Below are 72,089 nucleotides of genomic sequence, written 5' to 3'. Positions count from 1 at the left end.
CAGATCTCCTAGTACTGGTACAGCTATAACAGATCTCCTAGTTGTGGTACAGCTATAACAGATCTCCTAGTACTGGTACAGCTATACCAGATCTCATAGTACTGGTACAGCTATAACAGATCTCCTAGTACTGGTACAGCTATAACAGATCTCCTAGTACTGGTACAGCTACAACAGTTCTCCTAGTACTGGTACAGCTATAAAAGATCTCCTAGTACTGGTACAGCTATAACAGATCTCCTAGTACTGGTACAGCTACAACAGTTCTCCTAGTACTGGTACAGCTATAACAGATCTCCTAGTACTGGTACAGCTATAACAGATCTCCTAGTACTGGTACAGCTATAACAGATCTCCTAGTACTGGTACAGCTATAACAGATCTCCTAGTTGTGGTACAGCTATAACAGATCTCCTAGTACTGGTACAGCTATAACAGATCTCCTAGTACTGGTACAGCTATATCAGATCTCCTAGTACTGGTACAGCTATAACAGATCTCCTAGTACTGGTACAGCTATAACAGATCTCCTAGTACTGGTACAGCTATAACAGATCTCCTAGTTGTGGTACAGCTATAACATATCTCCTAGTACTGGTACAGCTATAACAGATATCCTAGTACTGGTACAGCTATAACAGTTCTCCTAGTACTGGTACAGCTATAACAGATCTCCTAGTACTGGTACAGCTATATCAGATCTCCTAGTACTGGTACAGCTATAACAGATCTCCTAGTTGTGGTACAGCTATAACAGATCTCCTTGTACTGGTACAGCTATAACAGATCTCCTAGTACTGGTACAGCTATAACAGATCTCCTAGTTGTGGTACAGCTATAACAGCCCTCCTAGTACTGGTACAGCTATAACAGATCTCCTAGTACTGGTACAGCTATAACAGATCTCCTAGTACTGGTACAGCTATAACAGATCTCCTAGTTGTGGTACAGCTATAACAGATCTCCTAGTTGTGGTACAGCTATATCAGATCTCCTAGTACTGGTACAGCAATAACAGATCTCCTAGTTGTGGTACAGCTATAACAGATCTCCTAGTTGTGGTACAGCTATAACAGATCTCCTAGTTGTGGTACAGCTATAACAGATCTCCTAGTACTGGTACAGCTATAACAGATCTCCTAGTACTGGTACAGCTATAACATATCTCCTAGTACTGGTACAGCTATAACAGATCTCCTAGTACTGGTACAGCTATAACAGATCTCCTAGTACTGGTACAGCTATAACAGATCTCCTAGTTGTGGTACAGCTATAACAGATCTCCTAGTTGTGGTACAGCTATAACAGATCTCCTAGTTGTGGTACAGCTATAACAGATCTCCTAGTACTGGTACAGCTATAACAGTTCTCCTAGTACTGGTACAGCTATAACAGATCTCCTAGTTCTGGTACAGCTATAACAGATCTCCTAGTACTGGTACAGCTATAACAGATCTCCTAGTACTGGTACAGCTATAACAGATCTCCTAGTACTGGTACAGCTATAACAGATCTCCTAGTTGTGGTACAGCTATAACAGATCTCCTAGTATTGGTACAGCTATAACAGATCTCCTAGTACTGGTACAGCTATAACAGATCTCCTAGTACTGGTACAGCTATAACAGATATCCTAGTACTGGTACAGCTATAACAGATCTCTTAGTACTGGTACAGCTATAACAGATCTCCTAGTACTGGTACAGCTATAACAGATATCCTAGTTGTGGTACAGCTATAACAGATCTCCTAGTTGTGGTACAGCTATAACAGATCTCCTAGTTGTGGTACAGCTATATCAGATCTCCTAGTACTGGTACAGCTATAACAGATCTCCTAGTACTGGTACAGCTATAACATATCTCCTAGTTGTGGTACAGCTATATCAGATCTCCTAGTACTGGTACAGCTATAACAGATCTCCTAGTACTGGTACAGCTATAACAGATCTCCTAGTACTGGTACAGCTATAACAGATCTCCTAGTACTGGTACAGCTATAACAGATCTCCTAGTACTGGTACAGCTATAACAGATCTCCTAGTACTGGTACAGCTATAACAGATCTCCTAGTTGTGGTACAGCTATAACAGATCTCCTAGTACTGGTACAGCTATAACAGATCTCCTAGTACTGGTACAGCTATAACAGATCTCCTAGTACTGGTACAGCTATAACAGATATCCTAGCACTGGTACAGCTATAACAGATCTCTTAGTACTGGTACAGCTATAACAGATCTCCTAGTACTGGTACAGCTATAACAGATATCCTAGTTGTGGTACAGCTATAACAGATCTCCTAGTTGTGGTACAGCTATAACAGATCTCCTAGTTGTGGTACAGCTATAACAGATCTCCTAGTTGTGGTACAGCTATAACATATCTCCTAGTTGTGGTACAGCTATATCAGATCTCCTAGTACTGGTACAGCTATAACAGATCTCCTAGTACTGGTACAGCTATAACAGATATCCTAGTACTGGTACAGCTATAACAGATCTCCTAGTACTGGTACAGCTATAACAGATCTCCTAGTACTGGTACAGCTATAACAGATCTCCTAGTACTGGTACAGCTATAACAGATCTCCTAGTACTGGTACAGCTATAACAGATCTCCTAGTACTGGTACAGCTATAACAGTTCTCCTAGTACTGGTACAGCTATAACAGATCTCCCGGTTGTGGTACAGCTATAACAGATCTCCCAGTTGTGGTACAGCTATAACAGATCTCCTAGTACTGGTACAGCTATAACATATCTCCTAGTTGTGGTACAGCTATAACAGATCTCCTAGTTGTGGTACAGCTATATCAGATCTCCTAGTACTGGTACAGCTATAACAGATCTCCTAGTACTGGTACAGCTATAACAGATCTCCTAGTACTGGTACAGCTATAACAGATATCCTAGTACTGGTACAGCTATAACAGATCTCTTAGTACTGGTACAGCTATAACAGATCTCCTAGTACTGGTACAGCTATAACAGATCTCCTAGTTGTGGTACAGCTATAACAGATCTCCTAGTTGTGGTACAGCTATAACATATCTCCTAGTTGTGGTACAGCTATATCAGATCTCCTAGTACTGGTACAGCTATAACAGATCTCCTAGTACTGGTACAGCTATAACAGATCTCCTAGTACTGGTACAGCTATATCAGAATACCTAGTACTGGTACAGCTATAACAGATCTCCTAGTACTGGTACAGCTATAACAGATCTCCTAGTACTGGTACAGCTATAACAGATCTCCTAGTACTGGTACAGCTATAACAGATCTCCTAGTACTGGTACAGCTATAACAGATCTCCTAGTACTGGTACAGCTATAACATATCTCCTAGTACTGGTACAGCTATAACAGATCTCCTAGTACTGGTACAGCTATAACAGATCTCCTAGTACTGGTACAGCTGTAACAGATCTCCTAGTTGTGGTACAGCTATAACAGATCTCCTAGTACTGGTACAGCTATAACAGATCTCCTAGTACTGGTACAGCTATAACAGATCTCCTAGTACTGGTACAGCTATAACATATCTCCTAGTACTGGTACAGCTATAACAGATCTCCTAGTACTGGTACAGCTATAACAGATCTCCTAGTACTGGTACAGCTGTAACAGATCTCCTAGTTGTTGTACAGCTATAACAGATATCCTAGTTGTTGTACAGCTATAACAGTTCTCCCGGTTGTGGTACAGCTATAACAGATCTCCCGGTTGTGGTACAGCTATAACAGATCTCCCAGTTGTGGTACAGCTATAACAGATCTCCTAGTACTGGTACAGCTATAACATATCTCCTAGTTGTGGTACAGCTATAACAGATCTCCTAGTTGTGGTACAGCTATAACAGATCTCCTAGTTGTGGTACAGCTATATCAGATCTCCTAGTACTGGTACAGCTATAACAGATCTCCTAGTACTGCTACAGCTATAACAGATCTTCTAGTTGTGGTACAGCTATAACAGATCTCCTAGTTGTGGTACAGCTATAACATATCTCCTAGTACTGGTACAGCTATAACAGATCTCCTAGTACTGGTACAGCTATAACAGATCTCCTAGTACTGGTACAGCTATACCAGATCTCCTAGTACTGGTACAGCTATAACAGATCTCCTAGTACTGGTACAGCTATAACAGATCTCCTAGTTGTGGTACAGCTATAACAGATCTCCTAGTACTGGTACAGCTATACCAGATCTCATAGTACTGGTACAGCTATAACAGATCTCCTAGTACTGGTACAGCTATAACAGATCTCCTAGTACTGGTACAGCTATAACAGATCTCCTAGTTGTGGTACAGCTATAACAGATCTCCTAGTACTGGTACAGCTATAACAGATCTCCTAGTACTGGTACAGCTATATCAGATCTCCTAGTACTGGTACAGCTATAACAGATATCCTAGTACTGGTACAGCTATAACAGATCTCCTAGTACTGGTACAGCTATAACAGATCTCCTAGTTGTGGTACAGCTATAACAGATCTCCTAGTACTGGTACAGCTATAACATATCTCCTAGTACTGGTACAGCTATAACAGATATCCTAGTACTGGTACAGCTATAACAGATCTCCTAGTACTGGTACAGCTATAACAGATCTCCTAGTACTGGTACAGCTATATCAGATCTCCTAGTACTGGTACAGCTATAACAGATCTCCTAGTTGTGGTACAGCTATAACAGATCTCCTTGTACTGGTACAGCTATAACAGATCTCCTAGTACTGGTACAGCTATAACAGATCTCCTAGTTGTGGTACAGCTATAACAGCCCTCCTAGTACTGGTACAGCTATAACAGATCTCCTAGTACTGGTACAGCTATAACAGATCTCCTAGTACTGGTACAGCTATAACAGATCTCCTAGTTGTGGTACAGCTATAACAGATCTCCTAGTTGTGGTACAGCTATATCAGATCTCCTAGTACTGGTACAGCTATAACAGATCTCCTAGTACTGGTACAGCTATAACAGATCTCCTAGTTGTGGTACAGCTATAACAGATCTCCTAGTACTGGTACAGCTATAACAGATCTCCTAGTACTGGTACAGCTATAACAGATCTCCTAGTACTGGTACAGCTATAACAGATCTCCTAGTACTGGTACAGCTACAACAGTTCTCCTAGTACTGGTACAGCTATAACAGATCTCCTAGTACTGGTACAGCTATAACAGTCCTCCTAGTACTGGTACAGCTACAACAGTTCTCCTAGTACTGGTACAGCTATAACAGATCTCCTAGTACTGGTACAGCTATAACAGATCTCCTAGTACTGGTAGTACTGGTACAGCTATAACAGATCTCCTAGTTGTGGTACAGCTATAACAGATCTCCTAGTACTGGTACAGCTATAACAGATCTCCTAGTACTGGTACAGCTATAACAGATCTCCTAGTTGTGGTACAGCTATAACAGCCCTCCTAGTACTGGTACAGCTATAACAGATCTCCTAGTACTGGTACAGCTATAACAGATCTCCTAGTACTGGTACAGCTATAACAGATCTCCTAGTTGTGGTACAGCTATAACAGATCTCCCAGTACTGGTACAGCTATATCAGATCTCCTAGTACTGGTACAGCTATAACAGATCTCCTAGTACTGGTACAGCTATAACAGATCTCCTAGTACTGGTACAGCTATAACAGATCTCCTAGTACTGGTACAGCTATAACAGATATCCTAGTACTGGTACAGCTATAACAGATCTCCTAGTTGTGGTACAGCTATAACAGATATCCTAGTACTGGTACAGCTATAACAGATCTCCTAGTTGTGGTACAGCTATAACAGATCTCCTAGTACTGGTACAGCTATAACATATCTCCTAGTACTGGTACAGCTATAACAGATCTCCTAGTTGTGGTACAGCTGTAACAGATCTCCTAGTACTGGAACAGCTATAACAGATCTCCTAGTACTGGTACAGCTATAACAGATCTCCTAGTACTGGTACAGCTATAACAGATCTCCTAGTACTGGTACAGCTATATCAGATCTCCTAGTACTGGTACAGCTATAACAGATCTCCTAGTACTGGTACAGCTATAACATATCTCCTAGTACTGGTACAGCTATAACAGATCTACTAGTACTTGTACAGCTATAACAGATCTCCTAGTACTGGTACAGCTATAACAGATCTCCTAGTACTGGTACAGCTATAACAGATCTCCTAGTACTGGTACAGCTATAACAGATCTCCTAGTACTGGTACAGCTATAACAGATCTCCTAGTACTGGTACAGCTATAACAGATCTCCTAGTTGTGGTACAGCTATAACAGATCTCCTAGTACTGGTACAGCTAAAACAGATCTCCTAGTACTGGTACAGCTATAACAGATATCCTAGTACTGGTACAGCTATAACAGATCTCCTAGTACTGGTACAGCTATAACAGATCTCCTAGTACTGGTACAGCTATAACAGATCTCCTAGTTGTGATACAGCTATAACAGATCTCCTAGTACTGGTACAGCTATAAAAGATCTCCTAGTACTGGTACAGCTATAACAGATCTCCTAGTACTGGTACAGCTATAACAGATCTCCTAGTACTGGTACAGCTATAACAGATCTCCTAGTACTGGTACAGCTATATCAGATCTCCTAGTACTGGTACAGCTATAACAGATCTCCTAGTTCTGGTACAGCTATAACAGATCTCCTAGCACTGGTACAGCTATAACAGATCTCCTAGTACTGGTACAGCTATAACAGATCTCCTAGTACTGGTACAGCTACAACAGATCTCCTAGTTGTGGTACAGCTATAACAGATCTCCTAGTACTGGTACAGCTATAACAGATCTCCTAGTACTGGTACAGCTATAACAGATCTCCTAGTACTGGTACAGCTATAACAGATCTCCTAGTACTGGTACCGCTATAACAGATCTCCTAGTACTGGTACAGCTATAACAGATCTCCTAGTACTGGTACAGCTATAACAGTTCTCCTAGTACTGGTACAGCTATAACAGATCTCCTAGTACTGGTACAGCTATAACAGATCTCCTAGTACTGGTACAACTATAACAGATCTCCTAGTACTGGTACAGCTATAACAGATCTCCTATTTGTGGTACAGCTATAACAGATATCCTAGTACTGGTACAGCTATAACAGATCTCCTAGTACTGGTACAGCTATAACAGATATCCTAGTACTGGTACAGCTATAACAGATCTCCTAGTACTGGTACAGCTATAACAGATCTCCTAGTACTGGTACAGCTATAACAGATATCCTAGTACTGGTACAGCTATAACAGATCTCCTAGTTGTGGTACAGCTATAACAGATCTCCTAGTACTGGTACAGCTATAACAGATCTCCTAGTACTGGTACAGCTATAACAGATCTCCTAGTACTGGTACAGCTATAACAGATCTCCTAGTTGTGGTACAGCTATAACAGATCTCCTAGTTGTGGTACAGCTATAACATATCTCCTAGTACTGGTACAGCTATAACAGATCTCCTAGTACTGGTACAGCTATAACAGATCTCCTAGTACTGGTACAGCTATAACAGATCTCCTAGTACTGGTACAGCTATAACAGATCTCCTAGTACTGGTACAGCTATAACAGATCTCCTGGTACTGGTACAGCTATAACAGATCTCCTAGTACTGGTACAGCTATAACAGATCTCCTAGTACTGGTACAGCTATAACAGATCTCCTAGTTGTGGTACAGCTATAACAGATCTCCTAGTACTGGTACAGCTATAACAGATCTCCTAGTACTGGTACAGCTATAACAGATATCCTAGTACTGGTACAGCTATAACAGATCTCCTAGTACTGGTACAGCTATAACAGATCTCCTAGTACTGGTACAGCTATAACAGATCTCCTAGTTGTGGTACAGCTATAACAGATCTCCTAGTACTGGTACAGCTATAACAGATCTCCTAGTTGTGGTACAGCTATAACAGATCTCCTAGTACTGGTACAGCTATAACAGATCTCCTAGTACTGGTACAGCTATAACAGATCTCCTAGTACTGGTACAGCTATAACAGATCTCCTAGTACTGGTACAGCTATATCAGATCTCCTAGTACTGGTACAGCTATATCAGATCTCCTAGTACTGGTACAGCTATAACAGATCTCCTAGTTCTGGTACAGCTATAACAGATCTCCTAGTTGTGGTACAGCTATAACAGATCTCCTAGTACTGGTACAGCTATAACAGATCTCCTAGTACTGGTACAGCTATAACAGATCTCCTAGTACTGGTACAGCTATAACAGATCTCCTAGTTGTGGTACAGCTATAACAGATATCCTAGTTGTGGTACAGCTATAACAGATCTCCTAGTACTGGTACAACTATAACAGATCTCCTAGTACTGGTACAGCTATAACAGATATCCTAGTACTGGTACAGCTATAACAGATATCCTAGTACTGGTACAGCTATAACAGATCTCCTAGTACTGGTACAGCTATAACAGATCTCCTAGTACTGGTACAGCTATAACAGATCTCCTAGTACTGGTACAGCTATAACAGATCTCCTAGTACTGGTACAGCTATAACAGATCTCCTAGTTGTGGTACAGCTATAACAGATCTCCTAGTACTGGTACAGCTATAACAGATCTCCTAGTACTGGTACAGCTATAACAGATCTCCTAGTACTGGTACAGCTATAACAGATCTCCTAGTTGTGGTAGAGCTATAACAGATCTCCTAGTACTGGTACAGCTATAACAGATCTCCTAGTTGTGGTACAGCTATAACAGATCTCCTAGTACTGGTACAGCTATAACAGATCTCCTAGTACTGGTACAGCTATAACAGATCTCCTAGTACTGGTACAGCTATAACAGATATCCTAGTACTGGTACAGCTATAACAGATCTCTTAGTACTGGTACAGCTATAACAGATCTCCTAGTACTGGTACAGCTATAACAGATCTCCTAGTTGTGGTACAGCTATAACAGATCTCCTAGTTGTGGTACAGCTATAACAGATCTCCTAGTTGTGGTGCAGCTATATCAGATCTCCTAGTTGTGGTACAGCTATATCAGATCTCCTAGTACTGGTACAGCTATAACAGATCTCCTAGTACTGGTACAGCTATATCAGATCTCCTAGTACTGGTACAGCTATAACAGATCTCCTAGTACTGGTACAGCTATAACAGATCTCCTAGTACTGGTACAGCTATAACAGATCTCCTAGTTGTGGTACAGCTATAACAGATCTCCTAGTTGTGGTACAGCTATAACAGATCTCCTAGTTGTGGTACAGCTATATCAGATCTCCTAGTACTGGTACAGCTATAACAGATCTCCTAGTACTGGTACAGCTATAACAGAACTCCTAGTACTGGTACAGCTATAACAGATCTCCTAGTACTGGTACAGCTATAACAGATCTCCTAGTTGTGGTACAGCTATAACAGATCTCCTAGTTGTGGTACAGCTATAACATATCTCATAGTACTGGTATAGCTATATCAGAATACCTAGTACTGGTACAGCTATAACAGTTCTCCTAGTACTGGTACAGCTATAACAGATCTCCTAGTACTGGTACAGCTATAACAGATCTCCTAGTACTGGTACAGCTATAACAGATCTCCTAGTACTGGTACAGCTATAACAGATCTCCTAGTACTGGTACAGCTATAACAGATCTCCTAGTACTGGTACAGCTGTAACAGATCTCCTAGTTGTGGTACAGCTGTAACAGATCTCCTAGTTGTGGTACAGCTATAACAGATCTCCTAGTACTGGTACAGCTGTAACAGATCTCCTAGTTGTGGTACAGCTATAACAGATCTCCTAGTACTGGTACAGCTATAACAGATCTCCTAGTACTGGTACAGCTATAACAGATCTCCTAGTACTGGTACAGCTATAACAGATCTCCTAGTACTGGTACAGCTATAACAGATCTCCTAGTACTGGTACAGCTGTAACAGATCTCCTAGTTGTGGTACAGCTATATCAGATCTCCTAGTACTGGTACAGCTGTAACAGATCTCCTAGTTGTGGTACAGCTATATCAGATCTCCTAGTACTGGTACAGCTATAACAGATCTCCTAGTTGTGGTACAGCTATATCAGATCTCCTAGTACTGGTACAGCTATAACAGATATCCTAGTTGTGGTACAGCTATAACAGATCTCCTAGTACTGGTACAGCTATAACAGATCTCCTAGTACTGGTACAGCTATAACAGATCTCCTAGTACTGGTACAGCTATAACAGATCTCCTAGTACTGGTACAGCTATAACAGATCTCCTAGTACTGGTACAGCTGTAACAGATCTCCTAGTTGTTGTACAGCTATAACAGATCTCCTAGTACTGGTACAGCTATAACAGATCTCCTAGTACTGGTACAGCTATAACAGATCTCCTAGTACTGGTACAGCTGTAACAGATCTCCTAGTTGTGGTACAGCTATATCAGATCTCCTAGTACTGGTACAGCTGTAACAGATCTCCTAGTTGTGGTACAGCTATATCAGATCTCCTAGTACTGGTACAGCTATAACAGATCTCCTAGTTGTGGTACAGCTATATCAGATCTCCTAGTACTGGTACAGCTATAACAGATATCCTAGTTGTGGTACAGCTATAACAGATCTCCTAGTACTGGTACAGCTATAACAGATCTCCTAGTACTGGTACAGCTATAACAGATCTCCTAGTACTGGTACAGCTATAACAGATCTCCTAGTACTGGTACAGCTATAACAGATCTCCTAGTACTGGTACAGCTGTAACAGATCTCCTAGTTGTTGTACAGCTATAACAGATCTCCTAGTACTGGTACAGCTATAACAGATCTCCCGGTTGTGGTACAGCTATAACAGATCTCCCAGTTGTGGTACAGCTATAACAGATCTCCTAGTACTGGTACAGCTATAACAGATCTCCTAGTTGTGGTACAGCTATAACAGATCTCCTAGTACTGGTACAGCTATAACAGATCTCCTAGTTGTGGTACAGCTATAACAGCTCTCCTAGGTCAGGTTTGGTGGTGTTGACTGCATGCTGTGTGGAGTGGTGGCAGTTTATTGGCTGAATAATATCTTCATAGACCCTCCCATTGTCTAATCGCATGCGCTCAGTAATTTCACAAATATCGGGTGCTATGCTTTTCACCTGTATAGTAAAATGTAGCGTAACCTGGTCACAAGAAAACTGTTCGATAAATTACTCCAGTTGTTTTGTGTCCCATATGTTATGATAGTCACGCTATAAACCCCAGGTGCTTTCACCTGAGAGAGGAGACAGAGGGGTAAACCGGTATGATATTAATCTGATGGCACATCAGACCGAACACCTATACCTGAGGAATTGTACATCTACTAGACAGAAGGTAAGATATAATCTAATATAATACATATAAATTTAAATTTAAATGTGTATATTTACAGTATCATCCGATTTTGGTTTGACTATTAAGTCAGAAGATATATTCGATTTGGAATACTTATTTTGATTTGATTCAGTGACTATTTTCCACTGACCATCTCTGAGAGAAATGATGGACTTTGTCATATAACCATTTCATTCGATATAATTGATGTGTGGCTTCGACAGGACAGCATCAATTATTGCGGTAGGATAACATGAATGAACACACGTTTATGCACGAATTCTATAATCTCACATGTGTTTCCTGCGTTTACATTTGCACACATAATGATAAAGTAGGCATACATATGTTTTATTTTCATATTTTCATTGCATGAGCTGTCCTGGTACTTTCCGTGAGTTCGTTGAAAAGTTTCATTGTACGCATGCACCTGCTAAAAGGTGCTGCCCGTCTTACGCGGTTTGGGTTGAGGGCTCTGCTCGAGCCCCTTTCAGGTTCGAACTCTCAATCCTTGAGATAAATGTTCAGGAAGGAATACCTGGAACTATAACTATACTATGTACATACTATAGCATAACTATAACGACCTTGGAGTCTGTAAAACAGAGAGACTAAATGTCCTCTGAAATCGGATGCCGGCTGGGCGCCACGTTGTCTGTCTGTCTCTAATTGATTAATCTCCACTTAAACTTTCAGGAGTTTGTTTGCTGCAGCTCAAAGGGAATTCCATGTGGAGTGGTGTTTTAATTATTATATAGCAAAAAGTCCATCAATAATTATTATGATGGGATATGGCTCAGTGAATCAGCCTTCTCTTTCTGTGGTTAAACCACCACTTCACTCTTATTCTCAAAAGAAACCAAAAGGCTATCGCTTGCTTCATATATGGCGCCTCTAAAGATTCTATATAGAACCCAAAAGAAGCGTTTTGTTTCTGAAAGTGTGGGTCCATAATAATATGTTACCGTGTTGGTTGTCAAATGAGTTCCATTAGGCAGGACCATCTGGTCAACAGTGCTCCTGCTAGCACGCTTTATCCTGCACTAATATAGCAACTTCAACAGACCTAGTAAAGGTAGAGTCAGATTTGGTTTGTTAATTCAATTGTTCATAATTGATTTGTGACCAGTTGTATTTCGGCGTGTGATTTGTTTCTCCCTCCACCTGCAGATTTCTGACTGAGGAACTCTCCTGCGTCAGAAGACGTTTTTCTCTCAACATCAGGGAGAGGTAGGACTGTGTATGTATTGTAGAATATAGCCATGTGATTTAGGGATGTGTTCATAACTAAATGTAGCCTAGATCTACTGCACGTGTGGCCTGACATTCAAGAAGTCAATTTAGGCGCCATAATTCAATTCAATCAAAAGGTTTCAGGCCACTTCCACATGTTGTTATTGTGCTCATATAGCCAACATGATTTTTTAAATAAAGGCGTCATGGTTTTATAATTCAACATTTATGTTTACACACAAATCTGGATGTGTAGCAAGGCCACATCATGACGTCAGAGCCCACCACCACACCCTGACATGTTATCTGACAGGCTACGTTCATTTGAGACCATAATCAAGCATAATGGAAAAGGTTATTAGCAAACAACACTGACACTTTTCTCAATGAAACACAGATTAGATTAATCTAGATTATACTGCCGGGTAAATCTTCACAGATGAAGACACACGTGGTCTTCTAATTTAGTGATAGACCGCAGCATTAAATAAGGATTCAAATCCAGGTCAATTGTGCTCGAGCATTAGCAATAGCCTATGTCACCTCCTAATCTACATATAGCCTATGTCACCTCCTAATCTACATATAGCCTATGTCACCTCCTAATCTACATATAGCCTATGTCACCTCCTAATCTACATATTATTATGGCCTACTTGTGATATAACATCAAAATGGCAAAACAGAAAATCCATAGTTCTGCATTATAATTCTCCAACAAAAGCAAATGTAGCCTATTCACTGCTCCCACGCGCCCTTCTGCCGCCAGAAGACATGCGGCCTAATCTCTGGCATCAGATGTTGATGATGTTCTGGAGGACATCAGATGATGTATTTCAATATGATAATGACCCACCCCGGGCGCTGTTCATTTGTTGACTGATTTGAAGTTAAACGTCTCCGTATCACTTAGTCTTGTAAGTCTTAATTTATAACGTTGTTTCGTATTGACCCTGCGAGGTCAAACAGCTATTCTGTTTTAAACGCATGATTCACTTCACAGTAGGGAGACCGTCACTAACATGACACGTCATGCATTATCAAAATGGACAATGAATTGATTTCGCACTTCAAATGGTCCAATATAAAATATTATATACAGCCCATATTAATATAGTATAATTATCTACCTTCCACTGGTATTTGTTGGCACACTTCCCAGGCCCATCATTAAATTAAAGTTTGTTAATTGAAAGGAAAATAAATGTAGGCTACTAAAATGTAAGAGAGATAATACATATTATTTTATGATATTATCTTGACTTAATTTAGCCTATACCTGTTAAAGTAAAATGCTAGTTTTATATAATCCAATGCAGTGAACATTGCATTGAACTAGTAGAGGATTGGTTTAATGAAATAGGCTATTCCTATTAAGTGTAGAACTATTCAATACTTAAACATGTATTATTCCTCCCTGGCTCAATAAATAATTCTCTTTTTTTTTTTTACCATTGTCATTCATATGCGTATACTCACACCCTGAGTGTGTTGACGCTACTATACAGCCTACTCTCCTATAGTCCTAGCTATACCATTCTAACCCTGGACGGTGGGAAGCTCCTGCCGGTTGATGCTGCTGCCTGGCCGCGTGCTCCGGTGCCTCTGCGGAGGCGAGACAAAAGCTCGAGCAATGACATCTAAATTGGTCTAAAGAGAAACAGATGGGACTCGCCTTGCGTGCTGCTGTCACGACGGTCCGGTTTAGGCCAAAAACGATCTGTTAATATTTATTAAGATGAAGGCAGGGGAATATAACACAAGAAAAATGATCATTCCATTCCGAAAACAAACGAATTGATTGATAAGTGTAGTATATTTAATATTACATTTAATGTATTTATTTCATAAAATGCTGAATATTATTTGCAATCAAAGTAGTCTAAATGTAAAGGGGTTTATTCTATTGACTGAAATCGCGTATATTTTTATTTATAAATATTGACAAATATTTTACTGGAATATCCAGACTAATATATTATATTATATACTAAATGTATCCAGTCAAACCTGAACCTCTTGTTGGTAATTCATCCTAGTTGTCGTTAATTCATTTAATTATAATCGGTTTGATCCAGTGTTGATGACGTCATCGGACTACATATCAATACTATTTACATCAATAAACTGTTTAGGTAATTGATTAGGTGTTCCGGCTACAAACACTTAATCTGTTTCAGATGAACTGTTTCTCTCTTCCGCCCTGTAGTGTTAGTGATGGGAGACATGGTGAGACATATGCGGCCTTCTACAATTATGAAAAAATAGCCGCTCTTTATTACCTTTTCTCCCTAATCTTCTCCTCTCATCTCCGCTTGGAAACTTGCTGGGTGGATTTCTCTGAATGTTGTCTATGTGGTCTTTAACGGACAATTTATGGAAGCCCGGAAATGATCTCTTCATGATGACGACAATTAGAAACTTGCTAAATACTCACGACAGAAAACATGAAACCAGTTAAGTGATTTTAACAATCAGCATAATTTACCTTCATGTTCACTACCCAGTCAGCTGACAGAAGGCATCACAAGCATTTCCGACACCCGCAATAACATCTGCTAAACACGTGAATTTCACCAATAAAATTGTATTTGATCATATGGCCAATCAATAAATAGTGAACATTTAAATAACATTTAATTGCTTGGTTCAGCTAGAAGCCTATTGGCACACGGTTCATTGTATTCCTGCATGGGAAATCATAAATGGACAATTTCTTCCATGCATTTATGAAACCATGTTAATTTACCAGTCATTCACAGGTCAATGTTGTGATGACGGCCCATATATGACAGGTCGTACAGGCCTGTATATTTAAAACACATTTGGTAGCCTATAAAAGCCTTTTTCGCTGTCTTGGTAGAGAACCGTTTTGAAAGGCAAATTTGCTTAGGACAAATAAAGTGCAATGTAGAATTACCTGAAGGCATATTGATTAAATTAGTTAGAATTGTTAGTCTATACGCGATTTATGTTTACAACTTGTTTTAGCCTACTCCAGGTTATGTTTGCGTTACATAGCGCCATGAGTTGTGTGATGTAGGACCGACACCGTCTAAAATAGGCCACAGCGGCATTTTAGTGACATCGACCTACTTATTGTTCATCTCGTTGTTGGTAAGCCTGCTACATATCCGCTGTTTGTGGATTTGTGAGTCAGAGTCCTCATTCAGATTGGAGGTGTACAGCCCGTCTTTAGCCCGGGGCCAGGCTCCTGCATTAGTCTCTTTAGAGTGTTGAGTGTCAGTTAGTGAAACGTCATTGGCTCCTGGCGGAAAGTATCGAGCTAAAAGAGGGGCAGAGCCACGCGCCAATCACGTCCCGTCCGACACCGCCTGCCTCCAGACACGCGCCTTGTCCTTTAAAGGGAATAAGCCAGAGCGCGCTGCGCACTTACTCATCACCGACTGGTAACTTTCTTTTATAGAACAACATATTATATCTTCTTCTATATTATTTTATAGAACAACATATTATATCTTCTTCTATATTATTTTATAGAACAACATATTATATCTTCTTCAACATTCGGAATTAATTTACTGCAGTTTTGTAAGACGTGTGGTTTTTAATGTATCGGTTGTTTTGGGCGAGAGATACGGGATGTCTTTATTTTCGTAACATTTGGATTTCTGTCATCACGGTATAGAGGAGGTAAGATATTCTATTATGTCCACAGTGTAACAATTGAGGTTTGACGTGTATTATTGTCTTATTAGCCTACATTGTAATTTTTGATACTATTATAATACATTTTATTATTATTATTATTATTATTATTGTGAGTAGGCCTGTTATTATTATGAGTCTTAATATTAGTTTTGTGGCTATCGGCATCAATGAGCAATAATTATTAGAATTGTGTTATGTTGAAACTGAATTCTGGTCTAAATCTGCTGAAAATCACTAGCATACCGAGCACATTTTGCGACATAATATAGAGCCTTTTATTTTGGAATATCTTGCACAGTAAAAAACCTCGAGCTTCTCCACTGTACTTCTTCTGTCAGTAGGTTATCATGTCGTTGACTGTATCTTCTCTAGGCCCCGCCGGGATGACCCTCACATGTCGGTTTGATCTGCAGGTCAACCTGTATTTTGTCCTATAATGTTACGCGTGACAAATTACATTATTATTCAGCAGAGTTCACACCAAGCCAGGTCATATATTAATATAATACCTACTATTAATAATTGGTTCTATACTGCCTCTCAGAATGAGGTGTTATATAGCCTCCAGTGTTTTGACCAAAATGTTTAAATACAAAATATGTATGAACATCAACGAAATGGAAGTTCTGTTAAATTACAAAAAAAAACATTTTTAATTTCGTTATGTTCAGTTGCAATTCTATAACTTTTTTATCAACGTTGTACATTTGTGGGCTATCAACAAATGACCCCCAAAGTAAAATTACTATTGATCTTTTTTTACGAGTAAAGCCTAATGATGGTATGTCTCTATAATTCTCCCAGATATGCATTTGTTGAAAACAGTTCGGCTGCTCCTTGTCTTCGATGCGACATCGTGTCTTTAAAACTCGAATACGCAGCGGGCTCAGGCGGGAGTTGCAATAAACTTACTCTGCAAAATGCGAGAAAATATTGAACATTTGAAAGTTGAACATTTAGCGCATACAATACAAACTTCATTGAATGTTTATAATAAAAAATACAAATAAGAAACATAAGAAATCAAATGTGGTATTGCTTTTCAATCAGCGTCAAGTTCTTCACCATTAGGCATATATTTTATTTTGATCATGAAAATTTGATATAATTATAATAATAATAATAATCAATTTGATATAATTATAATAATAATAATAATCATTATAATTATTTTAACTGAAAATCTGTCTGACTGATGTGCAGTTTGAACTTAAATGTTAATGTGTGTGTGGTTTTCCAGCAGGGTATCATCCAGACAGACAGACTGACAGGAGGACTGACTCCACGGTAACACAACCTACTACCTGGTTACCAACACCAGCGCTACCATGACGACTCCCCCCAGCTCGTTCCAGCAGGAGCCCCTGACCCCCCCCAGACCCCCCCACTCCTCCTCCCTGAAGCCCAACCAGGTGGGTCAAGTGGTTCTGTATGGTGTACCCATCGTCTCCTTGGTGATCGACCATCAGGAGCGGCTGTGTCTGGCCCAGATCTCCAACACTTTGCTGAAGAACTACAGCTATAACGAGATCCACAACCGCCGCGTGGCGCTGGGTATCACCTGTGTTCAGTGCACCCCTGTCCAGCTGGAGATCCTGAGGCGAGCTGGCGCCATGCCCATCTCCTCCCGCCGCTGTGGCATGATCACCAAGCGAGAGGCGGAGCGGCTGTGTAAGTCCTTCCTGGGGGAGAACAACCCCCCCAAACTGCCCGACAACTTCGCCTTTGATGTGTCACACGAGTGTGCCTGGGGTAGCCGTGGTAACTTCATCCCAGCGCGCTACAACAGCAGCAGAGCCAAGTGCATCAAGTGTTCCTACTGCAGCATGTACTTCTCTCCTAACAAGTTCATCTTCCACTCTCACCGTACTCCTGAAGCCAAGTACACCCAGCCGGACGCTGCTAACTTCAACTCCTGGAGACGCCACCTGAAGCTGTCAGATAAAACCCCTCCTGATGACCTGGCGTTTGCCTGGGAGGACGTGAAGGCCATGTTTAATGGTGGCAGCAGGAAGCGGTGTCTACCCTCATCTCACTGCTCCCCCATGGGGCCGGGAAAGGTTGTGAACTCTGGTCTGCCCCACATGATGACCCCTGACCTGGTCCAGAAGAGGAGCCGCTTCGAGGAGGAGGAGGACCTGGATGGAAGCAGCCTGTCTCCCCATAAGAACCCTCGCAGCTACCCGGTGATCCCTGTGCCCAGTAAAGGGTTCGGCATGCTGCAGAAGTTTGCCCCCACCTCCCTGTTCCCCAACCCCTACTCCTTCCCAGCCTTCAGCCTCTGTCAGCAGAAGAAAGATGACAGTGAGGTGGCTGGAGGACAGAAGAACACTGGTCTGTCAGGTCTGCTGTGGCCCGGTCGTAAAGACACCTTCTACCCTCCGTTCTGCATGTTCTGGCCCCCTAGGGCCGCTGGGGGCCTCCCAGTGCCCACCTACCTGCAGCCACAGCCCTCCGTCAACACTCTGTCCTCATTGGCCGAGAGCCCTTCCCTCAGGCAGGCCTTCCTCGACCTATCAGAGCACTCACAGCCAAGGGCAGGGCCAGACATGAGGGCCACACCCAGGTCAGGCCTGTTTGACCCTGACTCCTCCCCCCTGACCTCTGACCTGCGCCCTGTGACCTCAGAGGGCTGGCTGAAGCTGCTGGATGTCCCGTCTCTCCAGGCCAGGAAAGCCTCCTACCACTCAGCCTTCCGACCCGTCGTCAAGGATGCAGAGAGCATCGCCAAGCTCCATGGAAACCTGGAGGAGTTTGGTTCGGATCGCCACCTGTCCCCCGCCACCAGCTGCAGCTACGCCTCTGAGAGCGGAGGAGAGGGGGAGGAAGAGGGAGAGGGAGGAGAGAGTGAGGAGGAAGGAGAGGTGGATGTAGAGACCAAGCAGGATGAAGAGGAGGAGGAAAGCTTCAACAGACCAACCCCACCTCAGACTCACAGCGGCCTGCACCTCCGAGGGCTGACTGAAGGATCAGGACCTTGGGAGAGAGGAGAGAAAGAGGCTGTCACCTTCCCCTGCAGCCCTGCAGATCACAGCCAGGACCAGAGCAGCAGTAGCCTGCCTGCCTCTCCTCCTGCTCCCCCTGCCAGCCTCACACTCTCTCTCCCCAGCCCCACACACACCCCGCTGCCACTGGAGGACCAGGCCTACAAAAATGTAAATATTCCCTTAAGGCACTTTAACTAATTATTATTTAATTGGCGCTGTAGGCTGGCTGATGTAATATGCATAAAGAGATTGATAGCGGCGTATCCCTGAAGAAATGAAACATCCACAGTGCTCTGATCCCTGATAATAAGAACAGTCCGGTATTGTTTAATGGTCACATTATATCGGTTCTCTCCTTGTCACTTTCTGCCTGTTAGCCTTTCTAATCTGGAACCTGTCGACTCCACATTAACAAGGCTAAGGGAGTTGGTCCCCAACCAGGGGAAACAGTCCTGTTGTACTAATACAAGTGAGGAGACATTCACAGTCTAATAACAATACTAATGAAGAGACATTCACAGTCAAATAGTAACGTCAATGAAGGAGACATTCACTGTCAAATAGTAACGTCAATGAGGGAGGCATTCACAGTCAAATAGTAACGTCAATGAGGGAGGCATTCACAGTCAAATAGTAACGTCAATGAGGGAGGCATTCACAGTCAAATAGTAACGTCAATGAGGGAGGCATTCACAGTCTAATAACACTGAGGGAGACATTCACAGTCTAATAACAATACTAATGAAGAGACATTCACAGTCAAATAGTAACGTCAATGAGGGAGGCATTCACAGTCAAATAGTAACGTCAATGAGGGAGGCATTCACAGTCTAATAACAATACTAATGAAGAGCCATTCACAGTCAAATAGTAACGTCAATGAGGGAGACATTCACAGTCAAATAGTATCGTCAATGAGGGAGGCATACACAGTCTAATAACAATACAAATGAAGAGACATTCACAGTCAAATAGTAACGTCAATGAGGGAGGCATTCACAGTCAAATAGTAACGTCAATGAGGGAAGCATTCACAGTCTAATAACAACACTAATGAAGAGACATTCACAGTCAAATAGTAACGTCAATGAGGGAGACATTCACAGTCTAATAACACTGAGGGAGACATTCACAGTCTAATAACACTGAGGGAGACATTCACAGTCTAATAACACTAATGAGGGAGACATTCACAGTCTAATAACACTAATGAAGAGACATTCACAGTCTAATAACACTAATGAAGGGACATTCACAGTCTAATAACACTAATGAAGGGACATTCACAGTCTAATAACAACACTAAATGAAGAGACATTTACAGTCTAATAACACTAATGAAGAGACATTTACAGTCTAATAACACTAAATGAAGAGACATTTACAGTCTAATAACACTAATGAAGGGACATTCACAGTCTAATAACACTAATGAAGGGACATTCACATTCTAATAACACTAATGAAGGGACATTCACATTCTAATAACACTAATGAAGGGACATTCACATTCTAATAACACTAATGAAGGGACATTCACAGTCTAATAACACTAATGAAGGGACATTCACATTCTAATAACACTAATGAAGGGACATTCACAGTCTAATAGTAACAGTGATGAGAGAGACGGTCCTGCTGTATTGATGCTACAGGCTCAGTATGGGAGGGAGGCTTCAGGCTTCGCATTGGGATAGTAACACTACAAGCTTCCCATTGGGATAGTAACACTACAAGCTTCCCATTGGGATAGTAACACTACACACTTCCCATTGAATAGTAACACTACAAGCTTCCCATTGGATAGTAACACTACAAGCTTCCAATTGGGATAGTAACACTACAAGCTTCCCATTGGATAGTAACACTACAAGCTTCCCATTGGGATAGTAACACTACAAGCTTCCCATTGGGATAGTAACACTACAAGCTTCCCATTGGGATAGTAACACTACAAGCTTCCCATTGGGATAGTAACACTACAAGCTTCCCATTGGATAGTAACACTACAAGCTTCCCATTGGGATAGTAACACTACAAGCTTCCCATTGGGATAGTAACACTACAAGCTTCCCATTGGATAGTAACACTACAAGCTTCCCATTGGGATAGTAACACTACAAGCTTCCCATTGGGATAGTAACACTACAAGCTTCCCATTGGATAGTAACACTACAAGCTTCCAATTGGATAGTAACCCTACAAGCTTCCCATTGGGATAGTAACACTACAAGCTTCCCATTGGATAGTAACACTACAAGCTTCCCATTGGGATAGTAACACTACAAGCTTCCCATTGGATAGTAACACTACAAGCTTCCCATTGGATAGTAACACTACAAGCTTCCCATTGGATAGTAACACTACAAGCTTCCCATTGGATAGTAACAGTACAGGCTTTCCTTTGGATAGTAACACTACAGGCTTCCCATTGGATAGTAACACTACATAATTCCCATTGGATAGTAACACTACAAGCTTCCCATTGGGATAGTAACACTACAGGCTTCCCATTGGAGAGTAACACTACAGGCTTCCCATTGGATAATAACACTACAAGCTTCCCATTGGATAGTAACACTACAGGCTTCCCATTGGATAGTAACACTACAGGCTTCCCATTGGATACTAACACTACAGGCTTCCCATTGGATAGTAACACTACAGGCTTCCCATTGGGATAGTAACACTACAAGCTTCCCATTGGGATAGTAACACTGCAGGCTTCCCATTGGATAATAACACTACAGGCTTCCCATTGGATAGTAACACTACAGGCTTCCCATTGAATAGTAACACTACAGGCTTCCCATTGGATAGTAACACTACAGGCTTCCCATTGGATAGTAACACTGCAGGCTTCCCATTGAATAGTAACACTGCAGGCTTCCCATTGGATAATAACACTACAGGCTTCCCATTGGATAGTAACACTGCAGGCTTCCCATTGAATAGTAACACTACAGGCTTCCCATTGGATAGTAACACTACAGGCTTCCCATTGAATAGTAACACTACAGGCTTCCCATTGGATAGTAATACTACAGGCTTCCCATTGAATAGTAACACTACAGGCTTCCCATTGGATAGTAACACTACAGGCTTCCCATTGGATAGTAACACTGCAGGCTTCCCATTGAATAGTAACACTACAGGCTTCCCATTGAATAGTAACACTACAGGCTTCCCATTGGATAGTAACACTGCAGGCTTCCCATTGGATAGTAACACTACAGGCTTCCCATTGGATAGTAACACTGCAGGCTTCCCATTGGATAGTAACACTACAGGCTTCCCATTGGATAGTAACACTACAGGCGTCCCATTGAATAGTAACACTACAGGCTTCCCATTGAATAGTAACAATACAGGCTTCCCATTGGATAGTAACACTACAGGCTTCCCATTGGATAGTAACACTGCAGGCTTCCTTCCCATTGAATAGTAACACTACAGGCTTCCCATTGGATAGTAACACTGCAGGCTTATATTAAGAGTGTTGTTCATGATAGACAAAATTAGGCCAAAAGGAGAATTGTTCCACTCCATTGACTCTTGAAGTCTGTGAAGGCCAGAAGCTATTCTAGTGTACACCAGCATTCTATCCCAGGACACCAGCGGTTCTATTGTGGGTAGCATTATTAGACAGCTTCCCGGTTTGATATGTAGATGCTAAAACCTCTGTCTTTCTCTGTGTTCTCAGACTCATAAAAGCAGAGACCACGTTCTGCCTGTTTACACAACCAAAGAAAACTCCAACATAACTCGTGAGTAGCGTTACCTCCTCATCTGATTGGTTTGAAGACATCGGTTCCTTTCTACCAGTTTTCTGTGTGCAGGTGACCAAATCAACTCTGTTCCCTTAAGAACAGATGAATGAATGTCCTTCTGTTCTCCTCTTCCCCTCTCATTCTCCTCTTGATGAAAACAAAGAGCCCAGCAGTTTCTTTGTATCAGAGACAGAATCATCTGGCCCAGAGTACTGGAGAGAGACGGCAGGTAAAACCTCTACTATAATATCTAGCTGTTCAATCAAGACAGATAAACCCTCTACTATAATATCTAGCTGTTTAATCAAGACAGATAAACCCTCTACTATAATATCTAACTGTTTAATCAAGACAGATAAACCCTCTACTATAATATCTAGCAGTTTAATCAAGACAGATAAACCCTCTACTATAATATCTAACTGTTTAATCAAGACAGATAAACCCTCTACTATAATATCTAGCAGTTTAATCAAGACAGATAAACCCTCTACTATAATATCTAACTGTTTAATCAAGACAGATAAACCCTCTACTACAATATCTAACTGTTTAATCAAGACAGATAAACCCTCTACTATAATATCTAACTGTTTAATCAAGACAGATAAAACTTATACTATAATATCTAACTGTTTAATCAAGACAGATAAACCCTCTACTATAATATCTAACTGTTTAATCAAGACAGATAAACCCTCTACTATAATATCTAACTGTTTAATCAAGACAGATAAACCCTCTACTATAATATCTAACTGTTTAATCAAGACAGATAAAACTTATACTATAATATCTACCTGTTTAATCAAGACAGATAAACCCTCTACTATAATATCTAACTGTTTAATCAAGACAGATAAACCCTCTACTATAATATCTAACTGTTTAATCAAGACAGATAAACCCTCTACTATAATATCTAACTGTTTAATCAAGACAGATAAACCCTCTACTATAATATCTAACTGTTTAATCAAGACAGATAAACCCTGTACTATAATATCTAACTGTTTAATCAAGACAGATAAAACTTATACTATAATATCTAACTGTTTAATCAAGACAGATAAACCCTCTACTATAATATCTAACTGTTTAATCAAGACAGATAAACCCTCTACTATAATATCTAACTGTTTAATCAAGACAGATAAACCCTCTACTATAATATCTAACTGTTTAATCAAGACAGATAAACCCTCTACTATAATATCTAACTGTTTAATCAAGACAGATAAACCCTCTACTATAATATCTAACTGTTTAATCAAGACAGATAAACCCTCTACTATAATATCTAACTGTTTAATCAAGACAGATAAACCCTCTACTATAATATCTAACTGTTTAATCAAGACAGATAAACCCTCTACTACAATATCTAACTGTTTAATCAAGACAGATAAACCCTCTACTATAATATCTAACTGTTTAATCAAGACAGATAAACCCTCTACTATAATATCTAGCAGTTTAATCAAGACAGATAAACCCTCTACTATAATATCTAACTGTTTAATCAAGACAGATAAACCCTCTACTACAATATCTAACTGTTTAATCAAGACAGATAAACCCTCTACTATAATATCTAACTGTTTAATCAAGACAGATAAAACTTATACTATAATATCTAACTGTTTAATCAAGACAGATAAACCTCTACTATAATATCTAACTGTTTAATCAAGACAGATAAACCCTCTACTATAATATCTAACTGTTTAATCAAGACAGATAAACCCTCTACTATAATATCTAACTGTTTAATCAAGACAGATAAACTTATACTATAATATCTACCTGTTTAATCAAGACAGATAAACCCTCTACTATAATATCTAACTGTTTAATCAAGACAGATAAACCCTCTACTATAATATCTAACTGTTTAATCAAGACAGATAAACCCTCTACTATAATATCTAACTGTTTAATCAAGACAGATAAACCCTCTACTATAATATCTAACTGTTTAATCAAGACAGATAAACCCTGTACTATAATATCTAACTGTTTAATCAAGACAGATAAAACTTATACTATAATATCTAACTGTTTAATCAAGACAGATAAACCCTCTACTATAATATCTAACTGTTTAATCAAGACAGATAAACCCTCTACTATAATATCTAACTGTTTAATCAAGACAGATAAACCCTCTACTATAATATCTAACTGTTTAATCAAGACAGATAAACCCTCTACTATAATATCTAACTGTTTAATCAAGACAGATAAACCCTCTACTATAATATCTAACTGTTTAATCAAGACAGATAAACCCTCTACTATAATATCTAACTGTTTAATCAAGACAGATAAACCCTCTACTATAATATCTAACTGTTTAATCAAGACAGATAAACCCTCTACTATAATATCTAACTGTTTAATCAAGACAGATAAAACTTATACTATAATATCTAACTGTTTAATCAAGACAGATAAACCCTCTACTATAATATTTAACTGTTTAATCAAGACAGATAAATCCTCTACTATAATATCTAGCTGTTTAATCAAGACAGATAAACCCTCTACTATAATATCTAACTGTTTAATCAAGACAGATAAACCCTCTACTATAATATCTAACTGTTTAATCAAGACAGATAAACCCTCTACTATAATATCTAACTGTTTAATGAAGACAGATAAACCCTCTACTCTAATATCTAGCTGTTTAAAAACTTTCAGTGATACCCATCCCGGACCCGGGATCCTCCTCATCAAAAAACCTGACTAGCATAGCCTAGCCTAACGGGACAGGGATATCATATAATATAATTTTCATGAAATCACAAATTCAATACAGCAAATGAAAGATAAACATCTTGTGAATCCAGCCATCATTTTACAGCGAAAACACAATATGTATTTCTATTAGCTAACCACAATAGCCAAACACACAACGGCATATTTTCACCATGTTTCCACCGCATAGGTAGCTTTCACAAAACCCACAAATAGAGATAAAATGAATCACTAACCTTGAACAACTTCATCAGATGACAGTCTTATAACAGCATGTTATACAATACATTTATGTTTTGTTCGAAAATGTGCATATTTATAGCTACAAATCCTGGTTTTACATTGCAGCCACCATCACAAATAGCACCAAAGCAGCCAGAATAATTACAGAGAGCAACGTGAAATACATAAATACTCATCATAAAACATTTATGAAATATACATGGTGTACAGCAAATGAAAGATAAACATCTTGTGAATCCAGCCAATATTTCCGATTTTTTAAGTGTTTTACAGCGAAAACACAATATAGAATTATATTAGCTCATCACAATAGCCAAACACACAACGCCATTTATCCATCGCAAACATAGCTTTCGCAAAAACCAGCAATAGATATAAAATTAATCACTAACCTTTGGACAACTTCATCAGATGACAGTCTTATAACATCATGTTATACAATACATTTATGTTTTGTTCGAAAATGTGCATATTTAGAGCTGCAAATCGTGGTTATACATTGTGAATACGTAGAAACAATTCACCAAAATCTCCGGAGATATTTTGGACAGTCACCTAATCTAATCAAAGAACTCATCATAAACTTTACTAAAAAATATATGTTGTACAGCAAATGAAAGATACACTGGTTCTTAATGCAACCGCTGTGTTAGATTTAAAAAAATAACTTTAGTAGAACATACAGCATGCAGTATTGTGAGACAGCGCTCACATATTCTCCGCCTTGTTGGAGGCAACATTTACCACAAAAATACGAAATAACATCATAAATATTCTCTTACCTTTCTTGAGCTTCCATCAGAATGTTGTGCAAGGAGTCCTATTTCCAGAATAAATCGTTGTTTGGTTTTAGAATGTCCATTTCTTCTGTCGAATTAGCAACTTTGGCTAGCCATGTGGAGCTCACGTGTCCAAGAAATGTTTGCGCCTGGAACGAAAAATTCCAAAAGTCCCAATAAACGTTGAATAAACTGATCAAACTCGGTTGAAAAATCCTACTTTATGATGTTTTTCTCATATGTATCAAATAAAATCAGAGCCGGAGCAATTCGCCGTGTATACCGAACGCTTTTCAGAAGACAATGTCGAGTTCCCCCGCGCGCCGTCGAAAACTGACAAAATACCGGACCTGCCACTCCAAAAGCTCTTATTCGGCCTCACATCAAGCTAGACACCCCATTCAACCTTCTACTGCCTGTTGACATCTAGTGGAAGGAGTATGAAGTGCATACATATCGATAAATAAAAGCCAATTGAATAGGCAAGCGCTGACACAGAGCCTCGTTTTCAGATTTTTCACTTCCTGTGTGAAAGTTTGCTGCCAAATGAGTTCTGTTTTACTCACAGATATAATTCAAACAGTTTTAGAAACTTCAGAGTGTTTTCTATCCAATAGTAATAATAATATGCATATTGTATGATCTAGAACAGAGTACGAGGCCGTTTAATTTGGGCACGATTTTTTCCAAAGTGAAAACAGCGCCCCCCTATTCACAATAAGTTTTTAATCAAGACAGATAAACCTCCTCTGTAATATCTAACTTGTCTAACTGGTTTATCAAGACAGATAAAACCATCACTATAATAGGACATCTATCTAGACAAGGAGAACAGTAGACTCCTTCTCCTCTCACAGACCATACTGTAGGTTTAGGGATTACTAGAGATACATAAATAGATGGAATAGCTGATAGACTGTGCAACGGAACATCGGCTGTTTCCAGTGTTCCAATGTGGTCCAGAATGTTTTGTAGAATGTGTTCTACAGGGGGCCATTACAGTTCTAGAATGTGTTCTACAGGGGGCCATTACAGTTCTAGAATGTGTTCTACAGGGAGCCATTACAGTTCAACAAGACAATCAGCTCAACACAGGGAAGGTGACAATCTCCATCTCAACAATATCAAACCCATATAATTGCCTTTTCCCTTGGCAAAACCTTTCATTACAAAGATCACATCTTATTGCCTTTTATATCTGTCACAGAGACATTAAAAGGGTTTTATGACATCTATGCCAACATTCTTATTATGTAGCCCATAATGATATCCTCACATAATGTAGAATTTATTTCAAAAAATTACACGAAACAAATTAAATGAGACCACCTTTGTCTGATTGCTAAACGTCTCCCTGGGCGATGGACGACGTGATTAGAAGTTCTGATTCCAAAGACTCTCAGACTCTGTCTTAAGCAGAGGGCTGTTTCTTGGGAGAAAAATAATCTAATTTTCCATTTATGTAATGCAAACTGCCTTGGCTTTGACTATTCACGGTTAATTGACTGTCAAACGAGGTTGTTATCCTGAGGCACTGTCTGCTGATTTGCTTGTCAAATGAGACAGAGAGAGGAGAGGAGCGAGAGAGCGAGAGCAGGCCGTTCCAAATGAGGGAAGTGTTGGGAGGCTTAAGGAGGCAAGACATGAAATGACTAGAGAGGGAAAGAGAGAGGGAGAGAGTGAGAGATGGAGAGAGGGGGAGATTATACATAGAGAGAAGGAGAGAGCGAGGGGGAGATTATATACACAAATGTGCTGGATCGCTTCATTTAAGCCATTTGATTTGCCACATTGTAAGAATTCAGATACAAACACAAGACATTTTCAGGTTCATGGATGAAGAAATCAGGCCATAATGGAAACAACACTAACATTGTAGAAGAGTGATATAACAATATGTTCATCATGGTTACAGCACCACAGTAATACAAATCCACTGGTAACAGACGCTGCACGGCTACAGACGCTATGGACTGCAGCCAGAACAATAGGTTTTACAGGCACCAGAATAACAAAAATATTGTTTCAAGTGAATGCTAATTCAAGCATTTTAGGGAAAGTATTTAAAACATTCACCAAGTGGTTTAATTAGTTATTTACATGACCAAGCGTTTTCCATGATTATTAATTGGTTTATAGCATAATGCAACACATATTGTCTGATCGATATATTCAGTCAAATGAATAGTGGGCACGATTATAGTGAGATTATTAGTGCAGTTTGACATTTAACATTTACAAACGTGGTTCTATACGGAATGCAATGACCATTGAGAATGTAAATGACAGTAGTTCTCTGAGAGCACAGTAGACAGGGCAATAGAAGATCATAGCCCGTCTAGGCCCCAGACAGGTGGAAATATGCAGTTAGACTGACACCTACAGGCCAATGGTTACATTGCAATCAGACTACAGATCGGACTACAGATTATTAGAGGGATAATATAACTCACTGTCCCATTGAATGCTTGATTCAAACTCAAAATGTATTTCCTGTCCTCCTTTCCAGGGGATCAAACTCAAAATGTATTTTCTTTCCTCCTTTCCAGGGGATCAAACTCAAGATGGAAGTTCCCCCGTGCCACTAAAGGAGGATGTTGAGAACATGGAGAAAGAGGAACTCCAGAAGGTTCTGTTGGAACAGATCGATCTACGAAGACGACTAGAACAGGAGTTCCACGCTCTGAAGGGAAACTCCCCCTTCCCTGTGTTCCGTAGGTCTACCTCTCTGTCTCTAACCCTTCATACCCTAACCCTTCATACCCTAACCCTTCCCTGTGTTCCGTAGGTCTACCTCTCTGTCTCTAACCCTAACCCTTCATACCCTAACCCTTCATACCCTAACCCTTCATACCCTAACCCTACCCCTTCATACCCTAACCCTTCAAACCCTAACCCTTCATACCCTAACCCTAACCCTTCCCTGTGTTCCGTAGGTCTACCTCTCTGTCTCTAACCCTAACCCTTCATACCCTAACCCTTCATACCCTAACCCTTCATACCCTAACCCTAACCCTTCATACCCTAACCCCTCATACCCTAACCCTTCATACCCTAACCCTTCATACCCTAACCCTTCATACCCTAACCCCTCATACCCTAACCCTTCATACCCTAACCCCTCACACCCTAACCCTTCATACCCTAACCCTACCCCTTCATACCCTAACCCTACCCCTTCATACCCTAACCCTTCATACCCTAACCCTTCATACCCTAACCCTAACCCTTCCCTGTGTTCCGTAAGGCTAACTCTCTGTCTCTAACCCTAACCCTTCATACCCTAACCCCTCTAACTCTAACCCTTCATGCTCTAACCCTTCATACCATAACCCCTCACACCCTAACCCTCACACCCTAACCCCTCACACCTCACACCCTAACCCTCACACCCTAACCCGTCATACCCTAACCCCTCACACCCTAACCCCTCATACCCTAATGCCTCATACCCTAACCCTAACCCTTCATACCCTAACCCCTCACACCCTAACCTCTCATACCCTAACCTCTCATACCCTAACCTCTCATACCCTAACCCCTTATACCCTAACTCTAACCCTTCATACACTAACCCTTCATACCCTAACCCCTCATACCCTAACCCCTCATACCCTAACCCCTCATACCCTAACCCCTCATACCCTAACTCTAACCATTCATACCCTAACCCTTCATACCCTAACTCTAACCCTTCATTCCCTAACCCTTCATACCCTAAGCCTTCATATCCTAACCCTGCATACCCTATCTCTAACCCTTCATTCTCTAACCCTTCATACCCTAACCCTTCATACCCTACCCCTTCCCTGTGTTCCGTAAGGCTAACTCTCTGTCTCTATACCTAACCCTTCATACCCTAACCCTACCCCTTCATACCCTAACCCTAACTCTTCATACCCTAACCCCTCATACCCTATCCCTAACCCTTCATTCCTTAACCCTAACCCCTCATACCCTAACCCCTCCACCCTAACCCTAACCACTCATACCCTAACTGTTACCCCTCACACCCTAACCCCTCACACCCTAACCCCTCACACCCTAACCCTCATACCCTAACCCCTCATACCCTAACCCTCATTCTCTAACCCTAACCCCTCATACCCTGACCTCTCATACCCTAACCCCTCACACCCTAACCCTAACCCCTCATACCCTAACCCCTCACACCCTTACCCCTCACACCCTTACCCTAATCCCTCACACCCTGACCCTAACCCCTAACCCCTCACACCCTAACCCCTCACACCCTAACCCTAACCCCTAACCCCTCACACCCTAACCCTAACCCCTAACCCCTCACACCCTAACCCTAACCCCGCACACCCTAACCCCTCACACCCTAACCCCTAACCCCTCACACCCTAACCCCTCACACCCTAACCCTAACCCCTCACACCCTAACCCTAATCCCTCACACCCTAACCATAACCCCTAGCCCCTCATACCCTAACCCTAACCCCTAACCACTCACACCCTAATCCTAACCCCTAACCCCTCACACCCTAACCCTAACCCCTAACCTCTCACACCCTAACCCTAACCCCTAACCCTAACCCCTAACCCCTCACACCCTAACCCTAACCCCTAACCCCTAACCCCTAACCCCTCACACCCTAACCCTAACCCCTAACCCCTAACCCCTCACACCCTCACCCTAACCCCTAACCCCTCACACCCTAACCCCTAACCCCTCACACCCTAACCCTAACCCCTAACCCCTAACCCCTCACACCCTAACCCTAACCCCTAACCCTTCACACCCTAACCCTAACCCCTAACCCCTCACACCCTCACCCTAACCCCTAACCCCTCACACCCTAACCCCTAACCCCTCACACCCTAACCCTAACCCCTAACCCTTCACACCCTAACCCCTCACACCCTAACCCCTAACCCCTCACAGCCTAACCCTAACCCCTAACCTTATTTTATGAATCCCAGATCATTTCCAGGACCAAATGAAGCGAGAACTATCGTACAGAGAGGAGATGGTACAGCAGCTACAGATGGTCAGATCACCTACTACTATACATTAATGTGACATTTATTCTACTCTGTCTGACCCTAACCCCTACTACACTGTCTGACACTAACCCCTACTACACTGTTACACTGTCTGACCCTAACCCCTACTACACAGTCTGACCCTAACCCCTACTACACTGTCTGACCCTAACCCCTACTACACTGTCTGACCCTAACCCCTACTACACTGTCTGACCCTAACCCCTACTACACTGTCTGACCCTAACCACTACTACACTGTCTGACCCTAACCCCTACTACACTGTTACACTGTCTGACCCTAACCCCTACTACACTGGCTGACCCTAACCCCTACTACACTGGCTGACCCTAACCCCTACTACACTGTCTGACTCTAACCCCTACTACACTGTCTGACCCTAACCCCTACTACACTGTCTGACCCTAACCCCTACTACACTGTCTGACCCTAACCCCTACTACACTGGCTGACCCTAACCCCTACTACACTGTCTGACTCTAACCCCTACTACACTGTCTGACCCTAACCCCTACTACACTGTCTGACCCTAACCCCTACTACACTGTCTGACCCTAACCCCTACTACACTGTTACACTGTCTGACCCTAACCCCTATTACACTGTCTGACCCTAACCCCTACTACACTGTCTGACCCTAACCACTACTACACTGTCTGACCCTAACCCCTATTACACTGTCTGACCCTAACCCCTACTACACTGTCTGACCCTAACCCCTACTACACTGTCTGACCCTAACCCCTACTACACTGTCTGACCCTAACCCCTACTACACTGTCTGACCCTAACCCCTACTACACTGTTACACTGTCTGACCCTGACCCCTACTACACTGTCTGACCCTAACCCCTACTACAATGTTACACTGTCTGACCCTAACCCCTACTTCACTGGCTGACCCTAACCCCTACTACACTGTTACACTGTCTGACCCTAACCCCTACTACACTGTCTGACCCTAACCCCTACTACACTGTCTGACCCTAACCCCTACTACACTGTCTGACCCTAACCCCTATTACACTGTCTGACCCTAACCCCTACTACACTGTCTGACCCTAACCCCTACTACACTGTCACACTGTCTGACCCTAACCCCTACTACACTGTCTGACCCTAACCCCTATTACACTGTCTGACCCTAACCCCTACTACACTGTCTGACCCTAACCCCTACTACACTGTCTGACCCTAACCCCTACTACACTGTCTGACCCTAACCCTTACTACACTGTCTGACCCTAACCCCTACTACACTGTCACACTGTCTGACCCTAACCCCTACTACACTGTCTGACCCTAACCCCTACTACACTATCTGACCCTAACCCCTACTACACTGTTACACTGTCTGACCCTAACCCCTACTACACTGTCTGACCCTAACCCCTATTACACTGTCTGACCCTAACCCCTACTACACTGTCTGACCCTAACCCCTACTACACTGTCTGACCCTAACCCCTACTACACTGTCTGACCCTAACCCCTATTACACTGTCTGACCCTAACCCCTACTACACTGTCTGACCCTAACCCCTACTACACTGTCACACTGTCTGACCCTAACCCCTACTACACTGTCTGACCCTAACCCCTATTACACTGTCTGACCCTAACCCCTACTACACTGTCTGACCCTAACCCCTACTACACTGTCTGACCCTAACCCCTACTACACTGTCTGACCCTAACCCCTACTACACTGTCTGACCCTAACCCCTACTACACTGTCACACTGTCTGACCCTAACCCCTACTACACTGTCTGACCCTAACCCCTACTACACTATCTGACCCTAACCCCTATTACACTGTCTGACCCTAACCCCTACTACACTGTCTGACCCTAACCCCTATTACACTGTCTGACCCTAACCCCTACTACACTGTCTGACCCTAACCCCTACTACACTGTCACACTGTCTGACCCTAACCCCTACTACACTGTCTGACCCTAACCCCTATTACACTGTCTGACCCTAACCCCTACTACACTGTCTGACCCTAACCCCTACTACACTGTCTGACCCTAACCCCTACTACACTGTCTGACCCTAACCCCTACTACACTGTCTGACCCTAACCCCTACTACACTGTCACACTGTCTGACCCTAACCCCTACTACACTGTCTGACCCTAACCCCTACTACACTATCTGACCCTAACCCCTACTACACTGTTACACTGTCTGACCCTAACCCCTACTACACTGTCTGACCCTAACCCCTATTACACTGTCTGACCCTAACCCCTACTACACTGTCTGACCCTAACCCCTACTACACTGTCTGACCCTAACCCCTACTACACTGTCTGACCCTAACCCCTACTACACTGTCTGACCCTAACCCCTACTACACTGTCTGACCCTAACCCCTACTACACTGTCTGACCCTAACCCCTACTACACTGTCTGACCCTAACCCCTACTACACTGGCTGACCCTAACCCCTACTACACTGTCTGACCCTAACCCCTACTACACTGTCTGACCCTAACCCCTACTACACTGTCTGACCCTAACCCCTACTACACTGTCTGACCCTAACCCCTACTACACTGGCTGACCCTAACCCCTACTACACTGTCTGACCCTAACCCCTACTACACTGTCTGACCCTAACCCCTACTACACTGTCTGACCCTAACCCCTACTACACTGTTACACTGTCTGACCCTAACCCCTACTACACTGTCTGACCCTAACCCCTACTACACTATCTGACCCTAACCCCTACTACACTGTTACACTGTCTGACCCTAACCCCTACTACACTGTCTGACCCTAACCCCTATTACACTGTCTGACCCTAACCCCTACTACACTGTCTGACCCTAACCCCTACTACACTGTCTGACCCTAACCCCTACTACACTGTCTGACCCTAACCCCTATTACACTGTCTGACCCTAACCCCTACTACACTGTCTGACCCTAACCCCTACTACACTGTCACACTGTCTGACCCTAACCCCTACTACACTGTCTGACCCTAACCCCTATTACACTGTCTGACCCTAACCCCTACTACACTGTCTGACCCTAACCCCTACTACACTGTCTGACCCTAACCCCTACTACACTGTCTGACCCTAACCCCTACTACACTGTCTGACCCTAACCCCTACTACACTGTCACACTGTCTGACCCTAACCCCTACTACACTGTCTGACCCTAACCCCTACTACACTATCTGACCCTAACCCCTATTACACTGTCTGACCCTAACCCCTACTACACTGTCTGACCCTAACCCCTATTACACTGTCTGACCCTAACCCCTACTACACTGTCTGACCCTAACCCCTACTACACTGTCACACTGTCTGACCCTAACCCCTACTACACTGTCTGACCCTAACCCCTATTACACTGTCTGACCCTAACCCCTACTACACTGTCTGACCCTAACCCCTACTACACTGTCTGACCCTAACCCCTACTACACTGTCTGACCCTAACCCCTACTACACTGTCTGACCCTAACCCCTACTACACTGTCACACTGTCTGACCCTAACCCCTACTACACTGTCTGACCCTAACCCCTACTACACTATCTGACCCTAACCCCTACTACACTGTTACACTGTCTGACCCTAACCCCTACTACACTGTCTGACCCTAACCCCTATTACACTGTCTGACCCTAACCCCTACTACACTGTCTGACCCTAACCCCTACTACACTGTCTGACCCTAACCCCTACTACACTGTCTGACCCTAACCCCTACTACACTGTCTGACCCTAACCCCTACTACACTGTCTGACCCTAACCCCTACTACACTGTCTGACCCTAACCCCTACTACACTGTCTGACCCTAACCCCTACTACACTGGCTGACCCTAACCCCTACTACACTGTCTGACCCTAACCCCTACTACACTGTCTGACCCTAACCCCTACTACACTGTCTGACCCTAACCCCTACTACACTGTCTGACCCTAACCCCTACTACACTGGCTGACCCTAACCCCTACTACACTGTCTGACCCTAACCCCTACTACACTGTCTGACCCTAACCCCTACTACACTGTCTGACCCTAACCCCTACTACACTGTCTGACCCTAACCCCTACTACACTGTCTGACCCTAACCCCTACTACACTGTCTGACCCTAACCCCTACTACACTGTCTGACCCTAACCCCTACTACACTGTCTGACCCTAACCCCTACTACACTGTCTGACCCTAACCCCTACTACACTGTCTGACCCTAACCCCTACTACACTGTCTGACCCTAACCCCTACTACACTGTCTGACCCTAACCCCTACTACACTGTCTGACCCTAACCCCTACTACACTGTCTGACCCTAACCCCTACTACACTGTCTGACCCTAACCCCTACTACACTGTCTGACCCTAACCCCTACTACACTGTCTGACCCTAACCCCTACTACACTGTCTGACCCTAACCCCTACTACACTGTCTGACCCTAACCCCTACTACACTGTCTGACCCTAACCCCTACTACACTGTCTGACCCTAACCCCTACTACACTGTCTGACCCTAACCCCTACTACACTGTCTGACCCTAACCCCTACTACACTGTCTGACCCTAACCCCTACTACACTGTCTGACCCTAACCCCTACTACACTGTCTGACCCTAACCCCTACTACACTGTCTGACCCTAACCCCTACTACACTGTCTGACCCTAACCCCTACTACACTGTCTGACCCTAACCCCTACTACACTGTCTGACCCTAACCCCTACTACACTGTCTGACCCTAACCCCTACTACACTGTCTGACCCTAACCCCTACTACACTGTCTGACCCTAACCCCTACTACACTGTCTGACCCTAACCCCTACTACACTGTCTGACCCTAACCCCTACTACACTGTCTGACCCTAACCCCTACTACACTGTCTGACAGTGCGGAGTAAAATGCTAGGACCTGCTGTTATGTGATTATTCGTTTTTTTAACTTCTTAGTATATATTGAGTATCAAAATATGATATTGTTATTATATGATCATACTTATAATACTATGTTATTAGATGAAAACAATTCAATATATCAATAATCCCATTCTGATCAAGCCTATTCTGTTAAGACTATTCTGATGAATCCTATTCTGATTAATCCTATTCTGATTAATCCTATTCTGATGAATCCTATTCTGATTAATCCTATTCTGATTAATCCTATTCTGATGAATCCTATTCTGATCAAGACTATTCTGATTACTCCTATTCTGATCAAGCCTATTCTGATTAAGCCTATTCTGATCAAGCCTATTCTGATTAAGCCTATTCTGATCAAGCCTATTCTGATTAATCCTATTCTGATTCCGACTATTCTGATGAATCTTATTGTGATGAATACTTTTGTGATTGTACCATCCTGTAATTTATTGTGTTTAAAACATATTTCAAACAAGCATCTGACATGCCTTTCAAGGCTGGGAAGTTCATTTGTAGCAGTAGTCAATGAGTTGAACAGTTGAACTTATGGGCATCAGTCACACTCTGCTTCTGCTCGCCAGTTACACAGTACCAGTCAAATGTTTGGACACACCTACTCATTTAAGTATTTTTTTTCTTCTATTTTCTACATTGTAGAATACTAGTGAAGACATCAAAACTATGAAATAACACATATGGAATCATGTAGTAACCAAAAAAGTGTTAAACAAATGAAAAAAATAGTTTATATTTGAGATTCTTCAAAGTAGCCACCCTTTGCCTTGATGACAGCTTTGCACACTCTTGGCATTCTCTCAACCAGCTTCACCTGGTATGATTTTCCAACAGTCTTGAAGGAGCATTCTGAGCACTGCTTTTCCTTCACTCTGTGGTCCAACTCATCCCAAACCATCTCGATGGGGTTGAGGTCGGGAGGTTGTGGAGGTCGGGTGGTTGTGGAGGCAGGGTGGTTGTGGAGGCCGGGTGGTTGAGGAGGTCGGGTGGTTGTGGAGGTCGGGTGGTTGTGGAGGCCGGGTGGTTGTGGAGGTCGGGTGGTTGTGGAGGTTGGGTGGTTGTGGAGGCCGGGTGGTTGAGGAGGTCGGGTGGTTGTGGAGGTTGGGTGGTTGTGGAGGCCGGGTGGTTGAGGAGGTCGGGTGGTTGTGGAGGTTGGGTGGTTGTGGAGGCCGGGTGGTTGTGGAGGCCGGGTGGTTGAGAAGGCCGGGTGGTTGTGGAGGTCGGGTGGTTGAGGAGGTCGGGTGGTTGTGGAGGTCGGGTGGTTGTGGAGGCCGGGTGGTTGGGTGGTTGTGGAGGCCGGATGGTTGTGGAGGCCGGGTGGTTGAGGAGGTCAAGTGGTTGTGGAGGTCGGGTGGTTGTGGAGGTCGGGTGGTTGTGGAGGTCGGGTGGTCGGGTAGTTGTGGAGGTCGGGTGGTTGTGGAGGTCGGGTGGTTGTGGAGGCCGGGTGGTTGTGGAGGTCGGGTGGTTGTGGAGGTCGGGTGGTCGGGTGGTTGTGGAGGTCGGGTGGTTGTGGAGGCCGGGTGGTTGTGGAGGCCGGGTGGTTGTGGAGGCCGGGTGGTTGTGGAGGCCGGGTGGTTGTGGAGGTTGGGTGGTTGTGGAGGCCGGGTGGTTGTGGAGGCCGGGTGGTTGTGGAGGCCGGGTGGTTGTGGAGGTCGGGTGGTTGTGGAGGTCGGGTGGTTGTGGAGGTCGGGTGGTTGAGGAGGTCGGGTGGTTGTGGAGGCCGGGTGGTTGTGGAGGCCGGGTGGTTGTGGAGGTCGGGTGGTTGTGGAGGTCGGGTGGTTGTGGAGGTCGGGTGGTTGGGTGGTTGTGGAGGTCGGGTGGTTGTGGAGGTCGGGTGGTTGTGGAGGTAGGGTGGTTGAGGAGGTCGGGTGGTTGAGGAGGTCGGGTGGTTGTGGAGGCCGGGTGGTTGTGGAGGCCGGGTGGTTGTGGAGGTCGGGTGGTTGTGGAGGTCGGGGGTTGGGTGGTTGTGGAGGCCGGGTGGTTGTGGAGGTCGGGTGGTTGTGGAGGCCGGGTGGTTGTGGAGGTCGGGGGTTGGGTGGTTGTGGAGGTAGGGTGGTTGTGGAGGTCGGGGGTTGGGTGGTTGTGGGGGTAGGGTGGTTGTGGAGGTCGGGTGGTTGTGGAGGTCGGGGGTTGGGTGGTTGTGGAGGTCGGGTGGTTGTGGAGGTCGGGTGGTTGTGGAGGTAGGGTGGTTGTGGAGGTCGGGTGGTTGTGGAGGTCGGGGGTTGGGTGGTTGTGGAGGCCGGGTCATTTGATACAGCACTCCATCACTCTCTGTTAATTCATAATTTTGATATCTTCACTTTTTTTCTACAATGTAAAACATATTAAAAATGAAGAAAAACCCTTAAATGAGTTGGTACTGACTGGTACTGCATATAGCTGTGTTCTCCAGTTACATATAGCTGTGATCTCCAGTTACATATAGCTGTGTTCTCCAGTTACATATAGCTGTGATCTCCAGTTACATATAGCTGTGATCTCCAGTTACATATAGCTGTGATCTCCAGTTACATATAGCTGTGATCTCCAGTTATATATAGCTGTGATCTCCAGTTACATATAGCTGTGATCTCCAGTTACATATAGCTGTGATCTCCAGTTACATATAGCTGTGTTCTCCAGTTATATATAGCTGTGATCTCCAGTTACATATAGCTGTGATCTCCAGTTACATATAGCTGTGTTCTCCAGTTACATATAGCTGTGATCTCCAGTTACATATAGCTGTGATCTCCAGTTACATATAGCTGTGATCTCCAGTTACATATAGCTGTGATCTCCAGTTATATATAGCTGTGATCTCCAGTTACATATAGCTGTGATCTCCAGTTACATATAGCTGTGTTCTCCAGTTACATATAGCTGTGATCTCCAGTTACATATAGCTGTGATCTCCAGTTACATATAGCTGTGATCTCCAGTTACATATAGCTGTGATCTCCAGTTATATATAGCTGTGATCTCCAGTTACATATAGCTGTGATCTCCAGTTACATATAGCTGTGATCTCCAGTTACATATAGCTGTGATCTCCAGTTACATATAGCTGTGATCTCCAGTTACATATAGCTGTGATCTCCAGTTACATATAGCTGTGATCTCCAGTTACATATAGCTGTGATCTCCAGTTACATATAGCTGTGATCTCCAGTTACATATAGCTGTGATCTCCAGTTACATATAGCTGTGATCTCCAGTTACATATAGCTGTGATCTCCAGTTACATATAGCTGTGATCTCCAGTTACATATAGCTGTGATCTCCAGTTACATATAGCTGTGTTCTCCAGTTACATATAGCTGTGATCTCCAGTTACATATAGCTGTGATCTCCAGTTACATATAGCTGTGATCTCCAGTTACATATAGCTGTGATCTCCAGTTACATATAGCTGTGATCTCCAGTTACATATAGCTGTGTTCTCCAGTTACATATAGCTGTGTTCTCCAGTTACATATAGCTGTGATCTCCAGTTACATATAGCTGTGATCTCCAGTTACATATAGCTGTGATCTCCAGTTACATATAGCTGTGTTCTCCAGTTACATATAGCTGTGATCTCCAGTTACATATAGTTGTGTTCTCCAGTTACATATAGCTGTGATCTCCAGTTACATATAGCTGTGATCTCCAGTTACATATAGCTGTGATCTCCAGTTACATATAGCTGTGATCTCCAGTTATATATAGCTGTGATCTCCAGTTACATATAGCTGTGATCTCCAGTTACATATAGCTGTGATCTCCAGTTATATATAGCTGTGATCTCCAGTTACATATAGCTGTGTTCTCCAGTTACATATAGCTGTGATCTCCAGTTACATATAGCTGTGATCTCCAGTTATATATAGCTGTGATCTCCAGTTACATATAGCTGTGATCTCCAGTTACATATAGCTGTGTTCTCCAGTTACATATAGCTGTGATCTCCAGTTACATATAGCTGTGATCTCCAGTTACATATAGTTGTGTTCTCCAGTTACATATAGCTGTGATCTCCAGTTACATATAGCTGTGATCTCCAGTTACATATAGCTGTGATCTCCAGTTACATATAGCTGTGTTCTCCAGTTACATATAGCTGTGATCTCCAGTTACATATAGCTGTGATCTCCAGTTACATATAGCTGTGATCTCCAGTTACATATAGCTGTGATCTCCAGTTACATATAGCTGTGATCTCCAGTTACATATAGCTGTGATCTCCAGTTATATATAGCTGTGATCTCCAGTTACATATAGCTGTGTTCTCCAGTTACATATAGCTGTGATCTCCAGTTACATATAGCTGTGATCTCCAGTTACATATAGCTGTGATCTCCAGTTACATATAGCTGTGTTCTCCAGTTACATATAGCTGTGATCTCCAGTTACATATAGCTGTGATCTCCAGTTACATATAGCTGTGATCTCCAGTTATATATAGCTGTGATCTCCAGTTACATATAGCTGTGATCTCCAGTTACATATAGCTGTGATCTCCAGTTATATATAGCTGTGATCTCCAGTTACATATAGCTGTGATCTCCAGTTACATATAGCTGTGTTCTCCAGTTACATATAGCTGTGATCTCCAGTTATATATAGCTGTGATCTCCAGTTACATATAGCTGTGATCTCCAGTTACATATAGCTGTGATCTCCAGTTACATATAGCTGTGTTCTCCAGTTACATATAGCTGTGATCTCCAGTTACATATAGCTGTGTTCTCCAGTTACATATAGCTGTGATCTCCAGTTATATATAGCTGTGATCTCCAGTTATATATAGCTGTGATCTCCAGTTACATATAGCTGTGTTCTCCAGTTACATATAGCTGTGTTCTCCAGTTACATATAGCTGTGATCTCCAGTTACATATAGCTGTGTTCTCCAGTTATATATAGCTGTGATCTCCAGTTACATATAGCTGTGATCTCCAGTTACATATAGCTGTGTTCTCCAGTTACATATAGCTGTGATCTCCAGTTACATATAGCTGTGTTCTCCAGTTACATATAGCTGTGATCTCCAGTTATATATAGCTGTGATCTCCAGTTATATATAGCTGTGTTCTCCAGTTACAGTGGGGAGAACAAGTATTTGATACACTGCCGATTTTGCAGGTTTTCCTACTTACAAAGCATGTAGAGGTCTGTAATTATTATCATAGGTACACTTCAACTATGAGAGACGGAATCTAAAACAAAAATCCAGAAAATCACATTGTATGATTTTTAAGTAATTAATTTGCATTTTATATCTACACTGTAAGTACACTGAACTAATGTTACTGCTCTACCTTGTTCTTCAGATGCCAAACATCATCCGGAAAGAAAAGATCACATCACATCTTAACAAAAAGAGCTAAATTGTAAGTACCTTCTTAATGGTTGTAGAACATTCAGTGTTTAGTTTAGGCAATGGAAAATATGTTGTTAAAATAGGGGGGAGGGGTTCTATGCTGACGTGGACTTGTTTTTTAGATGGTCATACTAAGGATCATTTTGCTATTTGATTTAGAATTTTAGGACCCATAAGTATAAAATAATATATATACAAATTATTTTAAAAGAATATTGAATTTGGCCTTTACTACAATAGCCCAGAGAAAAGCATAGAATAACACAGTTAAAACATAAATCATAATGAACAAGGTTCTAAATTTAGGATATATCTAAAAACTCAGCTATATATATATATATATACAGTGGGGAGAACAAGTATTTGATACACTGCCGATTTTGCAGGTTTTCCTACTTACAAAGCATGTAGAGGTCTGTCATTTTTATCATAGGTACACTTCAACTGTGAGAGACGGAATCTAAAACAAAAATCCAGAAAATCACATTGTATGATTTTTAAATAATTAATTTGCATTTTATTGCATGACATAAGTATTTGATCACCTACCAACCAGTAAGAATTCCGGCTCTCACAGACCTGTTCGTTTTTCTTTAAGAAGCCCTCCTGTTCTCCACTCATTACCTGTATTAACTGCACCTGTTTGAACTCGTTACCTGTATAAAAGACACCTGTCCACACACTCAATCAAACAGATTCCAACCTCTCCACAATGGCCAAGACCAGAGAGCTGTGTAAGGACATCAGGGATAAAATTGTAGACCTGCACAAGGCTGGGATGGGCTACAGGACAATAGGCAAGCAGCTTGGTGAGAAGGAAACAACTGTTGGCGCAATTATTAGAAAATGGAAGAAGTTCAAGATGACGGTCAATCACCCTCGGTCTGGGGCTCCATGCAAGATTTCACCTCGTGGGGCATCAATGATCATGAGGAAGGTGAGGGATCAGCCCAGAACTACACGGCAGGACCTGATCAATGACCTGAAGAGAGCTGGGACCACAGTCTCAAAGAAAACCATTAGTAACACACTACGCCGTCATGGATTAAAATCCTGCAGCGCACGCAAGGTCCCCCTGCTTAAGCCAGTGCATGTCCAGGCCTGTCTGAAGTTTGCCAATGACCATCTGGATGATCCAGAGGAGGAATGGGAGAAGGTCATGTGGTCTGATGAGACAAAAATAGAGCTTTTTGGTCTAACTCCACTCGCCGTGTTTGGAGGAAGAAGAAGTATGAGTACAACCCCAAGAACACCATCCCAACCGTGAAGCATGGAGGTGGAAACATCATTCTTTGGGGATGCTTTTCTGCAAAGGGGACAGGACGACTGCACCGTATTGAGGGGAGGATGGATGGGGCCATGTATCGCGAGATCTTGGCCAACAACCTCCTTCCCTCAGTAAGAGCATTGAAGATGGGTCGTGGCTGGGTCTTCCAGCATGACAACGACACGAAACACACAGCCATGGCAACTAAGGAGTGGCTCCGTAAGAAGCATCTCAAGGTCCTGGAGTGGCCTAGCCAGTCTCCAGACCTGAACCCAATAGAAAATCTTTGGAGGGAGCTGAAAGTCCGTATTGCCCAGCGACAGCCCCGAAACCTGAAGGATCTGGAGAAGATCTGTAGGGAGGAGTGGGCCAAAATCCCTGCTGCAGTGTGTGCAAACCTAGTCAAGAACTACAGGAAACGTATGATCTCTGTAATTGCAAACAAAGGTTTCTGTACCAAATATTAAGTTCTGCTTTTCTGATGTATCAAATACTTATGTCATGCAATAAAATGCAAATTAATTACTTAAAAATCATACAATGTGATTTTCTGGATTTTTGTTTTAGATTCCGTCTCTCATAGTTGAAGTGTACCTATGATAAAAATTACAGACCTCTACATGCTTTGTAAGTAGGAAAACCTGCAAAATCGGCAGTGTATCAAATACTTGTTCTCCCCACTGTATATACAGTTAAAGTCGGACGTTTACATACACTTAGGTTGTAGTCATTAAAAACTCATTTTTCAACCACTCCACAAATTTCTTGTTAACAAACTATAGTTTTGGCAAGTCAGTTAGGCCATCTACTTTGTGCATGACACAAGTAATTTTTCCAACAATTGTTTACAGACAGATTATCACAATTCCAGGGGGTTAGAAGTTTAAATACACTAAGTTGACTGAGCCTTTAAACAGCTTGGAAAATTCCAGAAAATGATGTCATGGCTTTAGAAGCTTCTGATAGGCTAATTTAAATCATTTGAGTCAATTAGAGGTGTACCTGTGGATGTATTTCAAGACCTACCTTCAAACAGTGCCTCTTTGCTTGACATCATGGGAAAATCAAAAGAAATCAGCCAAGACCTCAGAAAAAATTGTAGACCTCCACAAGTCTGGTTCATCCTTGGACACAATTTCCAAACGCCTGAAGGTACCACGTTCATCTGTACAAACAATAGTATGCAAGTATAAACACCATGGGACCACAAAGCCATCATACCGCTCAGGAAGGAGACCCCGTTTTCTCCTAGAGATGAATGTACTTTTGTGCAAAAAGTGCAAATCAATCCAAGAACAACAGCAAAGGACCTTGTGAAGATGCTGGAGGCAACAGGTACTAAAGTATCTATATCCACAGTAAAACGAGTCCTATATCGACATAACCTGAAAGGCCGCTCAGCAAAGAAGAAGCCACTGCTCCAAAACTGCCATAAAAAAGCCAGACTACGGTTTGCAACTGCACATGCGGACAAAGATCGTATTTTATGAGAAATGTCCTCTGGTCTGATGAAAGAAAAATAGAACTGTTTGGCCATAATGACCATCGTTATGTTTGGAGGAGAAAGCGGTAGGCTTGCAAGCCGAAGAACACCATCCCAACCGTGAATCATGGGGGTTGCAGCATCATGTTGTGGGGGTGCTTTGCTGGAGGAGGGACTGGTGCACTTCACAAAATAGATGGCATCATGAGGAAGGACTATTATGTGGATATATTGAAGCAACATCTCAAGACATCAGTCAGGAAGTTAAAGCTTGGTCGCAAATGGGTTTTCCAAATGGACATTGACCCCAAGCAAACTCCCAAAGTTGTTGCAAAATGGCTTAAGGACAACAAATTCAAGGTATTGGAGTGGCCATTACAAAACCCTGACCTCAATCCTATGGAAAATTTGTGGGCAGAACTGAAAAAGCGTGTGCCTGCATCTTTGTAGTGACTGGGTGTATTGATACACTATCTAAGTGTAAATAATAACTTCACCATGCTCAAAAGGGATATTCAATGCTTTTCGTATTTTTACCCATCTACCAATAGGTGCCCTTCTTTGTGAGGCATTGGATAGGTCCCTGGTCTTTGTGGTTGAATCTGTGTTTGAAATTCACTGCTCGATTGAGGGACCTGACAGATAATTGTATGTGTGGGGTACAGAGATGTGGTAGTCATTCAGGAAATCATATTAAACACTATTATTGCACACAGAGTGAGTCCAACATATTATTTTACTTGCTTTCTAGGATAGGTGGGACGGTAGCGTCCCACTTGGCCAAAATCCAGAAAAAATGTAGCGCGCCAAATTCAGATATTTTACTATAAAAATCAATCTTTCATGAAATCACACATGAAAGACACCAAATTAAAGCTACACATGTTGTGAATCCAGCCAACATGTCTGAGTTTAAAAAGGATTTACGGGGAACGCACACCAAACAATTATATTAGCTCAGTACATAGCCACAGAAAAACATAGCCATTTTCCCAGCAATAGATAGTAGTAACAAAAACCAGAAATAGAGATAAAATTAATCACTAACCTTTGAACATCTTCATCAGATGACACTCATATGACATCATGTTACACGATACATTTATGTTTTGTTCGATAATGTGTATATTTATATCCACAAATCTCGGTTTACATTGGCGCCATGTTCAGAAATGCCTCCAAAATATCCGGAGTAATTACAGAGAGCCACGTCAAATAACAGAAATACTCATCATAAACTTTGATGAAAGATACATGTTTTACATATAATTAAAGAAACACTTGTTCCTAATGCAACCGCTGTGTCAGATTTAAAAAAAACTTTACGTAAAAAGCACGCCATGCAATAATCTGAGACGGCGCTCAGATAGTAACAACATTTCTCCGCCATGTTGGAGTCAACAGAAATACGAAATTACATCATAAATATTCCCTTACCTTTGATTATCTTCATCAGAATGCAGTGCCAGGAATCCTAGTTCCACAATAAATCGTTGTTTTGTTCGATAATGTCCATTACTTATGTCCAATTAACTAATTTTACTAGCATGTGTAGTGCACGTGTCCAAACGCTCGCGCAGATGCAGGCAGACGTCGGACGAAAACTTCAAAAAGTTATATTCCAGGTCGAATAAACTGGTCAAAGTAAGTAGAAAATCAATCTTCAGGATGTTGTTATCATTTATATCCAATAAGGTTCCAACCGGAGAATTATTTTCAGTCTCTATAAGTAATGGAACGCAAGACGATATAATGAGGAAAGCGCGCGACCAAGAACTGGCACTCTACCAGACCACTGACTCATTCCCCTCCCATCCGGTCCCACAACACAGCATAAGCTTCATTCCACGTTCTACTGACTGTTGACATCTAGAGGAAGGCGTATGAAGTGCAAACAGATCCATATATTACAGGGAATTGAATAGGCGATGACTTTAACAACGACCACTCTCAGATTTTTCACTTCCTGTTTGGAGTTTTTCTAAGGTTTTTGCCTGCCATATGAGTTCTGTTATACTCACATACATCATTCAAACAGTTTTAGAAACTTCAGAGTGTTTTCTATCCAATAGTAACAATAATATGCATATATTAGCATGTGGGACAGAGTAGGAGGCAGTTCCCTATGGGCACGAAATTCATCCAAAGGTGAAAATGCTGCCCCCTATACCAAAGAAGTTAAGGAAATTTTTACTCCTGAACTTATTTAGGCTTGCCTTAACAAAGGGGTTGAATACTTATTGACTCGACATTTCAGCTTTTAATGTTTAATTAATTTGTAAACATTTTGAAAAACATAACTCAAAGTTTGCAATCTGTAGGCCAGGGACAAAAAATATATATTTTAAATTAAATTGCATTTTAAATTCATGCTGTAACACAACAACATGTGGAAGAGGTCAAAGGGTGTGAATAGTTTCTGAATGCGCTGTACACAGTGAGGTCTGAAAGATTAACACCCTTGATAAAGATGAGCACAAATTACTGTATATCTACCGTAGAGGCTGCTTCCCTGTATACATAGACTTGGAATCACTGGCCACTTTAATAACGGAACACTAGTCCCTTTAATAATGGTTAAATAATGTTTACATAATCTTTACTCATCTCATATGTATATACTGTATTATATTCTACTGTATTTTAGTCAATGCCACTTTGACATTGCTCGATCTAATATTTACACATTTCTAAATTACATTTTTTTACTTTTAGATTTGTGTGTATTGTTGTGAATTGTGAGAAACTACTGAACTGTTGGAGCTAGGAACACAAGCATTTCTCTACACCCGCAATAACATCTGCTAAATATGTGTATGTGACCAATAAAATTTGATTTGAATTCAAATTCTAAACTATACTTTATGCTCAAAAACTTTTATGGTATTTATTATACTTTTATTATATTATATTTTATTATATATTAATACAATTGCACAGAAAAATATATATTTTTTAACAAGTTATATTTTTCTCCCCCAAAAAGGTACGGGTCAAAATTATTGACACCCCTGTTTTCAATACCTTTCAATACCTCACCTGACCATGTCAATAATTTTCGACCCCACTGTAGGTTATATAATATAGTAAACATGATACACGTGGTATAAAATGATAGTAATGATGTCATAACTTTGACTCACCAGGGAACTTGGAAGTCCTGAACCATCTGGACAAGAACCTGAGGTCCTATGAACCTTAGGAGTGAAATGGAGAGGAGTGAAACCAACTAAAACAGACAACTATGAAAAAGGACAAAAAAAGGACGTGAAGATGTTTGACAATACAACATGTGACCTCGTCCCCCAACCAATCCTTGACAGTCTCTGACATGGAGCATGGAGGAAACAAATAAAGACTTTGTCTACTACTCTGACACCAGGTCCAAACCTAGAACAATATTAAATACTACTGCAGTGAAATACTACAGCAGACAGCCTGTCCACCTGTATATATTCCACCTGCCGTCCCAGGATACACACAGAACCAATCAGCTATGAAGGACTCCGATCTGTATTGGTGTTCCAATACAATGATTGAACTCTTTTCATCACAATGTATCTATATGTGTTTGTTTATCTGATCTGATTAAATGACTGACTACATTACTGATTACATTACTATGATCCTGATCATGACATGTCACATGTTGAAGAAGGAAGTCAACAGACAACAGTAGAAACAGCCCCCCCTAGTTAAGAACATATCATGGATAAATTGTCATGAATACAAAATCAATAATGTTATTATTACAAACTGTTAATGTATTTAAATATGTCATTGTTGTTTCTATACTATTTATGTGGATAAATAAAAAGTCTATACAAGAATTAAACAAAGTACTGTGGATTCCTAATTACTACTTTGGTGTTAATTTGGTGAGAAGACACTGTTTTATAAGAAGGGTTAGGTTAGGGTAAGGGTTAGAAGTAGGGTAGGTTAGGGTTGGGGTTAGGTTAGGGTTAGGGTTAGGTTAGGGTTGGGTTGGGTTAGGTTTAGGGTTAGAATTAGGGTTAGGTTAGGGTTGGGGTTAGGTTAGGGTTAGGTTAGGGTTGGGTTGGGTTAGGTTAGGGTTAGGGTTGGGTTAGGGTTAGGTTAGGGTTAGGGTTAGGGTTAGGTTAGGTTAGGGTTAGGGTTAGGGTTCGGTTAGGTTTAGGGTTAGGGTTAGGGTTCGGTTAGGGTTAGGGTTCGGTTAGGGTTAGGGGTAGGTTAGGTTAGGGTTAGGGTTAGGTTAAGGTTAGGTTAGGGTTAGGTTAAGGTTAAGGTTAGGGTTAGGTTAGGGTTGGGTTAGGGTTAGGATTAGTCTTGGGTTAGGTTGGGTTAGGTTTAGGTTAGGGCTGGAAAAGGGTTAGGTTAGGGTTAGGTCATTGTTGGGGGGAGGGTTAGGTTAGGGTTGGGTTAGGGTTATGATTGGTTTAGGGTTAGGGTTAGGTTAGGGTTGGGTTAGATCGTAGATAGTGTAAAAGTACAGGGTTAGATGGTAGATAGTAGATAGGTACAGGGTTAGATAGTAGATAGTGTATAGGTACAGGGTTAGATAGTGTATAGGTACAGGGTTAGATAGTAGATAGTGTATAGGTACAGGGTTAGATAGTAGATAGTGTATAGGTACAGGGTTAGATAGTGTATTAGATAGCCTCCTCCTGTGTATGACCTTCTGCCTGCCCCTGGACCCAGCTACCTGCCTCCTCCTGTGGTCCTTTATAAATAAACACCTGCTGCGCCCTGCTCTTGAAACCAGCTCTCTCACATTAAAATACAAAACACAGTCATGGGAAGCATAAATAAAAAATCACAAATCAAAACAGTTACATTTCTCCACAAATAAATTCCCAATCAATAATTTAAATTGGCCGAACGGCACCAGAACATAGAGAGGAAATGTATTTTGTGTTTTGTTCCAGCAATTTGGTGCTTTAAAACTAACGAACTAAACGAACCTAGGAACCTCAAGAGTTAACCAATCCTGTGAACGGGTTAGGAACCTCTAGTTAACCAATCCTGTGAACAGGTTGGGAACCTCTAGTTAACCAATCCTGTGAACAGGTTAGGAACCTCAAGAGTTAACCAATCCTGTGAACTGGTTGGGAACCTCTAGTTAACCAATCCTGTGAACAGGTTGGGAACCTCTAGTTAACCAATCCTGTGAACAGGTTAGGAACCTCTAGTTAACCAATCCTGTGAACAGGTTGGGAACCTCTAGTTAACCAATCCTGTGAACGGGTTAGGAACCTCTAGTTAACCAATCCTGTGAACAGGTTAGGAACCTCTGGTTAACCAATCCTGTGAACGGGTTAGGAACCTCTAGTTAACCAATCTTGTGAACGGGTTAGGAACCTCTAGTTAACCAATCCTGTGAACGGGTTGGGAACCTCTAGTTAACCAATCCTGTGAACGGGTTAGGAACCTCTAGTTAACCAATCCTGTGAACAGGTTAGGAACCTCTAGTTAACCAATCCTGTGAACGGGTTAGGAACCTCTAGTTAACCAATCCTGTGAACAGGTTAGGAACCTCTAGTTAACCAATCCTGTGAACAGGTTAGGAACCTCTAGTTAACCAATCCTGTGAACAGGTTAGGAACCTCTAGTTAACCAATCCTGTGAACGGGTTAGGAACCTCTAGTTAACCAATCCTGTGAACAGGTTAGGAACCTCTAGTTAACCAATCCTGTGAACGGGTTAGGAACCTCAAGAGTTAACCAATCCTGTGAACTGGTTGGGAACCTCTAGTTAACCAATCCTGTGAACAGGTTGGGAACCTCTAGTTAACCAATCCTGTGAACAGGTTAGGAACCTCTAGTTAACCAATCCTGTAAACGGGTTGGGAACCTCTAGTTAACCAATCCTGTGAACAGGTTAGGAACCTCTGGTTAACCAATCCTGTAAACGGGTTGGGAACCTCTAGTTAACCAATCCTGTGAACAGGTTAAGAACCTCTAGTTAACCAATCCTGTGAACGGGTTAGGAACCTCTAGTTAACCAATCCTGTGAACAGGTTAGGAACCTCTAGTTAACCAATCCTGTGAACGGGTTAGGAACCTCTAGTTAACCAATCCTGTGAACAGGTTAGGAACCTCTGGTTAACCAATCCTGTGAACGGGTTAGGAACCTCTAGTTAACCAATCCTGTGAACAGGTTAGGAACCTCTAGTTAACCAATCCTGTAAACGGGTTGGGAACCTCTAGTTAACCAATCCTGTGAACAGGTTAGGAACCTCTAGTTAACCAATCCTGTGAACGGGTTAGGAACCTCTAGTTAACCAATCCTGTGAACAGGTTAGGAACCTCTGGTTAACCAATCCTGTGAACGGGTTAGGAACCTCTAGTTAACCAATCCTGTGAACAGGTTAGGAACCTCTAGTTAACCAATCCTGTGAACGGGTTAGGAACCTCTAGTTAACCAATCCTGTGAACGGGTTAGGAACCTCTAGTTAACCAATCCTGTGAACAGGTTAGGAACCTCTAGTTAACCAATCCTGTGAACGGGTTAGGAACCTCTAGTTAACCAATCCTGTGAACAGGTTAGGAACCTCTAGTTAACCAATCCTGTGAACGGGTTAGGAACCTCTAGTTAACCAATCCTGTGAACAGGTTAGGAACCTCAAGTTAACCAATCCTGTGAACGGGTTAGGAACCTCTAGTTAACCAATCCTGTGAACAGGTTAGGAACCTCTAGTTAACCAATCCTGTGAACAGGTTAGGAACCTCTAGTTAACCAATCCTGTGAACGGGTTAGGAACCTCAAGAGTTAACCAATCCTGTGAACAGGTTAGGAACCTCAATAGTTAACCAATCCTGTGAACAGGTTAGGAACCTCTAGTTAACCAATCCTGTGAACAGGTTAGGAACCTCTAGTTAACCAATCCTGTGAACGGGTTAGGAACCTCTAGTTAACCAATCCTGTGAACGGGTTAGGAACCTCTAGTTAACCAATCCTGTGAACTGGTTAGGAACCTCTAGTTAACCAATCTTGTGAACGGGTTAGGAACCTCTAGTTAACCAATCCTGTGAACGGGTTAGGAACCTCAAGAGTTAATCAATCCTGTGAACGGGTTAGGAACCTCTAGTTAACCAATCCTGTGAACGGGTTAGGAACCTCAAGAGTTAACCAATCCTGTGAACAGGTTAGGAACCTCAATAGTTAACCAATCCTGTGAACAGGTTGGGAACCTCTAGTTAACCAATCCTGTGAACAGGTTGGGAACCTCTAGTTAACCAATCCTGTGAACAGGTTGGGAACCTCTAGTTAACCAATCCTGTGAACAGGTTAGGAACCTCAATAGTTAACCAATCCTGTGAACTGGTTAGGAACCTCTAGTTAACAAATCCTGTGAACAGGTTAGGAACCTCTAGTTAACCAATCCTGTGAACAGGCTAGGAACCTCAAGAGTTAACCAATCCTGTGAACTGGTTAGGAACCTCAAGAGTTAACCAATCCTGTGAACAGGTTAGGAACCTCTAGTTAACCAATCCTGTGAACAGGTTAGGAACCTCTAGTTAACCAATCCTGTGAACAGGTTAGGAACCTCTAGTTAACCAATCCTGTGAACGGGTTAGGAACCTCTAGTTAACCAATCTTGTGAACGGGTTGGGAACCTCTAGTTAACCAATCCTGTGAACGGGTTGGGAACCTCTAGTTAACCAATCCTGTGAACAGGTTAGGAACCTCTAGTTAACCAATCCTGTGAACGGGTTAGGAACCTCTAGTTAACCAATCCTGTGAACGAGTTAGGAACCTCTAGTTAACCAATCCTGTGAACAGGTTAGGAACCTCTAGTTAACCAATCCTGTGAACGGGTTAGGAACCTCTAGTTAACCAATCCTGTGAACAGGTTAGGAACCTCTAGTTAACCAATCCTGTGAACAGGTTAGGAACCTCTAGTTAACCAATCCTGTGAACGGGTTAGGAACCTCTAGTTAACCAATCCTGTGAACAGGTTGGGAATCTCTAGTTAACCAATCTTGTGAACGGGTTAGGAACCTCTAGTTAACCAATCCTGTGAACGGGTTAGGAACCTCTAGTTAACCAATCCTGTGAACGGGTTGGGAATCTCTAGTTAACCAATCCTGTGAACAGGTTAGGAACCTCTAGTTAACCAATCTTGTGAACGGGTTAGGAACCTCTAGTTAACCAATCCTGTGAACGGGTTAGGAACCTCTAGTTAACCAATCCTGTGAACGGGTTGGGAACCTCTAGTTAACCAATCCTGTGAACAGGTTAGGAACCTCTAGTTAACCAATCCTGTGAACGGGTTGGGAACCTCTAGTTAACCAATCCTGTGAACAGGTTAGGAACCTCAAGAGTTAACCAATCCTGTGAACGGGTTAGGAACCTCTAGTTAACCAATCCTGTGAACAGGTTAGGAACCTCTAGTTAACCAATTCTGTGAACGGGTTGGGAACCTCTAGTTAACCAATCCTGTGAACGGGTTAGGAACCTCTAGTTAACCAATACTGTGAATGGGTTAGGAACCTCTAGTTAACCAATCCTGTGAACGGGTTGGGAACCTCTAGTTAACCAATCCTGTGAACTGGTTAGGAACCTCTAGTTAACCAATACTGTGAATGGGTTAGGAACCTCTAGTTAACCAATCCTGTGAACGGGTTGGGAACCTCTAGTTAACCAATCCTGTGAACGGGTTAGGAACCTCTAGTTAACCAATACTGTGAATGGGTTAGGAACCTCTAGTTAACCAATCCTGTGAACGGGTTAGGAACCTCTAGTTAACCAATCCTGTGAACGGGTTAGGAACCTCTAGTTAACCAATCCTGTGAACAGGTTAGGAACCTCTAGTTAACCAATCCTGTGAACAGGTTAGGAACCTCTAGTTAACCAATCCTGTGAACGGGTTAGGAACCTCTAGTTAACCAATCCTGTGAACAGGTTAGGAACCTCTAGTTAACCAATCCTGTGAACAGGTTAGGAACCTCTAGTTAACAAATCCTGTGAACTGGTTAGGAACCTCTAGTTAACCAATCCTGTGAACGGGTTAGGAACCTCTAGTTAACCAATCCTGTGAACAGGTTAGGAACCTCTAGTTAACCAATCCTGTGAACGGGTTAGGAACCTCTAGTTAACCAATCCTGTGAACAGGTTAGGAACCTCTAGTTAACCAATCCTGTGAACGGGTTAGGAACCTCTAGTTAACCAATCCTGTGAACAGGTTAGGAACCTCTAGTTAACCAATCCTGTGAACGGGTTGGGAACCTCTAGTTAACCAATCCTGTGAACGGGTTAGGAACCTCTAGTTAACCAATCCTGTGAACAGGTTAGGAACCTCAAGAGTTAACCAATCCTGTGAACAGGTTAGGAACCTCTAGTTAACCAATCCTGTGAACGGGTTGGGAACCTCTAGTTAACCAATCCTGTGAACAGGTTAGGAACCTCTAGTTAACCAATCCTGTGAACGGGTTAGGAACCTCTAGTTAACCAATCCTGTGAACGGGTTGGGAACCTCTAGTTAACCAATCCTGTGAACAGGTTAGGAACCTCTAGTTAACCAATCCTGTGAACAGGTTAGGAACCTCTAGTTAACCAATCCTGTGAACGGGTTAGGAACCTCGAGTTAACCAATCCTGTGAACGGGTTAGGAACCTCTAGTTAACCAATCCTGTGAACGGGTTAGGAACCTCTAGTTAACCAATCCTGTGAACGGGTTAGGAACCTCTAGTTAACCAATCCTGTGAACAGGTTAGGAACCTCTAGTTAACCAATCCTGTGAACGGGTTAGGAATCTCAAGAGTTAACCAATCTTGTGAACAGGTTAGGAACCTCTAGTTAACCAATCCTGTGAACGGGTTAGGAACCTCTAGTTAACCAATCCTGTGAACGGGTTAGGAACCTCTAGTTAACCAATCCTGTGAACAGGTTAGGAACCTCTAGTTAACCAATCCTGTGAACAGGTTAGGAACCTCTAGTTAACCAATCCTGTGAACAGGTTAGGAACCTCTAGTTAACCAATCCTGTGAACTGGTTAGGAACCTCTAGTTAACCAATCCTGTGAACGGGTTAGGAACCTCTAGTTAACCAATCCTGTGAACGGGTTAGGAACCTCTAGTTAACCAATCCTGTGAACGGGCTAGGAACCTCTAGTTAACCAATCCTGTGAACGGGTTAGGAACCTCTAGTTAACCAATCCTGTGAACGGGTTAGGAACCTCTAGTTAACCAATCCTGTGAACGGGTTAGGCAACTAAAGTTGTTAATACTTCAACAGCAAAGTTAGATTAGACCGAAATTTATGAAGTATGGCATTGTAAACAAAACGGAGCTATGTAGGGATCTATGGGTCTATAGTGAAGTCCAGCCAACCTTTTGATACAGGATGCAGTGATGAGTATCAAAACTGTTCCCTGTAACAAAACAAAGGGCATTATGGGAGATGGCATCTAAAGGTTTAAGAGTCGTAGCAGCTGCACTTTGATAAATAATATCACCATAATCAACAACAGATAGAAAGGTTGACTGAATAATCTGCCTCCTACTGCTCAGAGAAAGACACCATCTGTTTCTGTAGAAAAAGACAACTTTAAATCTTAACTTCTTAACCAGCTCATCTGTATGTTTTTATAAACATCAAATCCATATCAATCCAAATGCCTCAGTGTTTATAGGACATTTAAAGTGTTCATGTCACATGCACAAATACAGTGAAATGGCTTTCTTCTAAACCCAACAATGCAGTAATCAATAACAAGGGTGGCTAGACAACAGGATGAACAGAGTAGCAGCAGCTTGTATGTGAGTGGGTGTGTGTGTGTGTGTGACAGTGTGACAGTGTGACAGTATGTGTGTGTGTTGGTGTGACAGTGTGTGTGTGTGTGTGTGTGTGTGTGTGTGTGAGTGTGACAGTGTGTGTGTGACAGTGTGTGTGTTGGTGTGTGAGTGTGACAATGTGTGTGTGTGTGACAGTGTGTGTGTGACAGTGTGTGTGTTGGTGTGTGAGTGTGACAGTGTGTGTGTGTGTGTGTGTGTGTGAGAGACAGTGTGTGTGTGACAGGGTGTGTGTTGGTGTGTGAGTGTGACAGTGTGTGTGTGTGTGAGACAGTGTGTGTGTGACAGGGTGTGTGTTGGTGTGTGAGTGTGTTTTGCGTGTTGTGCGTGTCGTGCGTGTCGTGCGTGTCGTGCGTGTCGTGCGTGTCGTGCGTGTCGTGCGTGTCGTGCGTGTCGTGCGTGTCGTGCGTGTCGTGCGTGTCGTGCGTGTCGTGCGTGCATCAAAATGTCAGTTGCAGGGTGTTTCCTGTGTTTCTTTTTACATGTTGGGTAATAATGGGTAATAACCACTATTTACTTAGTAAATTTGATACGTTTGCTGTGTTCTATTGTACCGTATTACTGTTCTTTAACGTTGGAGTTGCCAGGACTGCGGAGCATATTGTTTATAGTATGTAGCATTGTGCCGTTGCCATGGGTATCATGGTGTATTAGTAAACATAGTTTTCATATGCACATTCCACTGCAGGGCTTTCCTTTGTGGCCTTTGCTAACGTGGTTGTAGGGCCAGGTTCTAGAACGCTCCCAGACGGGTCTAGAACGCTCCCAGACAGGTCTAGAACGCTCTCAGACGGTTCTAGAACGCTCCCAGACAGGTCTAGAACGCTCCCAGACGGTTCTAGAACGCTCCCAGACGGTTCTAGAAAGCTCCCAGACGGGTCTAGAACGCTCCCAGACGGGTCTAGAACGCTCCCAGACGGGTCTAGAACGCTCCCAGACGGGTCTAGAACGCTCCCAGACGGTTCTAGAACGCTCCCAGACGGTTCTAGAACGCTCCCAGACGGTTCTAGAACGCTCCCAGACGGTTCTAGAATGCTCCCAGACGGGTCTTGGAACCTGTAGTGCTGGGGCCGATCAGATCTCAGCATGGCAGATTATCACACCAGGTCTGAGAGAAAGGGTGCCATAACTCTTTATCTTGTCAGTCTCAGTAATTGGTTTATCTCACTCCTACAAGAGGTTCATCTTTATGTTAATGTTTAACCCTCCTGCTGTGTTCCGGTCGAATTGGACCGATTTACAAGTTTTCACTCTGAAAAACGTAGTTCATTTAATCTGATTGTCATAAGGTTCCATGACTTTGTCCACACAGGGCATCTGAACACACAGAATACATTTTGATGATTTCATTAAATTTTGGGTGTTTTATTTATCTTTTGTACACCTGTGGTGTTCTCGGTCAAAAATGACCGGTCATTAGACATGAATGGGTGAGACTACAATTAGTGTATAAAATTTAGTTGAGGCACATGCCCATTCATCAGATGTACACACTTCCTCTGCCAGACCCCCACATGATTGTGTTTGAGCACACACACACACACACACACACACACACACACACACACACACACACACACACACACACACACACACACACACACACACACACACACACACACACACACACACACACACACACCTCACTCCCCTTCTTGGCTTCCATGGCAACCCCAACAGGAAACTTTCCCCTATAGAATCTTTCCCCCACGGGAACCACACCTGTTGGCATTCTCACAAACAATCGCAACATTGTCTCAGTAATATATATAACTTTTCTCACAGCTCTGGTATATAAAGCTTATTCGAGGCCTTGCTCACAATTCATTCTGTAGCAGCACAATGACCAAACGATATATTGTATGTGAGGCTCTTGATCATATCTTTGATCATGACACTGGTGAGGAGAAGAGAGTCCTTGTTAAACTTTGACACAAAGTAGACTGTGATAAATAGCACAGTATGTTTCATCTGAGTACTTGTTATATTCAAAATCATCCATACATTCTGCTTTTTGTTACTCAAAAACTAGTTGTATGAGCTCAGGTCAATGAGGCCTACAGGCCATAAATAGCAAATAGAAGTTCAAAACTTGTAATGTTCACAAGAACTGAAGTTGATAAAAAGATCTAACACAATATTAGGTGATAATATTTGTATTATTATGGATTTATAATCAGCTATAATGGGGCGGTCATTTTGGACCGGGAACACAGAATTAATTAACATGAAACGAACACAACAGGAGGGTTACGCTGCTATGTTAATTGCCCTTTTTATAGCTATGTTACAATAGTGTAATATTACGCTTCTTCCTTCATTTTCATGTAGCCTATCTATCTTGCATAATTATGACACTCTGCTGATACTGTTACATTGTCCATGTGAATTGCCTTATAGAACCACAACTAACGCAGGTTACCTCAAGTACTATTCCAAAAAGATTAACTCCCATTCAGGATCCATGGACATCCAGCGAAGGGACAGAACCCAAATCACAGTCAGTGTACTAGTGGGGGAGGGCATACTAGCCAACCGCTCAGACAGGAGAGGGCATACTAGCCAACTGCTCAGACAGGAGAGGGCATACTAGCCAACCGCTCAGACAGGAGAGGGCATACTAGCCAACCGCTCAGACAGGAGAGGGCATACTAGCCAACCGCTCAGACAGGAGAGGGCATACTAGCCAACTGCTCAGACAGGAGAGGGCATACTATCCAACCGCTCAGACAGGAGAGGGCATACTATCCAACCGCTCAGACAGGAGAGGGCATACTATCCAACCGCTCAGACAGGAGAGGGCATACTAGCCAACCGCTCAGACAGGAGAGGGCATACTAGCCAACTGCTCAGACAGGAGAGGGCATACTAGCCAACTGCTCAGACAGGAGAGGGCATACTAGCCAACCGCTCAGACAGGAGAGGGCATACTAGCCAACCGCTCAGACAGGAGAGGGCATACTAGCCAACCGCTCAGACAGGAGAGGGCATACTAGCCAACTGCTCAGACAGGAGAGGGCATACTAGCCAACTGCTCAGACAGGAGAGGGCATACTAGCCAACCGCTCAGACAGGAGAGGGCATACTAGCCAACCGCTCAGACAGGAGAGGGCATACTAGCCAACCGCTCAGACAGGAGAGGGCATACTAGCCAACTGCTCAGACAGGAGAGGGCATACTAGCCAACTGCTCAGACAGGAGAGGGCATACTAGCCAATCGCTCAGACGGGGGAGGGCATACTAGCCAACTGCTCAGACAGGAGAGGGCATACTAGCCAACTGCTCAGACAGGAGAGGGCATACTAGCCAACTGCTCAGACAGGAGAGGGCATACTAGCCAACTGCTCAGACAGGAGAGGGCATACTAGCCAACTGCTCAGACAGGAGAGGGCATACTAGCCAATCGCTCAGACGGGGGAGGGCATACAAGCCAACTGCTCAGACAGGAGAGGGCATACTAGCCAACTGCTCAGACAGGAGAGGGCATACTAGCCAACTGCTCAGACAGGAGAGGGCATACTAGCCAATCGCTCAGACGGGGGAGGGCATACTAGCCAACTGCTCAGACAGGAGAGGGCATACTAGCCAACCGCTCAGACAGGAGAGGGCATACTAGCCAACCGCTCAGACAGGAGAGGGCATACTAGCCAACTGCTCAGACAGGAGAGGGCATACTAGCCAACTGCTCAGACAGGAGAGGGCATACTAGCCAACTGCTCAGACAGGAGAGGGCATACTAGCCAATCGCTCAGACGGGGGAGGGCATACTAGCCAACTGCTCAGACAGGAGAGGGCATACTAGCCAACCGCTCAGACAGGAGAGGGCATACTAGCCAACCGCTCAGACGGGGGAGGGCATACTAGCCAACTGCTCAGACAGGAGAGGGTATACTAGCCAACCGCTCAGACAGGAGAGGGCATACTAGCCAACCACTCAGACAGGAGAGGGCATACTAGCCAACCGCTCAGACAGGAGAGGGCATACTAGCCAACCGCTCAGACAGGAGAGGGCATACTAGCCAACTGCTCAGACAGGAGAGGGCATACTAGCCAACCGCTCAGACAGGAGAGGGCATACTAGCCAACCACTCAGACAGGAGAGGGCATACTAGCCAACCGCTAAGACAGGAGAGGGCATACTAGCCAACTGCTCAGACAGGAGAGTGCATACTAGCCAACCGCTCAGACTGGTGAGGGCATACTAGCCAACCGCTCAGACAGGAGAGGGCATACTAGCCAACTGCTCAGACAGGAGAGGGTATACTAGCCAACCGCTCAGACAGGAGAGGGCATACTAGCCAACCACTCAGACAGGAGAGGGCATACTAGCCAACCGCTCAGACAGGAGAGGGCATACTAGCCAACCGCTCAGACAGGAGAGGGCATACTAGCCAACTGCTCAGACAGGAGAGGGCATACTAGCCAACCGCTAAGACAGGAGAGGGCATACTAGCCAACTGCTCAGACAGGAGAGGGTATACTAGCCAACTGCTCAGACAGGAGAGGGCATACTAGCCAACCGCTAAGACAGGAGAGGGCATACTAGCCAACCGCTCAGACAGGAGAGGGCATACTAGCCAACCGCTCAGACAGGAGAGGGCATACTAGCCAACTGCTCAGACAGGAGAGGGCATACTAGCCAACCGCTCAGACAGGAGAGGGCATACTAGCCAACTGCTCAGACAGGAGAGGGCATACTAGCCAACCGCTCAGACAGGAGAGGGCATACTAGCCAACCACTCAGACAGGAGAGGGCATACTAGCCAACCGCTAAGACAGGAGAGGGCATACTAGCCAACTGCTCAGACAGGAGAGTGCATACTAGCCAACCGCTCAGACTGGTGAGGGCATACTAGCCAACCGCTCAGACAGGAGAGGGCATACTAGCCAACTGCTCAGACAGGAGAGGGTATACTAGCCAACCGCTCAGACAGGAGAGGGCATACTAGCCAACCACTCAGACAGGAGAGGGCATACTAGCCAACCGCTCAGACAGGAGAGGGCATACTAGCCAACCGCTCAGACAGGAGAGGGCATACTAGCCAACTGCTCAGACAGGAGAGGGCATACTAGCCAACCGCTAAGACAGGAGAGGGCATACTAGCCAACTGCTCAGACAGGAGAGGGTATACTAGCCAACTGCTCAGACAGGAGAGGGCATACTAGCCAACCGCTAAGACAGGAGAGGGCATACTAGCCAACCGCTCAGACAGGAGAGGGCATACTAGCCAACCGCTCAGACAGGAGAGGGCATACTAGCCAACTGCTCAGACAGGAGAGGGCATACTAGCCAACCGCTCAGACAGGAGAGGGCATACTAGCCAACTGCTCAGACAGGAGAGGGCATACTAGCCAACTGTTTTATCACCGTTCTTTTACCAGATCCTCTTCTTTAGCCAGTGGAGATCTATATTTAATCCCTTATCATTTTTGCCAACTATATGAATGAGTTGAAACCTATTTCAATTCATGGAGTCAGAATGCACTGCTCTATTAAAACAATTCAGAACTAACTTGTTGACATGTTTTGCTGCAGATTCATAGCCAGATTAACTAATTGCAAAATGCATGCATAATCATAAATTAATAAGCATATTTATTTGACAACAATGCACCTAGTCACCCATCAACCACATCAAAGTCCTGAAGTCCCAAAATGACATTGTTTTCAAAAAATATATATAAATAATGCATACATATGTCTTTCATACATACAAAACTCTGACATTAAGTAAAGATTAAATTATTTATCCATGCCACTAACCTGGGACATCGAAGATCACCATAGTAACTATTATTACTAACCTGGGACATAGATCACCATAGTAACTATTATTACTAACCTGGGACATAGATCACCATAGTAACTATTATTACTAACCTGGGACATAGATAACCATAGTAACTATTATTACTAACCTGGGACATAGATCACCATAGTAACTATTATTACTAACCTGGGACATAGATAACCATAGTAACTATTATTACTAACCTGGGACATAGATCACCATAGTAACTATTAGTACTAACCTGGGACATAGATCACCATAGTAACTATTATTACTAACCTGGGACATAGATCACCATAGTAACTATTATTACTAACCTGGGACATAGATAACCATAGTAACTATTATTACTAACCTGGGACATAGATCACCATAGTAACTATTATTACTAACCTGGGACATAGATCACCATAGTAACTATTATTACTAACCTGGGACATAGATCACCATAGTAACTAGTATTGCTAACCTGGGACACAAATCACCATAGTAACTATTATTACTAACCTGGGACATAGATCACCATAGTAACTAGTATTACTATCAGAGAGGTTATTCAGCTTTTCTATGTTAGCAGTTAGACCAGGACAAATAACATAGCATGTCAAACAGCATATTGGTGGGTGAGTTACAAATGAGAACCAACCGGATCAAACAGCATATTGGTGGGTGAGTTACAAATGAGAACCAACCGGATCAAACAGCATATTGGTGGGTGAGTTACAAATGAGAACCAACCGGATCAAACAGCATATTGGTGGGTGAGTTACAAATGAGAACCAACCGGATCAAACAGCATATTGGTGGGTGAGTTACAAATGAGAACCAACCGGATCAAACAGCATATTGGTGGGTGAGTTACAAATGAGAACCAACCGGATCAAACAGCATATTGGTGGGTGAGTTACAAATGAGAACCAACCGGATCAAACAGCATATTGGTGGGTGAGTTACAAATGAGAACCAACCGGATCAAACAGCATATTGGTGGGTGAGGTACAAATGAGAACCAACCGGATCAAACAGCATATTGGTGGGTGAGTTACAAATGAGAACCAACCGGATCAAACAGCATATTGGTGGGTGAGTTACAAATGAGAACCAACCGGATCAAACAGCATATTGGTGGGTGAGTTACAAATGAGAACCAACCGGATCAAACAGCATATTGGTGGGTGAGTTACAAATGAGAACCAACCGGATCAAACAGCATATTGGTGGGTGAGTTACAAATGAGAACCAACCGGATCAAACAGCATATTGGTGGGTGAGTTACAAATGAGAACCAACCGGATCAAACAGCATATTGGTGGGTGAGTTACAAATGAGAACCAACCGGATCAAACAGCATATTGGTGGGTGAGTTACAAATGAGAACCAACCGGATCAAACAGCATATTGGTGGGTGAGTTACAAATGAGAACCAACCGGATCAAACAGCATATTGGTGGGTGAGTTACAAATGAGAACCAACCGGATCAAACAGCATATTGGTGGGTGAGTTACAAATGAGAACCAACCGGATCAAACAGCATATTGGTGGGTGAGTTACAAATGAGAACCAACCGGATCAAACAGCATATTGGTGGGTGAGTTACAAATGAGAACCAACCGGATGCTTAAGGTTGTGAAGTAACTCCTCCTGTCTTCCAATGGTGGCTCCGTGGAGGAGACGGCGTCCCGGAGCTGGTCTGGGTCTGCTGGGTCAGTCAGTACTATTAGGACTCAGGATAAGACCCAGATGCAGACAGTTCGAATCACAGATGTTTATTTACAAAACAGGGGGCAGACAAATGACAGGTCAAAGGCAGGCAGAGGTCAGTAATCCAGGGCAGAGTCAGTAAGGTACAGAACTGCAGGCAGGCTCAGGCTCGTGGGCAGGCAGAATGGTCAAAACTGGGAGAACTAGAAAACAGCAACTATAGAAATACAAAAGAACGCTTTGGTAGGACTTGACTGGACAATACAAACTGACAACAAAAAGACAATTCCATCGACCTCATGGCTTGGTTTTTGCTCTGAGATGACCTGTCAACTGTGGGACCTTATATAGACAGGTTTGTGCCTTTCCAAATCATGTCCAATCAACTGAATTTACCTCAGATGGACTCCAGTCAAGTTGTAGAAACATCTCAAGGATGATCATTGGAAACAGGACGCACCTGAGCTCAATTTCGAGTCTCATAGCAAAGGGTCTGAAGACTTATGTAAATAAGGTATTTAATTTTTTTATACATTTTAAAGTTTTCTAAAAGCCTATTTTCACTTTGTTATTATGGGGTATTGTGTGTATATTTATGAGGACTTACAAAACAAAACTATTTTTTAGAATAAGGCTATCAAAATCAATAACGTATCAAAATGTGGAAAAAAGTAACGTAAAAAAAAGTGTTTTCAAGACCAGTACCACAACACTGACCAAAGTGAACTGACAGGGAACTCTCGGTTAACTCTTTCTGTTTAATGCAGTACATTTAAAATGTTTTGTCATTTAGTAGATGCTCTTATCCAAAGGGACTGGAGCAATTAGGTTTAAGTATATCTCTCTGTTGAATTAATGCTGTACCTCAGATAATGGTGAACTCTGTGTGTGTCGTCCTTCTGCTATCGTTTGGCAGAAGGAGGATGGAGAGATGTAGGCTGGAGAGGTGAAGGAGGATAGAGAGGTGAAGGAGGATGGAGAGGTGTAGGCTGGAGAGGTGAAGGAGTATAGAGAGGTGAAGGAGGATGGAGAGATGTAGGCTGGAGAGGTGAAGGAGGATAGAGAGGTGAAGGAGGATGGATGGAGAGGTGAATGATGATGGAAAGATGTAGGCTGGAGAGGTGAAGGAGGATGGAGAGGTGAAGGAGGATGGAGAGGTGAAGGAGGCTAGAGAGGTGAAGGAGGATAGAGAGGTGAAGGAGGCTGGAGAGGTGAAGGAGGCTGGAGAGGAGAAGGAGGATGGAGAGATGAAGGAGGCTGGAGAGGTGAATGAAGCTGGAGAGATCAAGGAGGATGGAGAGGTCAAGGAGGATGGAGAGGTGTAGGTTGGAGAGGTGAAGGAGGCTAGAGAGGTGAAGGAGGCTAGAGAGGTGAAGGAGGATGGAGAGGTGAAGGAAGATGGAGAGGTGAATGATGATGGAAAGATGTAGGCTGGAGAGGTGAAGGAGGCTGGAGAGGTGAAGGAGGCTGGAGAGGTGAAGGAGGATGGAGAGGTGAATGATGATGGAAAGATGTAGGCTGGAGAGGTGAAGGAGGCTGGAGAGGTGAAGGAGGCTGGAGAGGTGAAGGAGGATGGAGAGGTGAATGATGATGGAAAGATGTAGGCTGGAAAGGTGAAGGAGGCTGGAGAGGTGAAGGAGGATGGAGATGTGAATGATGATGGAAAGATGTAGGCTGGAAAGGTGAAGGAGGCTGGAGAGGTGAAGGAGGATGGAGAGGTGAAGGAGGCTAGAGAGGTGAAGGAGGATGGAGAGGTGAATGAGGATGGAGAGGTGAAGGAGGCTAGAGAGGTGAAGGAGGATGGAGAGGTGAATGAGGATGGAGAGGTGAAGGAGGCTAGAGAGGTGAAGGAGGCTGGAGAGGTGAAGGAGGCTGGAGAGGTGAAGGAGGCTAGAGAGGTGAAGGAGGCTAGAGAGGTGAAAGAGGATGGAGAGGTGAATGAGGATGGAGAGTTCAAGGAGGATGGAGAGGTGAAGGAGGCTGGAGAGGAGGAGGAGGATGGAGCGGTGAAGGAGGATAGAGAAATGTAGGCTGGAGAGGTGAAGGAGGCTATTTTACCAGGTAAGGTGACTGAAAACACATTCTCATTTACAGCAACAAATTGGGGAATAGTTACAGGGGAGAGGAGGATGAATGAGCCAATTGAAAGCTGGGGACGATTAGTTGGCTACATGATGGTATGAGGGCCAGCTTGGGAATTTAACCAGGATACCTGGATTAACACCCTTACTCTAATGGTGGGAGGCTTCAGGTCTGAGACGCCGAATCCTCTCACCATCCTCCCACCATTAGCTCTGACAAAATGAAAACCATAGTCATTTGCGACTCCTTTACCCGCAGTATTAGACGGTGCTGGCTAAGGCTAAAACTGGCGAGTGTAGAGATACTGCTGGCTAAGGCTAAAACTGGCGAGTGTAGAGATACTGCTGGCTAAGGCTAAAACTGGCGAGTGTAGAGATACTGCTGGCTAAGGCTAAAACTGGCGAGTGTAGAGATACTGCTGGCTAAGGCTAAAACTGCAGAGTGTAGAGATACTGCTGGCTAAGGCTAAAACTGGCGAGTGTAGAGATACTGCTGGCTAAGGCTAAAACTGGCGAGTGTAGAGATACTGCTGGCTAAGGCTAAAACTGGCGAGTGTAGAGATACTGCTGGCTAAGGCTAAAACTGGCGAGTGTAGAGATACTGCTGGCTAAGGCTAAAACTGGCGAGTGTAGAGATACTGCTGGCTAAGGCTAAAACTGCAGAGCGTAGAGATAATAGGGATATTGTTATCAGCGTCGGCACCAACGATGTTAAGATAAAACAGTCAGAGGTCACTAAGCGCAACAGCCTCAGCGTGTAAATCAGATAGAAAGATGTGTGGGCATCAAATAATTGTCTCGGGCCCCCTCCCAGTTAGGGGGAGTGATGAGCTCTATCAGTCTCACAACTCAATTTCTGGTTGAAAACTGTTTTCTGCCCCTCCCAAAATATAGAATTTGTAAATAATTGTCCCTCTTTCTGGGACTCACCCACAAACAGGACCAAGCCTGGCCTGTTGAGGAGTGACAGACTTCATCCTAGCTGGATGGGTGCTCTCATCTTATTTACCAACATAGACAGGGCTCTAACTCCCCTAGCTCCACTGTGAGATAGGGTGCAGGCCAGGCAGCAGGCTGTTAGCCAGCCTGCCAGCCTGCCAGCCTAGTGGAGTCTGCCACTAGCACAGTCAGTGTAGTCAGCTCAGCTATCCCCATTGAGACCGTGTCTGTGCCTCGACCTAGGTTGGGCAAAACTAAACATGGCGGTGTTCGCTTTAGCAATCTCACTGGAATAAAGACCTCCTCCATTCCTGTCATTATTGAAAGTGATCGTGATACCTCACATCTCAAAATAAGGCTACTTAATGTTAGATCCCTCACATCTAATCACTGATTATAATCTTGATGTGTTTGGCCTGACTGAAACATAGCTCAAGCCTGATGAATGTACTGTGTTAAATAAGTCCTCTCCTCCTGGTTACACTAGTGACCATATCCCCCGGGCATCCCGCAAAGTGTTGCTAACATTTAAGATACCAAATTTCAATATACAAAAAATAATAATTCTTGCATTTTTGTCTTTTGAGCTTCTAGTCATGTAATCTATCAATCACTTTTTATAGCTACTGTTTACAGGCCTCCTGAGCCGTATACAGCGTTCCTCACTGACTTCCCTGAATTCCTAACGGAGCTTGTAGTCATGGCAGATATTATTCACAGTTTTGGTGACTTTAATGGAAGTTAAACCCACGCCAAAAGGCTTTCGGAGCCATCATCGACTCAGTGGGTTTTGTCCAACATGTCTCCTGACCTACTCATTGCCACAGTCATACTCTGGACCTAGTGTTGTCCCATGGAATAAATGTTGTGGATCTTAATGTTTTTCCTCATAACCCTGGACTATCAGACCACCATTTTATTACATTTGCAATCACATCAAATAATCTGCTCAGACCCCAACCAAGGATCATCAAAAGTCGTGCTATAAATTCTCGGACAACCCAAAGATTCCTTGATGCCCTTCAGGACTCCCTCTGTCTACCCAAGGAAGTCAGAGTACAATAATCGGTTAACCACCTAACTGAGGAACTCAATTTAACCTTGCGTAATACCCTAGATGCAGTCGAACCCCTAAAAACAAAAAACATGTGTCATAAGAAACTAGCTCCCTGGTATACAGAAAATACCCGAAACCTGAAGCTAGCTTCCAGAAAATTGGAACAGAAATGGGGCTACACCAAACTGGAAGTCATCCGGCTAGTTTGGAAAGACAGTACAGTGCAGTATCGACGAGCCCTCACTGCTGCTCGATAATCCTATTTTTCAAATTTTTCCAATTGAGGAGAGTAAAAACAATCCTAAATGTATTTTGATACTGTCGCAAAGATAACTAAAAAGCAGCATTTCCCAAGAGAGGATGGCTTTCACTTCAGCAGTAATAAAATCATCAATTTCTTTGACGAAAAGATCATGATCATTAGAAAGCAAATTACGGACTCCTAAATCTGCTTATTTTGCCAAAGCTCAGTTGTCCTGAGTCTGCACAACTCTCCCAGGACCTAGGATCAAGGGAGACACTCAAGTTTTTTAATACTGTTTCTCTTGACACATTTATGAAAATTGTCATGGCCTCTAATCCGTCAAGCTGCATACTGGACCCTATTCTTCCCTACCCTACTATTCTTCCGGCGCCGAAAAGAGATGGCTGCCTCGCTTCGTGTTCCTTGGAAAATATGCAGTATTTTGTTTTTTTACGTGTTATTTCTTACATCGGTACCCCGGGTAATCTTAGGTTTCATTACATACAGTCGGGAGGAACTACTGAATATACGATTAACGTCAACTCATCATCGTTCCTACCAGGAATATGACTTTCCCGAAACGGATCCAGTGTTTTGCCTTCCACACAATACAATGGATCTGATCCCAGCCGGCGACCCTGTGCGACGCCGAAAAAGGGGAAAACGTGGCGGTCTCGTGGTCAGGCTTCGGAGACGGGCACATCGCGCTCCACTCCCTAGCATACTACTCGCCAATGTCCAGTCTCTTGACAATAAGGTTGATGAAATCCGAGCACGGGTAGCATTCCAGAGAGACATCAGGGATTGCAACGTGCTCTGCTTCACGGAAACATGGCTAACTCAAGGGACGCTAACGGAGTCGGTGCAGCCAGCTGGTTTCTTCATGCATCGCGCCGACAGAAACAAACATCTTTCCGGTAAGAAGAGGGGCGGGGGGGTATGCCTTATGATTAACGAGAAGTGGTGTGATCATCATAACAACACACAAGAACTCAAGTCGTTCTGTTCACCTGATCTAGAACTCCTCACAATCAAATGTCGACCGCATTATCTACCAAGGGAATTCTCGTCAATCATAATCACAGCCGTATACATTCCCCCCCAAGCAGACACATCGATGGCCCTGAACGAACTTTATCTGACTCTTTGTAAACTGGAAACCACACACCCTGAGGCTGCATTCATCGTAGCTGGGGATTTTAACAAGGCTAATCTAAAAACAAAACTCCCTAAATTCTATCAGCATATCGATTGTGCTACCAGGGCTGGAAAAACACTAGACCATTGTTATACTAATTTCCGCGACGCTTATAAGGCCCTCCCCCGCCCCCCTTTCGGAAAAGCTGACCACGACTCCATTTTGTTGATTCCAGCCTACAAACAAAAACTCAAACAACAAGCTCCCGCGCTCAGGTCTGTTCAACGCTGGTCCGACCAATCTGAATCCACGCTTCAAGACTGCTTCGATCACGCGGATTGGAATATGTTCCGCATCGCGTCCAACAACAATATTGACGAATATGCTGATTCGGTGAGCGAGTTCATTAGGAAGTGCATTGACGATGTCGTACCCACAGCAACGATAAAAACATTCCCAAACCAGAAACCGTGGATTGACGGCAGCATTCGCGTGAAACTGAAAGCGCGAACCACTGCTTTTAACCAGGGCAAGGTGACCGGAAGCATGACCGAATACAAACAGTGTAGCTATTCTCTCCGCAAGGCAATCAAACAGGCTAAGTCTCAGTACAGAGACAAAATCGAGTCGAAATTCAACAGCTCAGACACAAGAGGTATGTGGCAGGGTCTACAGTCAATCACGGATTACAAAAAGAAAACCAGCCCCGTCGCGGACCAGGATGTCTTGCTCCCAGACAGGCTAAACAACTTTTTTGCCCGCTTTGAGGACAATACAGTGCCACTGACACGGCCCCCTACCAAAACCTGCGGGCTCTCCTTCACTGCAGCCGAGGTGAGTAAAACATTTAAACGTGTTAACCCTCGCAAGGCTGCAGGCCCAGACGGCATTCCCAGCCGCGTCCTCAGAGCATGCGCAGACCAGCTGGCTGGTGTGTTTACGGACATATTCAATCAATCCTTATCCCAGTCTGCTGTTCCCACATGCTTCAAGAGGGCCACCATTGTTCCTGTTCCCAAGAAAGCTAAGGTAACTGAGCTAAACGACTACCGCCCCGTAGCACTCACTTCCGTCATCATGAAGTGCTTTGAGAGACTAGTCAAGGACCATATCACCTCCACCCTACCGGACACCCTAGACCCACTCCAATTTGCTTACCGACCCAATAGGTCCACAGACGACGCAATCGCAACCACACTGCACACTGCCCTAACCCATCTGGACAAGAGGAATACCCATGTGAGAATGCTGTTCATCGATTACAGCTCAGCATTTAACACCATAGTACCCTCCAAACTCGTCATCAAGCTCGAGACCCTGGGTCTCGACCCCGCCCTGTGCAACTGGGTCCTGGACTTCCTGACGGGCCGCCCCCAGGTGGTGAGGGTAGGTAACAACATCTCCACCCCGCTGATCCTCAACACTGGGGCCCCACAAGGGTGCGTTCTGAGCCCTCTCCTGTACTCCCTGTTCACCCACGACTGCGTGGCCATGCACGCCTCCAACTCAATCATCAAGTTTGCGGATGACACTACAGTGGTAGGCTTGATCACCAACAACGACGAGACGGCCTACAGGGAGGAGGTGAGGGCCCTCGGAGTGTGGTGTCAGGAAAATAACCTCATACTCAACGTCAACAAAACAAAGGAGATGATTGTGGACTTCAGGAAACAGCAGAGGGAGCACCCCCCTATCCACATCGACGGGTCAGTAGTGGAGAAGGTGGAAAGTTTTAAGTTCCTCGGTGTACACATCACGGACAAACTGAATTGGTCCACCCACACAGACAGCGTTGTGAAGAAGGCGCAGCAGCGCCTCTTCAACCTCAGGAGGCTGAAGAAATTCGGCTTGTCACCAAAAGCACTCACAAACTTCTACAGATGGACAATCGAGAGCATCCTGTCGGGCTGTATCACCGCCTGGTACGGCAACTGCTCCGCCCACAACCGTAAGGCTCTCCAGAGGGTAGTGAGGTCTGCAGAACGCATCACCAGGGGCAAACTACCTGCCCTCCAGGACACCTACACCACCCGATGTCACAGGAAGGCCATAAAGATCATCAAGGACAACAACCACCCAAGCCACTGCCTGTTCACCCCGCTATCATCCAGAAGGCGAGGTCAGTACAGGTGCATCAAAGCAGGGACCGAGAGACTGAAAAACAGCTTCTATCTCAAGGCCATCAGACTGTTAAACAGCCACCACTAACATTTAGCGGCCGCTGCCAACATACTGACTCAACTCCAGCCACTTTAAAAATGGGAATTGATGGAAATTATGTAAAAATGTACCACTAGCCACTTTAAGCAATGCCACTTAATACAATGTTTACATACCCTACATTACCCATCTCTTATGTATATATACTGTACTCTATATCATCTACTGCATCTTGCCATCTTTATGCAATACATGTACCACTAGCCACTTTAAACTATGCCACTTTATGTTTACATACCCTACAGTACTCATCTCATACGTATATACCGTACTCTATACCATCTACTGCATCTGCCATGCCGTTCTGTACCACCACTCATTCATATATCTTTATGTACATATTCTTTATCCCTTTACACTTGTGTGTGTGTGTAAGGTAGTAGTGTGGAATTGTTAGGTTAGATTACTGTTGGTTATTACTGCATTGTCGGAACTAGAAGCACAAGCATTTCGCTACACTCGCATTAACATCTGCTAACCATGTGTATGTGACTAATAAAATTTGATTTGATTTGATTTGATATTCCAACTAAACTACTGAAAGAGCTGCTTCCTGTGCTTGGCTATGTTGAACATAATGAACGTCTCCCTATCCACCGGATGTGTAACAAACTCACTAACAGTGGCAGTTATAAAGCCTTTCTTGGAAAAGCCAAAACATGACCCAGAAAATATAAAAAACGATTGAATTGTATTAAATCTCCTCTCAAACATTTTTGAAAAAGCTGTTGAGCAGCAACTCACTGCCTTCCTGAAGACAAACAATGTTTATGAAACACTGCACTTGTGAAGGTTGTAAATTAACTTTTAATGGCGTCAGACCGAGGCTCTGCATCTGTCGTCGTGCTCCTAGACCTTAGTGCGGCTTTTGATACCATCGATCACCATATTCTTTTGGAGAGATTAGAAACCCAAATTGGTCTACGCGGACAAGTTCTGGCCTGGTTTAGATCTTATCTGTCGGAAAGATATCAGTTTGTCTCTGTGGATGATTTTGGTGTTCCTCAAGGTTCTGTTTTGGCCCTCTATTGTTTTCACTATATATTTTACCTCTTGGTGATGTCATTCGGAAACATAATGTTAACTTTCACTGCTATGTGGACGATACACAGCTGTACATTGCGATGAAACATGGTGAAGCCCCAAAAATTTCCCTCGCTAGAAGCCTGTGTTTCAGACAAAAGGAAGTGGAAATATTTTACTTTTAAACTTGGACAAAACAGAGAGGCTTGTTCTAGGTCCCAAGAAAAA

At 43.2% G+C, this 72,089-nt stretch overlaps 1 protein-coding gene across 1 annotated transcript; it reads left to right on the top strand.

The window, feature by feature from the left end:
• Positions 1-15,992: 15,992 nt before the first annotated feature.
• LOC139544458 (SKI family transcriptional corepressor 2-like) lies at positions 15,993-48,735 on the top strand. Its single transcript, XM_071351571.1, has 8 exons — positions 15,993-16,254; positions 17,513-19,427; positions 22,963-23,026; positions 23,193-23,258; positions 29,364-29,528; positions 31,762-31,829; positions 42,094-42,153; positions 48,040-48,735. The coding sequence occupies exons 2-7, from the start codon at positions 17,601-17,603 to the stop codon at positions 42,148-42,150; spliced, it is 2,247 nt and encodes a 748-aa protein (XP_071207672.1). The 5' UTR covers positions 15,993-16,254; positions 17,513-17,600; the 3' UTR covers positions 42,151-42,153; positions 48,040-48,735.
• Positions 48,736-72,089: the final 23,354 nt, after the last annotated feature.

This window comes from Salvelinus alpinus, chromosome 18 (genome assembly GCF_045679555.1).
Source record: "Salvelinus alpinus chromosome 18, SLU_Salpinus.1, whole genome shotgun sequence".
In the NCBI taxonomy this organism is placed as follows: domain Eukaryota; kingdom Metazoa; phylum Chordata; class Actinopteri; order Salmoniformes; family Salmonidae; genus Salvelinus; species Salvelinus alpinus.
The sequence above is the reverse complement of the archived record's forward strand: the minus strand, read 5'-3'. Positions and strand labels throughout refer to the sequence as shown.

Excerpts from the sequence above, each read along its gene's own strand:
- LOC139544458 (XM_071351571.1), top strand. The coding sequence starts at position 17,601 with ATGACGACTCCCCCCAGCTCGTTCCAGCAGGAGCCCCTGACCCCCCCC. Across the intron at positions 23,259-29,363 it reads GTACTGGAGAGAGACGGCAG|GGGATCAAACTCAAGATGGA; the intron begins GTAAAACCTCTA and ends CCTCCTTTCCAG. Across the intron at positions 29,529-31,761 it reads CTCCCCCTTCCCTGTGTTCC|ATCATTTCCAGGACCAAATG; the intron begins GTAGGTCTACCT and ends TATGAATCCCAG.